Source organism: Hydractinia symbiolongicarpus, chromosome 8 (genome assembly GCF_029227915.1).
Source record: "Hydractinia symbiolongicarpus strain clone_291-10 chromosome 8, HSymV2.1, whole genome shotgun sequence".
Taxonomy (NCBI): Eukaryota; Metazoa; Cnidaria; class Hydrozoa; order Anthoathecata; family Hydractiniidae; genus Hydractinia; species Hydractinia symbiolongicarpus.
The window spans coordinates 30033466-30105554 of NC_079882.1; the positions used below are offsets into that span (position 1 = coordinate 30033466).

Consider the following 72089-nt stretch of genomic DNA (forward strand, 5'->3'; position numbering starts at 1 on the left):
ATTGGACTCCAAGAAATAATATTCTTCTTAATTTGACATGATTGCCGAAACTCAGCGATTACACTGGGCGCTGTGGTAGCGCTTCATTCAAAAATTAAGATAAAAAAGTCATTTTTTGCTGTGGGACCAATCCTAGCCGTTAGCGGGCGCTGAAGAAAGAGCGACACATTCAAAAACTACATTTCATTGACTTTTTAACGGTGTCAGTCCGTTTGAGTTACAACGGTTGCGTCACTTATTCGTACCAACATGTATTTAGTGATATTTTCCGACATTACTAAGTTATATCGCTAATCGCTATTTAGCGATATTTTTCTGATATTACTAGGTTGCATCCCTTCTACCAGTGAAACGTTTGACTGTGGAACTTAAATGAACTGATTTTGGACTGTGAACTTATAAATGTGATAAATGAGCCAATTGGACTCCAAGAAATAACATTCTTCTTAATTTGACAAGATTGCTTGAACTCAGCGATTACACTGGGCGCTGTGGTAGCGTTTCATTTAAAAATTTTGATAAATAAGTCATTTTTTGCTGTGGGACCAATCCTAGCCGTTATGGGGGGCTTAATAAATAGGAACAGTTTCAAAAACTACATTTCAACGAATTTTTAAAGCTATCATTCCGTTTGAGTTACAACGGTTGCGTCACATATTCGTCCCCATATGTATTTAGGGATATTTTTCTGATATTACTAGGTTGTGTTGCTTTTAACAGTGAAACGATTGACTGTGGAACTTTAATGAACTGATTTTTGACTGTGACCTTATAAATGTGATAAATGAGCCTATTGGACTCCAAGAAATAATATTCTTCTTAATTTGACATGATTGCCGACACTCAGCGACTACACTGGGCGCTGTGGTAGCGCTTCATTCAAAAATTAAGATAAAAAAGTCATTTTTTGCTGTGGGACCAATCCTAGCCGTTAGCGGGCGCTGAAGAAATAGAGGCAGTTAAAAATACCACATTTCACTGACTTTCTAAAGGTGTCAGTCCGTTTGAGTTACAACGGTTGGATCACATATTCGTACCAACATGTATTTAGCAATATTTTTCTGATATTACTAGGTTCCATCCCTTCTACCAGTGAAACGATTGACTGTGGGACTTAATTGAACTAACTTTGGACTGTGACCTGATAAATGTGATAAATGAGATAATTGGATCCCAAGAAATAACATTCTTTTTAATTTGACGTGATTGCCGGAACTCAGCGATTACACTGGGCGCTGCGGTAGCGCTTTATTTAAAAATTTAGATAAATAAGTCTTTTCTTACTGTGGGATTAATCCAGGCCGTTAGCACGCGCTGAAGAAATAGAGACATTCTCAAAAACTGCATTTCATTGACTTGTTGGAGGTATCAATCCGTTTGAGTTACAACGGTTGCGTCACATATTCGTCCCCATATGTATTTAGGGATATTTTTCTGATATTACTAGGTTGTGTTGCTTTTAACAGTGAAACGATTGACTGTGGAACTTTAATGAACTGATTTTTGACTGTGACCTTATAAATGTGATAAATGAGCCTATTGGACTCCAAGAAATAATATTCTTCTTAATTTGACATGATTGCCGAAACTCAGCGATTACACTGGGCGCTGTGGTAGCGCTTCATTCAAAAATTAAGATAAAAAAGTCATTTTTTGCTGTGGGACCAATCCTAGCCGTTAGCGGGCGCTGAAGAAATAGAGGCAGTTAAAAATACCACATTTCACTGACTTTCTAAAGGTGTCAGTCCGTTTGAGTTACAACGGTTGGATCACATATTCGTACCAACATGTATTTAGCAATATTTTTCTGATATTACTAGGTTCCATCCCTTCTACCAGTGAAACGATTGACTGTGGGACTTAATTGAACTAACTTTGGACTGTGACCTGATAAATGTGATAAATGAGATAATTGGATCCCAAGAAATAACATTCTTTTTAATTTGACGTGATTGCCGGAACTCAGCGATTACACTGGGCGCTGCGGTAGCGCTTTATTTAAAAATTTAGATAAATAAGTCTTTTCTTACTGTGGGATTAATCCAGGCCGTTAGCACGCGCTGAAGAAATAGAGACATTCTCAAAAACTGCATTTCATTGACTTGTTGGAGGTATCAATCCGTTTGAGTTACAACGGTTGCGTCACATATTCGTCCCCATATGTATTTAGGGATATTTTTCTGATATTACTAGGTTGTGTTGCTTTTAACAGTGAAACGATTGACTGTGGAACTTTAATGAACTGATTTTTGACTGTGACCTTATAAATGTGATAAATGAGCCTATTGGACTGCAAGAAATAATATTCTTCTTAATTTGACATGATTGCCGAAACTCAGCGATTACACTGGGCGCTGTGGTAGCGCTTCATTCAAAAATTAAGATAAAAAAGTCATTTTTTGCTGTGGGACCAATCCTAGCCGTTAGCGGGCGCTGAAGAAATAGAGGCAGTTAAAAATACCACATTTCACTGACTTTCTAAAGGTGTCAGTCCGTTTGAGTTACAACGGTTGGATCACATATTCGTACCAACATGTATTTAGCAATATTTTTCTGATATTACTAGGTTCCATCCCTTCTACCAGTGAAACGATTGACTGTGGGACTTAATTGAACTAACTTTGGACTGTGACCTGATAAATGTGATAAATGAGATAATTGGATCCCAAGAAATAACATTCTTTTTAATTTGACGTGATTGCCGGAACTCAGCGATTACACTGGGCGCTGCGGTAGCGCTTTATTTAAAAATTTAGATAAATAAGTCTTTTCTTACTGTGGGATTAATCCAGGCCGTTAGCACGCGCTGAAGAAATAGAGACATTCTCAAAAACTGCATTTCATTGACTTGTTGGAGGTATCAATCCGTTTGAGTTACAACGGTTGCGTCACATATTCGTACCATTATGTATTTAGTGATATTTTCCGACATTACTAAGTTATATTGCTTTCAACAGTGAACCGATTGACTGTGGAACTTAAATGATGTGATTTTGTACTGTGACCTTATAAATGTGATAAATGAGCCTATTGGACTCCAAGAAATAACATTCTTCTTAATTTGACATGATTGCCGAAATTCAGCGATTACACTGGGCGCTGTGGTAGCGCTTCATTCAAAAATTAAGATAAAAATGTCATTTTTTGCTGTGGGACTAATCCTAGCCGTTAGCGGGCGCTGAAGAAATAGAGACAGTTACAAATACCACATTTCACTGACTTTCTAACGGTGTCTGTCCGTTTGAGTTACAACGGTTGGGTCACATATTCGTACCAACATGTATTTAGCAATATTTTTCTGATATTACTAGGTTGCATCGCTTTTAACAGTGAAACGATTGACTGTGGGACTTAATTGAACTGATTTTAAACTATTAACTGATAAATGTGATAAATGAGTTAATTGGACAGCAAGAAATAACATTCTTCTTAATTTGACGTGATTGCCGGAACTCAGCGATTACACTGGGCGCTTCTGTAGCGCTTTATTTTAACATTTAGATAAATAAGTATTTTCTTACTGTGGGATTAATCCAGGCCGTTAGCACGCGCTGAAGATATAGAGACATTCGCAAAAACTACATTTCATTGACTTGTTGGCAGTATCAATCCGTTTGAGGTACAAGGGTTGGGTCACGTATTCGCACCATTATGTATTTAGTGATATTTTCCGACATTACTAAGTTATATCGCGTTAAATAGTGAAACGATTGACTGTGGGACTTAATTGAACTAACTTTGGACTGTGACCTTTTAAATGTCATAAATGAGACAATTGGACTGCAAGAAATAACATTCTTCTTAACTTGACATGATTGCCGCAACTCAGCGATTACACTGGGCGCTGGGGTAGCGCTTCACTTAAAAATTTAGATAAATAAGTCATTCTTTACTGTGGGACCAATTCCAGCCGTTAGCACGCGCTGAAGAAATAGAGACATTCCCAAAAACTACATTTCATTGACTTGTTGGCGGTATCAATCCGTTTGAGTTACAACGGTTGCGTCACACATTCGTACCATTATGTATTTAGTGATATTTTCCGACATTACTAAGTTATATCGCTTTTAACAGTGAAACGTTCTACTGTGGGACTTAATTGAACTGATTTTGGACTGTTAACTGATAAATGTGATGAATGAGTTAATTGAACTCCAAGAAATAACATTCTTCTTAATTTGACATGATTGCTTGAACTCAGCCATTACACTGGGCGTTGTGGTAGAGCTTCATTTAAAATTATAGATAAATAAGTCATTTTTTGCTGTGGCACCAATCCTAGCCGTTAGCGGGCGCTGAAGAAATAGAGGCAGTTACAAATACCACATTTCACTGACTTTCTAACGGTGTCAGTCCGTTTGAGTTACAACGGTTGGATCACATATTCGTACCAACATGAATTTAGCAATATTTTTCTGATATTAGTAGGTTGCATCCCTTCTACCAGTGAAACGATTGACTGTGGAACTTAATTGAACTAACTTTTGACTGTGACCTGATAAATGTGATAAATGAGACGATTGGAGTCCAAGAAATAACACTCTTCTTAATTTGACATGATTGCCGCAACTCAGCGATTACACTGGGCGCTGTGGTAGCGCTTCATTTAAAAATTAAGATAAATAAGTCATTTTTTACTGTGGGACCAATTCTAGCCGTTAGCTCGCGTTGAAGTTATAGAGACAGTTTCAAAAATACATTTCATTGACTTTCTAACGGTGTCAATCCGTTTGAATTACAACGGTTGTGCCACATATTCGTACCAACATGTATATAGCGATATTTTTCCGCTATTACTAGGTTGCATTGCTGTTAAGAGTGAAACGATTGACTGTGGGACTTTATTAAACTGATTTTGGACTTTGACCTTAAAAAGGTGATAAATGAGCCAGTTGGACTCCAAGAAATAACATTCTTCTTAATTTGACATGATTGCTGGAACTCAGCGATTACACTGTACGCTGTGGTAGCGCTTTATTTAAAAATTAAGATAAATCAGTCATTTTTTACTGTGGGACCAATCCTAGCCCTTAGCTCGCGCTGAAGTAATATAGACAGTTTCAAAAACTACATTTCATTGACTTTCCAACGGTGTCAATCTGTTTGAGTTACAACGGTTGCGTCACACATTCGTACCAAGATGTACTTAGTGATTTTTTTCCGATATTACTAAGTTGTATTGCTGTTAAGAGTGAAACGAATGACTGTGGGACTTTATTAAGCTGACTCTGGACTGTGACCTTATAAATGTGATAAATGAGCCAATTGAACCCCAAAGAATTCTTCTTAATTTGACATGATTGCTGGAATTCAGCGATTACACTAGGCTCTGTGGTAGCGCTTTATTCGAAAATTTAGATAAATAAGTCTTTTCTTACTGTGGGATTAATCCAGGCCGTTAGCACGCGCTGAAGAAATAAAGACATTCTCAAAAACTACATTTCATTGACTTGTTGGCAGTATCAATCCGTTTGAGTTACAACGGTTGCGTCACATATTTGTACCATTATGTATTTAGTGATATTTTCCGACATTACTAAGTTATATCGCTTTTAACAGTGAAACGATTGACTGTGGGACTTAATTGAACTAACTTTGGACTGTGACCTGATAAATGTGATAAATGAGACAATTGGACTCCAAGAAATAATATTCTTCTTAACTTGACATGATTGCCGAGACTCAGCGATAACATGGGCGCTGTGGTAGCGCTTCATTTAAAAATTAAGATAAAAAAGTCATTTTTTACTGTGGGACCAATCCTAGCCCTTAGCGCGCGCTGAAGAAATAGAGACAGTTTCAAATACTACATTTCATTGACTTGGTAACGGTGTCAGTCCGTTTGAGTTACAATGGTTGGGTCACATATTCGTACCAACATTTATTTAGCGATATTATTCTGATACTAGTCGATTAGGCCCGTGGAAAAATCCACTTAGGCAGAAAAACAATTGAAAAGTTCTGTCATTTGAATTTTTGATGACATCAGCAAATATTTCAGTATATTAAATATGTCTTTTACAAAAAAAAATAATCTGAAAATGCATAAAAAGAAAGTATATAAGTCATAATTTAACAAAAAAGTTCTTAAAATCTAACACAAAATATCAAATGTCAAATTGCATGAAATCCTCCCAACAAAACTTCAGACAAAATATGAAAAACAACGGCGTGCAAGGTGTAAAATCTAGTTAGTAGAAAGTTACAACATTGACAGTCACAACCCAGACAGTTACGACAACAATAATAATAATGTCAGAAATAACACATCTCAAATATGTATACATCTTATTATGTGATTATGTTGAAAACCTTCAATATTTTAATCTGAAGTGTCGAAAAGAAAGGCTTGCAACAGTAAGCACAGATCTATGAAATAAGTTCTTTACGCATTTTAAACATTGTCTTTTCCCTAAATGCTTATACAACAATACAACCTGAACAATATCAAAAAGCCAAACTTAAACAAACACAAAACACCTAAAAATAAAAAGTTAAACTTTGAAAAATCATTTATTCGGTTGCATACCATCCTCTCCCGCAAAAATATGCACAAAATGTAAAAATTAACCGGTTAACAAAACAATTTTTTGTCTAATGATCCATACTGACTTTACCAAACATTTTAACCTGAAATGTCGAAAAAGCAATGAGCAAGGAGTAAATTTCTAATCAACAAAAATCATTATTTTGAAAACATTGTATATATATATATGGTCCTTCCTCACAATAGTTTACAATAAATGTAGAACACAAAGGTTTATGAGGAGTAAATCAAAATATGAACAAAAATCAGTTCAATTGGCATGTTCTATATTGTCTTCAGCCATAAAATCTTCCACAAAATTGACATGAAAACCATCAAATTCAACTCAGAAAAAGCAGTCATTTAAGTGCATAAAAAAATACAACTTGTAGAATATCAAATTATTATTTTTAGTATATATAATTGCATATGGTCCTCCCTCACAACAGTTAAATTTTTGCACTAAATTTGAAACACAAAATACAAATTCTAAATAATTCCTATGGTTTTCCTCAAAAGTTTAATCAAAATATAAAAGATGAGAGGTGAACGACAAAATCAAAGTTTGCAGAATTTAATTATTTTGGTATATATATATATATATGTCTATTGATATATGCCCTTTATAACAATATTTCAATCCAAAATGTGAAAAAGAAAAACAGTTTGCAACAAAATCTATTATTCTGATGATATTGCATACACTTTTTCTCCACAAAAGTGTAAAAAAGAATGGTTGTAGGAAATACTTCTGATTCAACAAAAATCAGTATTTGCATCTTGTGCTCATTAAATATTACCCAAAATTTCAAAAAACTGTGATTTGGAACGCATCAAATTTATAAATAGAGAGGGATCAGTCATTTCGGTATGTTGTACAGAGTCCTGACCGGTAAGAATTTATATAAAATATAAAAAAAACACAAGTTTTTTCGGTGTTGTACTCCCTCAAAAAAGTTGAAACTTTTCTTAATTGAGACAAAATGCCATAAACAAAAACATTTTAGTCAGAACATCTAGAACAACAAAAATCACTACACTTAAGGTACCAGAATTACTACATGTTAAATAAAAATCGTTTCGTCATATTGCATGTAACCGATGTATATATATAAGTTTAGTTACACAAAATGTGAAAAATACATTATTTGCATACACAAATTGTGAAAAATACATTATTTGCTTAAAAACAGTCCTTAAACTCTTCGTAAATATTATGTAATACTTTTTTAAAAGTTGTTGTGGCTTGTTAATTTAAGCTTAAAATGTCAATTAAAATAAGTTACAGTCACATTCTTAGCAAAGACCACTAAGGTTAGCTTACATGTAAAAAGCAACATAAAACTGAAGCTAACATAAGGTAGCTACAGCAGCTAATAGCTGGTCACTTAAATATAAACTGGAGACTTAGCTAGGTATAAAGAACATGGCTACATATTTATAAAATCCTAGCTACCTAGCTAGTTGTTGTTGGTGTGGTTGATGCTAGCTAACAAACATGTCTCGCATCAATAATATCATCAAAACTTTAAAAAACATAAACAAACCTTTCTATACTTCATTTATATACCATGCCCCTTTTTAAATGATTTTGTAAAGATTTATTTTAAAGGCAAGAGAAGACAAATGCTTAAAAAGGACAGCCATCTTTTTTGCAAACACAATTTCCGTTACTTTGTGCTAGAACTTCATTTAACAAACCACACAAAACTCGCGGCTTTTCACGACAAAGAAGACATATTTTTTTCGGCAACATCAAAGATTTTTTTCAGTAACATCAAAGGAAAATGACGATATCAACTTTGCCTGTCACAGAGACACGGAACTGGCGTATTATTATATAGATTACTAGGTTGCATCGCTTTTAACAGTGAAACGTTCGACTGTGGGACTTAATTGAACTGATTTTGGACTGTTACCTGATAAATGTGATAAATGAGTTAACTGGACCCCAAGAAATAACATTCTTCTTAATTTGACATGATTGCCGCAACTCAGCGATTACCCTGGGCGCTGTGGTAGCGCTTCATTTAAAAATTTAGATAAATAAGTCATTCTTTACTGTGGGACCAATCCTAGCCGTTATCGCGCGCTGAAAAAATAGCGACAGTTTCAAAAACTACATTTCATTGACTTTCTAACGGTGTCAATCCGTTTAAATAACAACTGTTGTGTCACATATTCCTACCAACATGTATTTAGCGATATTTTTCCGCTATTACTAGGTTGCATCGCTTTCATCAGTGAAACGATTGACTGTGGGACTTAATTGAACTGATTTTGGACTGTGACCTTATAAATGTGATAAGTGAGACAATTGGACTCCAAGAAATAACATTCTTCTTAATTTGACATGATTGGCGAAACTCAGCGATTACATGGGCGCTGTGGTAGCGCTTTACTTAAAAATTAAGACAAATAAGTCATTTTTTACTGTGGGACCAATCCTAGCCGTTAACTTGGGCTGAAGAAATAGAGATAGTTTCAAAAACTATATTTCATTGACTTTCTAACGGTGTCAATCCGTTTGAGTTACAACGTTGCGTCACATATTCGTACCAACATGTATTTAGTGATATTTTTCCGATATTACTAAATTATATCGCTTTTAACAGTGAAATGATTGACTGTGGGACTTAATTGGACTAACTTTGGACTGTGACCTGATAAATGTGATAAGTGAGCCAACTGTACTCCAAGACATAACATTCTTTTTAATTTGACATGATTGCCGAAATTCAGCGATTACTTGGGCGCTGTGGTAGCGCTTCATTTAAAAATTAAGATAAATAAGTCATTTTTTACTGTGGGACCAATTCTAGCCGTTAGCTCGCGTTGAAGTTATAGAGACAGTTTCAAAAACTACATTTCATTGACTCTCTAACTGTGTCAATCCGTTTGAATTACAACGGTTGTGCCACATATTCGTACCAACATGTATATAGCGATATTTTTCCGCTATTACTAGGTTGCATTGCTGTTAAGAGTGAAACGATTGACTGTGGGACTTTATTAAACTGATTTTGAACTTTGACCTTAAAAAGGTGTAAAATGAGCCAGTTGGACTCCAAGAAATAACATTCTTCCTAATTTGACATGTTTGCTGGAACTCAGCGACTACACTGTACGCTGTGGTAGCGCTTTATTTAAAAATTAAGATAAATAAGTCATTTTTTACTGTGGGACCAATCCTAGCCCTTAGCTCGCGCTGAAGTAATAGAGACAGTTTAAAAAACTACATTTCATTGAATTTCCAACGGTGTCAATCTGTTTGAGTTACAACGGTTGCGTCACACATTCGTACCAAGATGTAGTTAGTGATTTTTTTCCGATGTTACTAAGTTGTATTGCTGTTAAGAGTGAAACGATTGACTGTGGGACTTTATTAAACTGACTCTGGACTGTGACCTTATAAATGTGATAAATGAGCCAATTGAACCCCAAAGAATTCTTCTTAATTTGACATGATTGCTGGAATTCAGCGATTACACTAGGCTGTGGGGTAGCGCTTTATTCGAAAATTTAGATAAATAAGTCTTTTCTTACTGTGGGATTAATCCAGGCCGTTAGCACGCGCTGAAGAAATAAAGACATTCTCAAAAACTACATTTCATTGACTTGTTGGCGGTATCAATCCGTTTGAGTTACAACGATTGCGTCACATATTCGTACCATTATGTATTTAGTGATATTTTCCGACATTACTAAGTTATATCGCTTTTAACAGTGAAATGATTGACTGTGGGATTTAATTGAACTAACTTTGGACTGTGACCTGATAAATGTGATAAATAAGACAATTGGATTCCAAGAAATAACATTCTTCTTAACTTGACATGATTGCCGCAACTCAGCGATTACCCTGCGCGCTGTTGTAGCGCTTCATTTAAAAATTTAGATAAATAAGTCATTCTTTACTGTGGGCCCAATCCTAGCCGTTATCGCGCGCAGAAAAAATAGCGACAGTTTCAAAAACTACATTTCATTGACTTTCTAACGGTGTCAATCCGTTTGAATAACAACGGTTGTGTCACATATTCCTACCAACGTGTATTTAGCGATATTTTCCGCTATTACTAGGTTGCATCGCTTTTATCAGTGAAACGATTGACTGTGGGACTTAATTGAACTGATTTTGGACTGTGACCTTATAAATGTGATAAGTGAGACAATTGGACTCCAAGAAATAACATTCTTCTTAATTTGACATGATTGCCGAAACTCAGCGATTACATGGCCGCTTTGGTAGCGCTTTACTTAAAAATTAAGACAAATAGGTCATTTTTTACTGTGGGACCAATCCTAGCCGTTAACTTGCGCTGAAGAAATAGAGACAGTTTCAAAAACTATATTTCATTGACTTTCTAACGGTGTCAATTCGTTTGAGTTACAACGGTGGCGTCACATATTCGTACCAACATGTATTTAGTGATATTTTTCCGATATTACTAAGTTACTAGCTGAATACCCGTTGGGGAATCCACTGAATCTCTCATTAAACCGATGTAAGGGATCTCAAACAAAAACATACAACACAGTAATATGAATCTTTAAAAGTCACAATTTGTATTATTCTAGTTTATAACCACTAGAACAAAACGTCCAAAAATATAAATATGTGCAGCAATAAAAAAATAACAATAAAAGAGAAAAAAACCCTGGGATTGAAGTTGCTCACAATCTGCGTTATATTTGTACCCGCTGAAGCAGAACGCTTAAAAATATAAGCATGTCCAGCAACAAATAAAAATGCAAAAAGTTTAACAAAATCGAAGGTGGCTAACAAATCTGTTAAAACTATATACTTGCTTTGTCATACCCGAAATATAAAAGGGAAAATGGTATACCAGACATTAGAAAAAATCGATAAGTCACACAAATAAGGTTATTGCAAAGTTTCCACAACGTACAGATTCTAATGCATCATACCAAATTAGCTATTTAGTCTATTGCATATAGCAACCTTCCCAATGCGCAAACGTGCAGTGCATGATAACAATGCAGTGTTTTCGAATTGAAGAATCGAATATTATTTTAAACGGTAACGTAACAAATGTAAACATTGATTTAACTTTGTTTACATTAAGGTTTATTATAACGACATCAACCACTTCGTAGCGTTAAAAACAGTAACAACGAAAAAATACTTTCTACATTTTATATAAACTCTTCTCTATTATATACACGCTGTATTTTATAAGAATAGTGTTTGTTTTTTTCGTTTCGGCCTTCATGTTCTTAGCTTTCCCTGGTGTACTTGCCCATTGTTTTGGAGAGAAAAAAGTTCAGTCATACAAATTTTTATATCAAAAGAAACAACCAAGCTTAGACATTCTTAGGATATTCTGACCCATTGTTTAGAGTATATTCTTACAAAAAATGTTAAATATGTTCAGGCTAAAGACAAAACATATTTAACTTTATATTAAAGGGAAAGTTTAGCTGGAAGCGTGTAAACGGCTTAAAAACGTCGCTTTACATTTTAGATTCTTATAAAAATTGTGTCAAAAGAAAACGCATTTAAGACTCAACAAGGAACTAAAAATTTAAAGGAAAAGCTGAGCTCTGAAAGTTAAAACGGTTAAAAAAAAACGTTACACACCTAAACTTATCTCTTTACCAGATAAACTAAACAACACACCTGCCTTTTTTTGGCTTTCTCAGTTAGCTAGCGTCTCTGGATAAAAGACCAATCAGTTTTTTACTTCAATTATTAAACTTCGCTTCATCCCAAAGAAAACAAATTAAAATGTATAGCTAGCTACAATTGTCTGATACATTTCTAATCAGTTCTCTTTTCGACGTTATATTATCGTACGTTTTTCTTCTTTATAACAAATATTTCTGGCAACAACATAAACTTTTTTATTCTCGCTCGACATCAACAGTCGCTCTACAATGACAACAGTTTTGTTATTTACTTCTTAGATTCGAATTATCATTCGAATTCGATAGTTTTTTTAAAAGAAAGCAACTTCGGTCCCAGAACACAAAAAAGATAGAAGAAACAAATAAGCTTTAATCTAACCTCGTGATGAGTAAACCTTGTTTGAAATAACTTTTTTCAGGATTACTTTGAAAAAGAGACAACTTTCTTCGCTTCGGTTTTCATTTTTCAGTTAATAAACTTTGTTTCCGTGAGATACGGCGCGCACATGGTAAACCGGGGGTAAAATTTAATTATTCTATCTTAAACGACCAGCGGGGCTTTTACAACAAAATAACAAATAAACCATTTGAAATTAAAATAAAAATTAGTTTTAATGAGTAAGGAAAAAGAGTTTTATTTAAAAAAAAAAATAAGAAAAGAGAATTAAATATTTATATAGTAACCCCCTGATTTGCGTTTTCTTTAACTTGGTAAATTTTAGCGTAACGCCACGTCGTAAGAAAATGACCTGTGATTTGTGTGACGTGGCCTCACCGTGCGCACACACACACAAGGCGTATTAATATATAGATATCGCTTTTAACAGTGAAATGATTGACTGTGGGACTTAATTGGACTAACTTTTGACTGTGACCTGATAAATGTGATAAGTGAGCCAACTGCACTCGAAGACATAACATTCTTCTTAACTTGACTTGATTGCCGAAAGTCAACGATTGCATGGGCGCTGGGGTAGCGCTTCATTTAAAAATTAAGATAAATGAGTCATTTTTTACTGTGGGACCAATTCTAGCCGTTAGCTCGCGTTGAAGTTATTGAGACAGTTACAAAAACTACATTTCATTGACTTTCTAACTGTGTGAATCCGTTTGAATTACAACGGTTGTGCCACATATTCGTACCAACATGTATATAGCGATATTTTTCCGCTATTACTAGGTTGCATTGCTGTTAAGAGTGAAACGATTGACTGTGGGACTTTATTAAACTGATTTTGAACTTTGACCTTAAAAAGGTGATAAATGAGCCAGTTGGACTCCAAGAAATAACATTCTTCTTAATTTGACATGATTGCTGGAACTCAGCGATTACACTGTACGCTGTGGTAGCGCTTTATTTAAAAATTAAGATAAATCAGTCATTTTTTACTGTGGGACCAATCCTAGCCCTTAGCTCGCGCTGAAGTAATATAGACAGTTTCAAAAACTACATTTCATTGACTTTCCAACGGTGTCAATCTGTTTGAGTTACAACGGTTGCGTCACACATTCGTACCAAGATGTACTTAGTGATTTTTTTCCGATATTACTAAGTTGTATTGCTGTTAAGAGTGAAACGAATGACTGTGGGACTTTATTAAGCTGACTCTGGACTGTGACCTTATAAATGTGATAAATGAGCCAATTGAACCCCAAAGAATTCTTCTTAATTTGACATGATTGCTGGAATTCAGCGATTACACTAGGCTCTGTGGTAGCGCTTTATTCGAAAATTTAGATAAATAAGTCTTTTCTTACTGTGGGATTAATCCAGGCCGTTAGCACGCGCTGAAGAAATAAAGACATTCTCAAAAACTACATTTCATTGACTTGTTGGCAGTATCAATCCGTTTGAGTTACAACGGTTGCGTCACATATTTGTACCATTATGTATTTAGTGATATTTTCCGACATTACTAAGTTATATCGCTTTTAACAGTGAAACGATTGACTGTGGGACTTAATTGAACTAACTTTGGACTGTGACCTGATAAATGTGATAAATGAGACAATTGGACTCCAAGAAATAACATTCTTCTTAACTTGACATGATTGCCGAGACTCAGCGATAACATGGGCGCTGTGGTAGCGCTTCATTTAAAAATTAAGATAAAAAAGTCATTTTTTACTGTGGGACCAATCCTAGCCCTTAGCGCGCGCTGAAGAAATAGAGACAGTTTCAAATACTACATTTCATTGACTTGGTAACGGTGTCAGTCCGTTTGAGTTACAATGGTTGGGTCACATATTCGTACCAACATTTATTTAGCGATATTATTCTGATACTAGTCGATTAGGCCCGTGGAAAAATCCACTTAGGCAGAAAAACAATTGAAAAGTTCTGTCATTTGAATTTTTGATGACATCAGCAAATATTTCAGTATATTAAATATGTCTTTTACAAAAAAAAATAATCTGAAAATGCATAAAAAGAAAGTATATAAGTCATAATTTAACAAAAAAGTTCTTAAAATCTAACACAAAATATCAAATGTCAAATTGCATGAAATCCTCCCAACAAAACTTCAGACAAAATATGAAAAACAACGGCGTGCAAGGTGTAAAATCTAGTTAGTAGAAAGTTACAACATTGACAGTCACAACCCAGACAGTTACGACAACAATAATAATAATGTCAGAAATAACACATCTCAAATATGTATACATCTTATTATGTGATTATGTTGAAAACCTTCAATATTTTAATCTGAAGTGTCGAAAAGAAAGGCTTGCAACAGTAAGCACAGATCTATGAAATAAGTTCTTTACGCATTTTAAACATTGTCTTTTCCCTAAATGCTTATACAACAATACAACCTGAACAATATCAAAAAGCCAAACTTAAACAAACACAAAACACCTAAAAATAAAAAGTTAAACTTTGAAAAATCATTTATTCGGTTGCATACCATCCTCTCCCGCAAAAATATGCACAAAATGTAAAAATTAACCGGTTAACAAAACAATTTTTTGTCTAATGATCCATACTGACTTTACCAAACATTTTAACCTGAAATGTCGAAAAAGCAATGAGCAAGGAGTAAATTTCTAATCAACAAAAATCATTATTTTGAAAACATTGTATATATATATATGGTCCTTCCTCACAATAGTTTACAATAAATGTAGAACACAAAGGTTTATGAGGAGTAAATCAAAATATGAACAAAAATCAGTTCAATTGGCATGTTCTATATTGTCTTCAGCCATAAAATCTTCCACAAAATTGACATGAAAACCATCAAATTCAACTCAGAAAAAGCAGTCATTTAAGTGCATAAAAAAATACAACTTGTAGAATATCAAATTATTATTTTTAGTATATATAATTGCATATGGTCCTCCCTCACAACAGTTAAATTTTTGCACTAAATTTGAAACACAAAATACAAATTCTAAATAATTCCTATGGTTTTCCTCAAAAGTTTAATCAAAATATAAAAGATGAGAGGTGAACGACAAAATCAAAGTTTGCAGAATTTAATTATTTTGGTATATATATATATATGTCTATTGATATATGCCCTTTATAACAATATTTCAATCCAAAATGTGAAAAAGAAAAACAGTTTGCAACAAAATCTATTATTCTGATGATATTGCATACACTTTTTCTCCACAAAAGTGTAAAAAAGAATGGTTGTAGGAAATACTTCTGATTCAACAAAAATCAGTATTTGCATCTTGTGCTCATTAAATATTACCCAAAATTTCAAAAAACTGTGATTTGGAACGCATCAAATTTATAAATAGAGAGGGATCAGTCATTTCGGTATGTTGTACAGAGTCCTGACCGGTAAGAATTTATATAAAATATAAAAAAAACACAAGTTTTTTCGGTGTTGTACTCCCTCAAAAAAGTTGAAACTTTTCTTAATTGAGACAAAATGCCATAAACAAAAACATTTTAGTCAGAACATCTAGAACAACAAAAATCACTACACTTAAGGTACCAGAATTACTACATGTTAAATAAAAATCGTTTCGTCATATTGCATGTAACCGATGTATATATATAAGTTTAGTTACACAAAATGTGAAAAATACATTATTTGCATACACAAATTGTGAAAAATACATTATTTGCTTAAAAACAGTCCTTAAACTCTTCGTAAATATTATGTAATACTTTTTTAAAAGTTGTTGTGGCTTGTTAATTTAAGCTTAAAATGTCAATTAAAATAAGTTACAGTCACATTCTTAGCAAAGACCACTAAGGTTAGCTTACATGTAAAAAGCAACATAAAACTGAAGCTAACATAAGGTAGCTACAGCAGCTAATAGCTGGTCACTTAAATATAAACTGGAGACTTAGCTAGGTATAAAGAACATGGCTACATATTTATAAAATCCTAGCTACCTAGCTAGTTGTTGTTGGTGTGGTTGATGCTAGCTAACAAACATGTCTCGCATCAATAATATCATCAAAACTTTAAAAAACATAAACAAACCTTTCTATACTTCATTTATATACCATGCCCCTTTTTAAATGATTTTGTAAAGATTTATTTTAAAGGCAAGAGAAGACAAATGCTTAAAAAGGACAGCCATCTTTTTTGCAAACACAATTTCCGTTACTTTGTGCTAGAACTTCATTTAACAAACCACACAAAACTCGCGGCTTTTCACGACAAAGAAGACATATTTTTTTCGGCAACATCAAAGATTTTTTTCAGTAACATCAAAGGAAAATGACGATATCAACTTTGCCTGTCACAGAGACACGGAACTGGCGTATTATTATATAGATTACTAGGTTGCATCGCTTTTAACAGTGAAACGTTCGACTGTGGGACTTAATTGAACTGATTTTGGACTGTTACCTGATAAATGTGATAAATGAGTTAACTGGACCCCAAGAAATAACATTCTTCTTAATTTGACATGATTGCCGCAACTCAGCGATTACCCTGGGCGCTGTGGTAGCGCTTCATTTAAAAATTTAGATAAATAAGTCATTCTTTACTGTGGGACCAATCCTAGCCGTTATCGCGCGCTGAAAAAATAGCGACAGTTTCAAAAACTACATTTCATTGACTTTCTAACGGTGTCAATCCGTTTAAATAACAACTGTTGTGTCGCATATTCCTACCAACATGTATTTAGCGATATTTTTCCGCTATTACTAGGTTGCATCGCTTTCATCAGTGAAACGATTGACTGTGGGACTTAATTGAACTGATTTTGGACTGTGACCTTATAAATGTGATAAGTGAGACAATTGGACTCCAAGAAATAACATTCTCCTTAATTTGACATGATTGGCGAAACTCAGCGATTACATGGGCGCTGTGGTAGCGCTTTACTTAAAAATTAAGACAAATAAGTCATTTTTTACTGTGGGACCAATCCTAGCCGTTAACTTGGGCTGAAGAAATAGAGATAGTTTCAAAAACTATATTTCATTGACTTTCTAACGGTGTCAATCCGTTTGAGTTACAACGTTGCGTCACATATTCGTACCAACATGTATTTAGTGATATTTTTCCGATATTACTAAATTATATCGCTTTTAACAGTGAAATGATTGACTGTGGGACTTAATTGGACTAACTTTGGACTGTGACCTGATAAATGTGATAAGTGAGCCAACTGTACTCCAAGACATAACATTCTTTTTAATTTGACATGATTGCCGAAATTCAGCGATTACTTGGGCGCTGTGGTAGCGCTTCATTTAAAAATTAAGATAAATAAGTCATTTTTTACTGTGGGACCAATTCTAGCCGTTAGCTCGCGTTGAAGTTATAGAGACAGTTTCAAAAACTACATTTCATTGACTCTCTAACTGTGTCAATCCGTTTGAATTACAACGGTTGTGCCACATATTCGTACCAACATGTATATAGCGATATTTTTCCGCTATTACTAGGTTGCATTGCTGTTAAGAGTGAAACGATTGACTGTGGGACTTTATTAAACTGATTTTGAACTTTGACCTTAAAAAGGTGTAAAATGAGCCAGTTGGACTCCAAGAAATAACATTCTTCCTAATTTGACATGTTTGCTGGAACTCAGCGACTACACTGTACGCTGTGGTAGCGCTTTATTTAAAAATTAAGATAAATAAGTCATTTTTTACTGTGGGACCAATCCTAGCCCTTAGCTCGCGCTGAAGTAATAGAGACAGTTTAAAAAACTACATTTCATTGAATTTCCAACGGTGTCAATCTGTTTGAGTTACAACGGTTGCGTCACACATTCGTACCAAGATGTAGTTAGTGATTTTTTTCCGATGTTACTAAGTTGTATTGCTGTTAAGAGTGAAACGATTGACTGTGGGACTTTATTAAACTGACTCTGGACTGTGACCTTATAAATGTGATAAATGAGCCAATTGAACCCCAAAGAATTCTTCTTAATTTGACATGATTGCTGGAATTCAGCGATTACACTAGGCTGTGGGGTAGCGCTTTATTCGAAAATTTAGATAAATAAGTCTTTTCTTACTGTGGGATTAATCCAGGCCGTTAGCACGCGCTGAAGAAATAAAGACATTCTCAAAAACTACATTTCATTGACTTGTTGGCGGTATCAATCCGTTTGAGTTACAACGATTGCGTCACATATTCGTACCATTATGTATTTAGTGATATTTTCCGACATTACTAAGTTATATCGCTTTTAACAGTGAAATGATTGACTGTGGGATTTAATTGAACTAACTTTGGACTGTGACCTGATAAATGTGATAAATAAGACAATTGGATTCCAAGAAATAACATTCTTCTTAACTTGACATGATTGCCGCAACTCAGCGATTACCCTGGGCGCTGTTGTAGCGCTTCATTTAAAAATTTAGATAAATAAGTCATTTTTTACTGTGGGCCCAATCCTAGCCGTTATCGCGCGCAGAAAAAATAGCGACAGTTTCAAAAACTACATTTCATTGACTTTCTAACGGTGTCAATCCGTTTGAATAACAACGGTTGTGTCACATATTCCTACCAACGTGTATTTAGCGATATTTTCCGCTATTACTAGGTTGCATCGCTTTTATCAGTGAAACGATTGACTGTGGGACTTAATTGAACTGATTTTGGACTGTGACCTTATAAATGTGATAAGTGAGACAATTGGACTCCAAGAAATAACATTCTTCTTAATTTGACATGATTGCCGAAACTCAGCGATTACATGGCCGCTTTGGTAGCGCTTTACTTAAAAATTAAGACAAATAAGTCATTTTTTACTGTGGGACCAATCCTAGCCGTTAACTTGCGCTGAAGAAATAGAGACAGTTTCAAAAACTATATTTCATTGACTTTCTAACGGTGTCAATTCGTTTGAGTTACAACGGTGGCGTCACATATTCGTACCAACATGTATTTAGTGATATTTTTCCGATATTACTAAGTTATATCGCTTTTAACAGTGAAATGATTGACTGTGGGACTTAATTGGACTAACTTTTGACTGTGACCTGATAAATGTGATAAGTGAGCCAACTGCACTCGAAGACATAACATTCTTCTTAACTTGACTTGATTGCCGAAAGTCAACGATTGCATGGGCGCTGGGGTAGCGCTTCATTTAAAAATTAAGATAAATAAGTCATTTTTTACTGGGGGACCAATTCTAGCCGTTAGCTCGCGTTGAAGTTATTGAGACAGTTTCAAAAACTACATTTCATTGACTTTCTAACTGTGTGAATCCGTTTGAATTACAACGGTTGTGCCACATATTCGTACCAACATGTATATAGCGATATTTTTCCGCTATTACTAGGTTGCATTGCTGTTAAGAGTGAAACGATTGACTGTGGGACTTTATTAAACTGATTTTGAACTTTGACCTTAAAAAGGTGATAAATGAGCCAGTTGGACTCAAAGAAATAACATTCTTCTTAATTTGACATGATTGCTGGAACTCAGCGACTACACTGTACGCTGTGGTAGCGCTTTATTTAAAAATTAAGATAAATAAGTCATTTTTTACTGTGGGACCAATCCTAGCCCTTAGCTCGCGCTGAAGTAATAGAGACAGTTTCAAAAACTACATTTCATTGAATTTCCAACGGTGTCAATCTGTTTGAGTTACAACGGTTGCGTCACACATTCGTACCAAGATGTACTTAGTGATTTTTTTCCGATGTTACTAAGTTGTATTGCTGTTAAGGGTGAAACGATTGGCTGTGGGACTTTATTAAACTGACTCTGGACTGTGACCTTATAAATGTGATAAATGAGCCAATTGAACCCCAAAGAATTCTTCTTAATTTGACATGATTGCTGGAATTTAGCTATTACACTAGGCTGTGGGGTAGCGCTTTATTCGAAAATTTAGATAAATAAGTCTTTTCTTACTGTGGGATTAATCCAGGCCGTTAGCACGCGCTGAAGAAATAAAGACATTCTCAAAAACTACATTTCATTGACTTGTTGGCGGTATCAATCCGTTTGAGTTATAACGGTTGCGTCACATGTTCGTACCATTATGTATTTAGTGATATTTTCCGACATTACTAAGTTATATCGCTTTTAACAGTGAAATGATTGACTGTGGGATTTAATTGAACTAACTTTGGACTGTGACCTGATAAATGTGATAAATCAGACAATAGGATTCCAAGAAATAACATTCTTCTTAACTTGACATGATTGCCGCAACTCAGCGATTATCCTGGGCGCTGTGGTAGCGCTTCATTTAAAAATTTAGAAAAATAAGTCATTCTTTACCGTGGGCCCAATCCTAGCCGTTATCGCGCGCAGAAAAAATAGCGACAGTTTCAAAAACTACATTTCATTGACTTTCTAACGGTGTCAATCCGTTTGAATAACAACGGTTGTGTCACATATTCCTACCAACGTGTATTTAGCGATATTTTTCCGCTATTACTAGGTTGCATCGCTTTTATCAGTGAAACGATTGACTGTGGGACTTAATTGAACTGATTTTGGACTGTGACCTTATAAATGTGATAAGTGAGACAATTGGACTCCAAGAAATAACATTCTTCTTAATTTGACATGATTGCCGAAACTCAGCGTTTACATGGCCGCTTTGGTAGCGCTTTACTTAAAAATTAAGACAAATAAGTCATTTTTTACTGTGGGACCAATCCTAGCCGTTAACTTGCGCTGAAGAAATAGAGACAGTTTCAAAAACTATATTTCATTGACTTTCTAACGGTGTCAATTCGTTTGAGTTACAACGGTGGCGTCACATATTCGTACCAACATGTATTTAGTGATATTTTTCCGATATTACTAAGTTATATCGCTTTTAACAGTGAAATGATTGACTGTGGGACTTAATTGAACTAACTTTGGACTGTGACCTGATAAATGTGATAAATGAGCCAATTGAACCCCAAAGAATTCTTCTTAATTTGACATGATTGCTGGAATTTAGCTATTACACTAGGCTGTGGGGTAGCGCTTTATTCGAAAATTTAGATAAATAAGTCTTTTCTTACTGTGGGATTAATCCAGGCCGTTAGCACGCGCTGAAGAAATAAAGACATTCTCAAAAACTACATTTCATTGACTTGTTGGCGGTATCAATCCGTTTGAGTTACAACGATTGCGTCACATATTCGTACCATTATGTATTTAGTGATATTTTCCGACATTACTAAGTTATATCGCTTTTAACAGTGAAATGATTGACTGTGGGATTTAATTGAACTAACTTTGGACTGTGACCTGATAAATGTGATAAATAAGACAATTGGATTCCAAGAAATAACATTCTTCTTAACTTGACATGATTGCCGCAACTCAGCGATTACCCTGGGCGCTGTTGTAGCGCTTCATTTAAAAATTTAGATAAATAAGTCATTCTTTACTGTGGGCCCAATCCTAGCCGTTATCGCGCGCAGAAAAAATAGCGACAGTTTCAAAAACTACATTTCATTGACTTTCTAACGGTGTCAATCCGTTTGAATAACAACGGTTGTGTCACATATTCCTACCAACGTGTATTTAGCGATATTTTCCGCTATTACTAGGTTGCATCGCTTTTATCAGTGAAACGATTGACTGTGGGACTTAATTGAACTGATTTTGGACTGTGACCTTATAAATGTGATAAGTGAGACAATTGGACTCCAAGAAATAACATTCTTCTTAATTTGACATGATTGCCGAAACTCAGCGATTACATGGCCGCTTTGGTAGCGCTTTACTTAAAAATTAAGACAAATAGGTCATTTTTTACTGTGGGACCAATCCTAGCCGTTAACTTGCGCTGAAGAAATAGAGACAGTTTCAAAAACTATATTTCATTGACTTTCTAACGGTGTCAATTCGTTTGAGTTACAACGGTGGCGTCACATATTCGTACCAACATGTATTTAGTGATATTTTTCCGATATTACTAAGTTATATCGCTTTTAACAGTGAAATGATTGACTGTGGGACTTAATTGGACTAACTTTTGACTGTGACCTGATAAATGTGATAAGTGAGCCAACTGCACTCGAAGACATAACATTCTTCTTAACTTGACTTGATTGCCGAAAGTCAACGATTGCATGGGCGCTGGGGTAGCGCTTCATTTAAAAATTAAGATAAATAAGTCATTTTTTACTGTGGGACCAATTCTAGCCGTTAGCTCGCGTTGAAGTTATTGAGACAGTTTCAAAAACTACATTTCATTGACTTTCTAACTGTGTGAATCCGTTTGAATTACAACGGTTGTGCCACATATTCGTACCAACATGTATATAGCGATATTTTTCCGCTATTACTAGGTTGCATTGCTGTTAAGAGTGAAACGATTGACTGTGGGACTTTTTTAAACTGATTTTGAACTTTGACCTTAAAAAGGTGATAAATGAGCCAGTTGGACTCCAAGAAATAACATTCTTCTTAATTTGACATGATTGCTGGAACTCAGCGACTACACTGTACGCTGTGGTAGCGCTTTATTTAAAAATTAAGATAAATAAGTCATTTTTTACTGTGGGACCAATCCTAGCCCTTAGCTCGCGCTGAAGTAATAGAGACAGTTTCAAAAACTACATTTCATTGAATTTCCAACGGTGTCAATCTGTTTGAGTTACAACGGTTGCGTCACACATTCGTACCAAGATGTACTTAGTGATTTTTTTCCGATGTTACTAAGTTGTATTGCTGTTAAGGGTGAAACGATTGGCTGTGGGACTTTATTAAACTGACTCTGGACTGTGACCTTATAAATGTGATAAATGAGCCAATTGAACCCCAAAGAATTCTTCTTAATTTGACATGATTGCTGGAATTTAGCTATTACACTAGGCTGTGGGGTAGCGCTTTATTCGAAAATTTAGATAAATAAGTCTTTTCTTACTGTGGGATTAATCCAGGCCGTTAGCACGCGCTGAAGAAATAAAGACATTCTCAAAAACTACATTTCATTGACTTGTTGGCGGTATCAATCCGTTTGAGTTATAACGGTTGCGTCACATGTTCGTACCATTATGTATTTAGTGATATTTTCCGACATTACTAAGTTATATCGCTTTTAACAGTGAAATGATTGACTGTGGGACTTAATTGAACTGATTTTGGACTGTGACCTTATAAATGTGATAAGTGAGACAATTGGACTCCAAGAAATAACATTCTTCTTAATTTGACATGATTGCCGAAACTCAGCGTTTACATGGCCGCTTTGGTAGCGCTTTACTTAAAAATTAAGACAAATAAGTCATTTTTTACTGTGGGACCAATCCTAGCCGTTAACTTGCGCTGAAGAAATAGAGACAGTTTCAAAAACTATATTTCATTGACTTTCTAACGGTGTCAATTCGTTTGAGTTACAACGGTGGCGTCACATATTCGTACCAACATGTATTTAGTGATATTTTTCCGATATTACTAAGTTATATCGCTTTTAACAGTGAAATGATTGACTGTGGGACTTAATTGAACTAACTTTGGACTGTGACCTGATAAATGTGATAAATGAGCCAATTGAACCCCAAAGAATTCTTCTTAATTTGACATGATTGCTGGAATTTAGCTATTACACTAGGCTGTGGGGTAGCGCTTTATTCGAAAATTTAGATAAATAAGTCTTTTCTTACTGTGGGATTAATCCAGGCCGTTAGCACGCGCTGAAGAAATAAAGACATTCTCAAAAACTACATTTCATTGACTTGTTGGCGGTATCAATCCGTTTGAGTTACAACGATTGCGTCACATATTCGTACCATTATGTATTTAGTGATATTTTCCGACATTACTAAGTTATATCGCTTTTAACAGTGAAATGATTGACTGTGGGATTTAATTGAACTAACTTTGGACTGTGACCTGATAAATGTGATAAATAAGACAATTGGATTCCAAGAAATAACATTCTTCTTAACTTGACATGATTGCCGCAACTCAGCGATTACCCTGGGCGCTGTTGTAGCGCTTCATTTAAAAATTTAGATAAATAAGTCATTCTTTACTGTGGGCCCAATCCTAGCCGTTATCGCGCGCAGAAAAAATAGCGACAGTTTCAAAAACTACATTTCATTGACTTTCTAACGGTGTCAATCCGTTTGAATAACAACGGTTGTGTCACATATTCCTACCAACGTGTATTTAGCGATATTTTCCGCTATTACTAGGTTGCATCGCTTTTATCAGTGAAACGATTGACTGTGGGACTTAATTGAACTGATTTTGGACTGTGACCTTATAAATGTGATAAGTGAGACAATTGGACTCCAAGAAATAACATTCTTCTTAATTTGACATGATTGCCGAAACTCAGCGATTACATGGCCGCTTTGGTAGCGCTTTACTTAAAAATTAAGACAAATAGGTCATTTTTTACTGTGGGACCAATCCTAGCCGTTAACTTGCGCTGAAGAAATAGAGACAGTTTCAAAAACTATATTTCATTGACTTTCTAACGGTGTCAATTCGTTTGAGTTACAACGGTGGCGTCACATATTCGTACCAACATGTATTTAGTGATATTTTTCCGATATTACTAAGTTATATCGCTTTTAACAGTGAAATGATTGACTGTGGGACTTAATTGGACTAACTTTTGACTGTGACCTGATAAATGTGATAAGTGAGCCAACTGCACTCGAAGACATAACATTCTTCTTAACTTGACTTGATTGCCGAAAGTCAACGATTGCATGGGCGCTGGGGTAGCGCTTCATTTAAAAATTAAGATAAATAAGTCATTTTTTACTGTGGGACCAATTCTAGCCGTTAGCTCGCGTTGAAGTTATTGAGACAGTTTCAAAAACTACATTTCATTGACTTTCTAACTGTGTGAATCCGTTTGAATTACAACGGTTGTGCCACATATTCGTACCAACATGTATATAGCGATATTTTTCCGCTATTACTAGGTTGCATTGCTGTTAAGAGTGAAACGATTGACTGTGGGACTTTTTTAAACTGATTTTGAACTTTGACCTTAAAAAGGTGATAAATGAGCCAGTTGGACTCCAAGAAATAACATTCTTCTTAATTTGACATGATTGCTGGAACTCAGCGACTACACTGTACGCTGTGGTAGCGCTTTATTTAAAAATTAAGATAAATAAGTCATTTTTTACTGTGGGACCAATCCTAGCCCTTAGCTCGCGCTGAAGTAATAGAGACAGTTTCAAAAACTACATTTCATTGAATTTCCAACGGTGTCAATCTGTTTGAGTTACAACGGTTGCGTCACACATTCGTACCAAGATGTACTTAGTGATTTTTTTCCGATGTTACTAAGTTGTATTGCTGTTAAGGGTGAAACGATTGGCTGTGGGACTTTATTAAACTGACTCTGGACTGTGACCTTATAAATGTGATAAATGAGCCAATTGAACCCCAAAGAATTCTTCTTAATTTGACATGATTGCTGGAATTTAGCTATTACACTAGGCTGTGGGGTAGCGCTTTATTCGAAAATTTAGATAAATAAGTCTTTTCTTACTGTGGGATTAATCCAGGCCGTTAGCACGCGCTGAAGAAATAAAGACATTCTCAAAAACTACATTTCATTGACTTGTTGGCGGTATCAATCCGTTTGAGTTATAACGGTTGCGTCACATGTTCGTACCATTATGTATTTAGTGATATTTTCCGACATTACTAAGTTATATCGCTTTTAACAGTGAAATGATTGACTGTTGGATTTAATTGAACTAACTTTGGACTGTGACCTGATAAATGTGATAAATCAGACAATTGGATTCCAAGAAATAACATTCTTCTTAACTTGACATGATTGCCGCAACTCAGCGATTATCCTGGGCGCTGTGGTAGCGCTTCATTTAAAAATTTAGAAAAATAAGTCATTCTTTACCGTGGGCCCAATCCTAGCCGTTATCGCGCGCAGAAAAAATAGCGACAGTTTCAAAAACTACATTTCATTGACTTTCTAACGGTGTCAATCCGTTTGAATAACAACGGTTGTGTCACATATTCCTACCAACGTGTATTTAGCGATATTTTTCCGCTATTACTAGGTTGCATCGCTTTTATCAGTGAAACGATTGACTGTGGGACTTAATTGAACTGATTTTGGACTGTGACCTTATAAATGTGATAAGTGAGACAATTGGACTCCAAGAAATAACATTCTTCTTAATTTGACATGATTGCCGAAACTCAGCGTTTACATGGCCGCTTTGGTAGCGCTTTACTTAAAAATTAAGACAAATAAGTCATTTTTTACTGTGGGACCAATCCTAGCCGTTAACTTGCGCTGAAGAAATAGAGACAGTTTCAAAAACTATATTTCATTGACTTTCTAACGGTGTCAATTCGTTTGAGTTACAACGGTGGCGTCACATATTCGTACCAACATGTATTTAGTGATATTTTTCCGATATTACTAAGTTATATCGCTTTTAAAAGTGAAATGATTGACTGTGGGACTTAATTGAACTAACTTTGGACTGTGACCTGATAAATGTGATAAATGAGCCAATTGAACCCCAAAGAATTCTTCTTAATTTGACATGATTGCTGGAATTTAGCTATTACACTAGGCTGTGGGGTAGCGCTTTATTCGAAAATTTAGATAAATAAGTCTTTTCTTACTGTGGGATTAATCCAGGCCGTTAGCACGCGCTGAAGAAATAAAGACATTCTCAAAAACTACATTTCATTGACTTGTTGGCGGTATCAATCCGTTTGAGTTACAACGATTGCGTCACATATTCGTACCATTATGTATTTAGTGATATTTTCCGACATTACTAAGTTATATCGCTTTTAACAGTGAAATGATTGACTGTGGGATTTAATTGAACTAACTTTGGACTGTGACCTGATAAATGTGATAAATAAGACAATTGGATTCCAAGAAATAACATTCTTCTTAACTTGACATGATTGCCGCAACTCAGCGATTACCCTGGGCGCTGTTGTAGCGCTTCATTTAAAAATTTAGATAAATAAGTCATTCTTTACTGTGGGCCCAATCCTAGCCGTTATCGCGCGCAGAAAAAATAGCGACAGTTTCAAAAACTACATTTCATTGACTTTCTAACGGTGTCAATCCGTTTGAATAACAACGGTTGTGTCACATATTCCTACCAACGTGTATTTAGCGATATTTTCCGCTATTACTAGGTTGCATCGCTTTTATCAGTGAAACGATTGACTGTGGGACTTTTTTAAACTGATTTTGAACTTTGACCTTAAAAAGGTGATAAATGAGCCAGTTGGACTCCAAGAAATAACATTCTTCTTAATTTGACATGATTGCTGGAACTCAGCGACTACACTGTACGCTGTGGTAGCGCTTTATTTAAAAATTAAGATAAATAAGTCATTTTTTACTGTGGGACCAATCCTAGCCCTTAGCTCGCGCTGAAGTAATAGAGACAGTTTCAAAAACTACATTTCATTGAATTTCCAACGGTGTCAATCTGTTTGAGTTACAACGGTTGCGTCACACATTCGTACCAAGATGTACTTAGTGATTTTTTTCCGATGTTACTAAGTTGTATTGCTGTTAAGGGTGAAACGATTGGCTGTGGGACTTTATTAAACTGACTCTGGACTGTGACCTTATAAATGTGATAAATCAGACAATTGGATTCCAAGAAATAACATTCTTCTTAACTTGACATGATTGCCGCAACTCAGCGATTATCCTGGGCGCTGTGGTAGCGCTTCATTTAAAAATTTAGAAAAATAAGTCATTCTTTACCGTGGGCCCAATCCTAGCCGTTATCGCGCGCAGAAAAAATAGCGACAGTTTCAAAAACTACATTTCATTGACTTTCTAACGGTGTCAATCCGTTTGAATAACAACGGTTGTGTCACATATTCCTACCAACGTGTATTTAGCGATATTTTTCCGCTATTACTAGGTTGCATCGCTTTTATCAGTGAAACGATTGACTGTGGGACTTAATTGAACTGATTTTGGACTGTGACCTTATAAATGTGATAAGTGAGACAATTGGACTCCAAGAAATAACATTCTTCTTAATTTGACATGATTGCCGAAACTCAGCGTTTACATGGCCGCTTTGGTAGCGCTTTACTTAAAAATTAAGACAAATAAGTCATTTTTTACTGTGGGACCAATCCTAGCCGTTAACTTGCGCTGAAGAAATAGAGACAGTTTCAAAAACTATATTTCATTGACTTTCTAACGGTGTCAATTCGTTTGAGTTACAACGGTGGCGTCACATATTCGTACCAACATGTATTTAGTGATATTTTTCCGATATTACTAAGTTATATCGCTTTTAAAAGTGAAATGATTGACTGTGGGACTTAATTGAACTAACTTTGGACTGTGACCTGATAAATGTGATAAATGAGCCAATTGAACCCCAAAGAATTCTTCTTAATTTGACATGATTGCTGGAATTTAGCTATTACACTAGGCTGTGGGGTAGCGCTTTATTCGAAAATTTAGATAAATAAGTCTTTTCTTACTGTGGGATTAATCCAGGCCGTTAGCACGCGCTGAAGAAATAAAGACATTCTCAAAAACTACATTTCATTGACTTGTTGGCGGTATCAATCCGTTTGAGTTACAACGATTGCGTCACATATTCGTACCATTATGTATTTAGTGATATTTTCCGACATTACTAAGTTATATCGCTTTTAACAGTGAAATGATTGACTGTGGGATTTATTTGAACTAACTTTGGACTGTGACCTGATAAATGTGATAAATAAGACAATTGGATTCCAAGAAATAACATTCTTCTTAACTTGACATGATTGCCGCAACTCAGCGATTACCCTGGGCGCTGTTGTAGCGCTTCATTTAAAAATTTAGATAAATAAGTCATTCTTTACTGTGGGCCCAATCCTAGCCGTTATCGCGCGCAGAAAAAATAGCGACAGTTTCAAAAACTACATTTCATTGACTTTCTAACGGTGTCAATCCGTTTGAATAACAACGGTTGTGTCACATATTCCTACCAACGTGTATTTAGCGATATTTTCCGCTATTACTAGGTTGCATCGCTTTTATCAGTGAAACGATTGACTGTGGGACTTTTTTAAACTGATTTTGAACTTTGACCTTAAAAAGGTGATAAATGAGCCAGTTGGACTCCAAGAAATAACATTCTTCTTAATTTGACATGATTGCTGGAACTCAGCGACTACACTGTACGCTGTGGTAGCGCTTTATTTAAAAATTAAGATAAATAAGTCATTTTTTACTGTGGGACCAATCCTAGCCCTTAGCTCGCGCTGAAGTAATAGAGACAGTTTCAAAAACTACATTTCATTGAATTTCCAACGGTGTCAATCTGTTTGAGTTACAACGGTTGCGTCACACATTCGTACCAAGATGTACTTAGTGATTTTTTTCCGATGTTACTAAGTTGTATTGCTGTTAAGGGTGAAACGATTGGCTGTGGGACTTTATTAAACTGACTCTGGACTGTGACCTTATAAATGTGATAAATCAGACAATTGGATTCCAAGAAATAACATTCTTCTTAACTTGACATGAATGCCGCAACTCAGCGATTATCCTGGGCGCTGTGGTAGCGCTTCATTTAAAAATTTAGAAAAATAAGTCATTCTTTACCGTGGGCCCAATCCTAGCCGTTATCGCGCGCAGAAAAAATAGCGACAGTTTCAAAAACTACATTTCATTGATTTTCTAACGGTGTCAATCCGTTTGAATAACAACGGTTGTGTCACATATTCCTACCAACGTGTATTTAGCGATATTTTTCCGCTATTACTAGGTTGCATCGCTTTTATCAGTGAAACGATTGACTGTGGGACTTAATTGAACTGATTTTGGACTGTGACCTTATAAATGTGATAAGTGAGACAATTGGACTCCAAGAAATAACATTCTTCTTAATTTGACATGATTGCCGAAACTCAGCGTTTACATGGCCGCTTTGGTAGCGCTTTACTTAAAAATTAAGACAAATAAGTCATTTTTTACTGTGGGACCAATCCTAGCCGTTAACTTGCGCTGAAGAAATAGAGACAGTTTCAAAAACTATATTTCATTGACTTTCTAACGGTGTCAATTCGTTTGAGTTACAACGGTGGCGTCACATATTCGTACCAACATGTATTTAGTGATATTTTTCCGATATTACTAAGTTATATCGCTTTTAAAAGTGAAATGATTGACTGTGGGACTTAATTGAACTAACTTTGGACTGTGACCTGATAAATGTGATAAATGAGCCAATTGAACCCCAAAGAATTCTTCTTAATTTGACATGATTGCTGGAATTTAGCTATTACACTAGGCTGTGGGGTAGCGCTTTATTCGAAAATTTAGATAAATAAGTCTTTTCTTACTGTGGGATTAATCCAGGCCGTTAGCACGCGCTGAAGAAATAAAGACATTCTCAAAATCTACATTTCATTGACTTGTTGGCGGTATCAATCCGTTTGAGTTACAACGATTGCGTCACATATTCGTACCATTATGTATTTAGTGATATTTTCCGACATTACTAAGTTATATCGCTTTTAACAGTGAAATGATTGACTGTGGGATTTAATTGAACTAACTTTGGACTGTGACCTGATAAATGTGATAAATAAGACAATTGGATTCCAAGAAATAACATTCTTCTTAACTTGACATGATTGCCGCAACTCAGCGATTACCCTGGGCGCTGTTGTAGCGCTTCATTTAAAAATTTAGATAAATAAGTCATTCTTTACTGTGGGAACAATCCTAGCCGTTATCGCGCGCAGAAAAAATAGCGACAGTTTCAAAAACTACATTTCATTGACTTTCTAACGGTGTCAATCCGTTTGAATAACAACGGTTGTGTCACATATTCCTACCAACGTGTATTTAGCGATATTTTCCGCTATTACTAGGTTGCATCGCTTTTATCAGTGAAACGATTGACTGTGGGACTTAATTGAACTGATTTTGGACTGTGACCTTATAAATGTGATAAGTGAGACAATTGGACTCCAAGAAATAACATTCTTCTTAATTTGACATGATTGCCGAAACTCAGCGATTACATGGCCGCTTTGGTAGCGCTTTACTTAAAAATTAAGACAAATAAGTCATTTTTTACTGTGGGACCAATCCTAGCCGTTAACTTGCGCTGAAGAAATAGAGACAGTTTCAAAAACTATATTTCATTGACTTTCTAACGGTGTCAATTCGTTTGAGTTACAACGGTGGCGTCACATATTCGTACCAACATGTATTTAGTGATATTTTTCCGATATTACTAAGTTATATCGCTTTTAACAGTGAAATGATTGACTGTGGGACTTAATTGGACTAACTTTTGACTGTGACCTGATAAATGTGATAAGTGAGCCAACTGCACTCGAAGACATAACATTCTTCTTAACTTGACTTGATTGCCGAAAGTCAACGATTGCATGGGCGCTGGGGTAGCGCTTCATTTAAAAATTAAGATAAATAAGTCATTTTTTACTGTGGGACCAATTCTAGCCGTTAGCTCGCGTTGAAGTTATTGAGACAGTTTCAAAAACTACATTTCATTGACTTTCTAACTGTGTGAATCCGTTTGAATTACAACGGTTGTGCCACATATTCGTACCAACATGTATATAGCGATATTTTTCCGCTATTACTAGGTTGCATTGCTGTTAAGAGTGAAACGATTGACTGTGGGACTTTTTTAAACTGATTTTGAACTTTGACCTTAAAAAGGTGATAAATGAGCCAGTTGGACTCCAAGAAATAACATTCTTCTTAATTTGACATGATTGCTGGAACTCAGCGACTACACTGTACGCTGTGGTAGCGCTTTATTTAAAAATTAAGATAAATAAGTCATTTTTTACTGTGGGACCAATCCTAGCCCTTAGCTCGCGCTGAAGTAATAGAGACAGTTTCAAAAACTACATTTCATTGAATTTCTAACGGTGTCAATCTGTTTGAGTTACAACGGTTGCGTCACACATTCGTACCAAGATGTACTTAGTGATTTTTTTCCGATGTTACTAAGTTGTATTGCTGTTAAGGGTGAAACGATTGGCTGTGGGACTTTATTAAACTGACTCTGGACTGTGACCTTATAAATGTGATAAATGAGCCAATTGAACCCCAAAGAATTCTTCTTAATTTGACATGATTGCTGGAATTTAGCTATTACACTAGGCTGTGGGGTAGCGCTTTATTCGAAAATTTAGATAAATAAGTCTTTTCTTACTGTGGGATTAATCCAGGCCGTTAGCACGCGCTGAAGAAATAAAGACATTCTCAAAAACTACATTTCATTGACTTGTTGGCGGTATCAATCCGTTTGAGTTATAACGGTTGCGTCACATGTTCGTACCATTATGTATTTAGTGATATTTTCCGACATTACTAAGTTATATCGCTTTTAACAGTGAAATGATTGACTGTGGGATTTAATTGAACTAACTTTGGACTGTGACCTGATAAATGTGATAAATCAGACAATTGGATTCCAAGAAATAACATTCTTCTTAACTTGACATGATTGCCGCAACTCAGCGATTATCCTTGGCGCTGTGGTAGCGCTTCATTTAAAAATTTAGAAAAATAAGTCATTCTTTACCGTGGGCCCAATCCTAGCCGTTATCGCGCGCAGAAAAAATAGCGACAGTTTCAAAAACTACATTTCATTGACTTTCTAACGGTGTCAATCCGTTTGAATAACAACGGTTGTGTCACATATTCCTACCAACGTGTATTTAGCGATATTTTTCCGCTATTACTAGGTTGCATCGCTTTTATCAGTGAAACGATTGACTGTGGGACTTAATTGAACTGATTTTGGACTGTGACCTTATAAATGTGATAAGTGAGACAATTGGACTCCAAGAAATAACATTCTTCTTAATTTGACATGATTGCCGAAACTCAGCGTTTACATGGCCGCTTTGGTAGCGCTTTACTTAAAAATTAAGACAAATAAGTCATTTTTTACTGTGGGACCAATCCTAGCCGTTAACTTGCGCTGAAGAAATAGAGACAGTTTCAAAAACTATATTTCATTGACTTTCTAACGGTGTCAATTCGTTTGAGTTACAACGGTGGCGTCACATATTCGTACCAACATGTATTTAGTGATATTTTTCCGATATTACTAAGTTATATCGCTTTTAACAGTGAAATGATTGACTGTGGGACTTAATTGAACTAACTTTGGACTGTGACCTGATAAATGTGATAAATGAGCCAATTGAACCCCAAAGAATTCTTCTTAATTTGACATGATTGCTGGAATTTAGCTATTACACTAGGCTGTGGGGTAGCGCTTTATTCGAAAATTTAGATAAATAAGTCTTTTCTTACTGTGGGATTAATCCAGGCCGTTAGCACGCGCTGAAGAAATAAAGACATTCTCAAAAACTACATTTCATTGACTTGTTGGCGGTATCAATCCGTTTGAGTTATAACGGTTGCGTCACATGTTCGTACCATTATGTATTTAGTGATATTTTCCGACATTACTAAGTTATATCGCTTTTAACAGTGAAATGATTGACTGTGGGATTTAATTGAACTAACTTTGGACTGCGACCTGATAAATGTGATAAATCAGACAATTGGATTCCAAGAAATAACATTCTTCTTAACTTGACATGATTGCCGCAACTCAGCGATTATCCTTGGCGCTGTGGTAGCGCTTCATTTAAAAATTTAGAAAAATAAGTCATTCTTTACTGTGGGCCCAATCCTAGCCGTTATCGCGCGCAGAAAAAATAGCGACAGTTTCAAAAACTACATTTCATTGACTTTCTAACGGTGTCAATCCGTTTGAATAACAACGGTTGTGTCACATATTCCTACCAACGTGTATTTAGCGATATTTTTCCGCTATTACTAGGTTGCATCGCTTTTATCAGTGAAACGATTGACTGTGGGACTTAATTGAACTGATTTTGGACTGTGACCTTATAAATGTGATAAGTGAGACAATTGGACTCCAAGAAATAACATTCTTCTTAATTTGACATGATTGCCGAAACTCAGCGTTTACATGGCCGCTTTGGTAGCGCTTTACTTAAAAATTAAGACAAATAAGTCATTTTTTACTGTGGGACCAATCCTAGCCGTTAACTTGCGCTGAAGAAATAGAGACAGTTTCAAAAACTATATTTCATTGACTTTCTAACGGTGTCAATTCGTTTGAGTTACAACGGTGGCGTCACATATTCGTACCAACATGTATTTAGTGATATTTTTCCGATATTACTAAGTTATATCGCTTTTAACAGTGAAATGATTGACTGTGGGACTTAATTGAACTAACTTTGGACTGTGACCTGATAAATGTGATAAATAAGACAATTGGATTCCAAGAAATAACATTCTTCTTAACTTGACATGATTGCCGCAACTCAGCGATTACCCTGGGCGCTGTGGTAGCGCTTCATTTAAAAATTTAGATAAATAAGTCATTCTTTACTGTGGGCCCAATCCTAGCCGTTATCGCGCGCAGAAAAAATAGCGACAGTTTCAAAAACTACATTTCATTGACTTTCTAACGGTGTCAATCCGTTTGAATAACAACGGTTGTGTCACATATTCCTACCAACGTGTATTTAGCGATATTTTTCCGCTATTACTAGGTTGCATCGCTTTTATCAGTGAAACGATTGACTGTGGGACTTAATTGAACTGATTTTGGACTGTAACCTTATAAATGTGATAAGTGAGACAATTGGACTCCAAGAAATAACATTCTTCTTAATTTGACATGATTGCCGAAATTCAGCGATTACATGGCCGCTTTGGTAGCGCTTTACTTAAAAATTAAGACAAATAAGTCATTTTTTACTGTGGGACCAATCCTAGCCGTTAACTTGCGCTGAAGAAATAGAGACAGTTTCAAAAACTATATTTCATTGACTTTCTAACGGTGTCAATTCGTTTGAGTTACAACGGTGGCGTCACATATTCGTACCAACATGTATTTAGTGATATTTTTCCGATATTACTAAGTTATATCGCTTTTAACAGTGAAATGATTGACTGTGGGACTTAATTCGACTAACTTTTGACTGTGACCTGATAAATGTGATAAGTGAGCCAACTGTAGTCGAAGACATAACATTCTTCTTAACTTGACATGATTGCCGAAAGCCAACGATTACATGGGCGCTGGGGTAGCACTTCATTTAAAAATTCAGATAAATACGTTATTTTTAACTGTGGGACCAATCCTGGCCTTTAGCATGCGCTGAATAAATAGGAACAGTTTCAAAAACTACATTTTATTGACTTTCTAGCGATATAAACTCGTTTGAGTTGCAATTGTTGCGTCACATATTAGTACCAACATGTACTTAGCGATATTATTCGGATATTACTAGGTTGCATCGCTTTTAACAGTGAAACGTTTGACTGTGGGACTTAATTGAACTGATTTTGGACTGTTACCTGATAAATGTGATAAATGAGTTAACTGGACCCCAAGAAATAACATTCTTCTTAATTTGACATGATTGCCGGAACTCAGCGATTACACTGGGCGCTGCGGTAGCGCTTTATTTAAAAATTTAGATAAATAAGTTTTTTCTTACTGTGGGATTAATCCAGGCCGTTAGCACGCGCTGCAGAAATAGAGACATTCTCAAAAGCTACATTTCATTGACTTGTTGGCGGTATCAATCCGTTTGAGTAACAACGGTTGCGTCACATATTCGTACCATTATGTATTTAGTGATATTTTCCGACATTACTAAGTTATATCGCTTTTAACAGTGAAATGATTGACTGTGGGACTTAATTGAACTAACTTTGGACTGTGACCTGATAAATGTGATAAATGAGACAATTGGATTCCAAGAAATAACATTCTTCTTAATTTGACATGATTGCCGAAACTCAGCGATTACATGGCCGCTGTGGCATCGCTTTACTTAAAAATTAAGACAAATAAGTCATTTTTTACTGTGGGACTAATCCTAGCCGTTAACTTGCGCTGAAGAAATAGAGACAGTTTCAAAAACTATATTTCATTGACTTTCTAATTGTGTCAATTCGTTTGAGTTACAACGGTGGCGTCACATATTCGTACCAACATTTATTTAGTGATATTTTTCCGATATTACTAAGTTATATCGCTTTTAACAGTGAAATGATTGACTGTGGGACTTAATTGGACTAACTTTTGACTGTGACCTGATAAATGTTATAAGTGAGCTAACTGTACTCCAAGACATAACATTCTTCTTAATTTGACATGATTGCCGAAAGTCAGCGATTACATGGTCGCTGTGGTAGCGCTTCATTTAAAAATTTAGATAAATAAGTTATTTTTTACTGTGGGACCAATCCTGGCCGTTAGCATGCGCTGAATAAAGAGGAACAGTTTCAAAAACTACATTTTATTGACTTTCTAGCGATATAAACTCGTTTGAGTTACAACGGTTGCGTCACATATTAGTACCAACATGTATTTAGTGATATTATTTGGATATTACTAGGTTGCATCGCTTTTAACAGTGAAACGTTCGACTGTGGGACTTAATTGAACTGATTTTGGACTGTTACCTGATAAATGTGATAAATGAGTTAACTGAACCCCAAGAAATAACATTCTTCTTAATTTGACATGATTGCCGGAACTTAGTGATTACCCTGGGCGCTGTGGTAGCGCTTCATTTAGAAATTTAGATAAATAAGCCATTCTTTACTGTGGGACCAATCCTAGCCGTTATCGCGCGCTGAAAAAATAGCAACAGTTTCAAAAACTACATTTCATTGACTTTCTAACGGTATCAATCCGTTTGAATAACAACAGTGGCGTCACATATTCGTACCAACATGTATTTAGTGAAATTTTTCCGATATTACTAAGTTATATCGCTTTTAACAGTGAAATGATTGACTGTGGGACTTAATTGAACTGATTTTGGACTGTGACCTTATAAATGTGATAAGTGAGCCAACTGTACTCCAAGACATAACATTCTTCTTAATTTGACATGATTGCCGAAAGTCAGCGATTACATGGGCGCTGTGGTAGCGCTTCATTTAAAATTTAGATAAATAAGTTATTTTTTACTGTGGGACCAATCCTGGCCGTTAGCATGCGCTGCAGAAATAAAGACATTCTCAAAAGCTACATTTCATTGACTTGTTGGCGGTATCAACCTGTTTGAGTAACAACGGTTGTGTCACATGTTCGTACCATTATGTATTTAGTGATATTTTCCGACATTAGTAAGTTATATCGCTTTTAACAGTGAAATGATTGACTCTGGGACTTAATTGAAGTAACTTTGGACTGTGACCTGATAAATGTGATAAATGAGACAATTGGACTCCAAGAAATAACATTCTTCTTAACTTGACATGATTGCCGCAACTCAGCGATTACCCTGGGCGCTGTGGTAGCGCTTCATTTAAAAATTTAGATAAATAAGTCATTCTTTACTGTGGGACCAATCCTAGCCGTTATCGCGCGCTGAAAAAATAGCAACAGTTTCAAAAACTACATTTCAATGACTTTCTAACGGTGTCAATCCGTTTGAATAACAACGGTTGTGTCACATATTCCTACCAACATGTATTTAGCGATAATTTTTCGCTATTACTAGGTTGCATCGCTTTTATCAGTGAAACGATTGACTGTGGGACTTAATGGAACTGATTTTGGACTGTGACCTTATAAATGTGATAAGTGAGACAATTGGACTCCAAGAAATAACATTCTTCTTAATTTGACATGATTGCCGAAAGTCAGCGATTACATGGGCGCTGTGGTAGCGCTTCATTTAAAAATTTAGATAAATAAGTCATTCTTTACTGTGGGACCAATCCAAGCCGTTATCGCGCGCTGAAAAATAGCAACAGTTTCAAAAACTACATTTCATTGACTTTCTAACGGTGTCAATCCGTTTGAATAACAACGGTTGTGTCACATATTCTACCAACATGTATTTAGCGATATTTTTCCGCTATTACTAGGTTGCATCGGTTTTATCAGTGAAACGATTGACTGTGGGACTTAATTGAACTGATTTTGGACTGTGACCTTATAAATGTGATAAGTGAGCCAACTGTAATCCAAGACATAACATTCTTCTTAATTTGACATGATTGCCGAAAGTCAGCGATTACATGGGCGCTGTGGTAGCGCTTCATTTAAAATTTACATAAATAAGTTATTTTTTACTGTGGGACCAATCCTGGCCGTTAGCATGCGCTGCAGAAATAAAGACATTCTCAAAAGCTACATTTCATTGACTTGTTGGCGGTATCAATCCGTTTGAGTTACAACGGTTGCGTCACATATTTGTACCATTATGTATTTAGTGATATTTTCCGACATTACTAAGTTATATCGCTTTTAACAGTGAAATGATTGACTGTGGGACTTAATTGAACTAACTTTGGACTGTGACCTGATAAATGTGATAATTGAGACAATTGGACTCCAAGAAATAACATTCTTCTTAACTTGACATGATTGCCGCAACTCAGCGATTACACTGGGCGCTGTGGTAGCGCTTCATTTAAAAATTTAGATAAATAAGTCATTCTTTACTGTGGGACCAATCCTAGCCGTTATTGCGCGCTAAAAAAATAGCGACAGTTTCAAAAAAAACATTTCATTGACTTTCTAACGGTGTCAATCCGTTTGAATAACAACGGTTGTGTCACATATTCTACCAACATGTATTTAGCGATATTTTTCCGCTATTACTAGGTTGCATCGCTTTTATCAGTGAGACGATTGACTGTGGGACTTAATTGAACTGATTTTGGACTGTGACCTTATAAATGTGATAAGTGAGCCAACTGTACTCCAAGACATAACATTCTTCTTAATTTGACATGATTGCCGAAAGTCAGCGATTACATGGGCGCTGTGGTAGCGCTTCATTTAAAATTTAGATAAATAAGTTATTTTTTACTGTGGGACCAATCCTGGCCGTTAGCATGCGCTGCAGAAATAAAGACATTCTCAAAAGCTACATTTCATTGACTTGTTGGCGGTATCAATCCGATTGAGTTACAACGGTTGCGTCACATATTCGTACCATTATGTATTTAGTGATATTTTCCGACATTACTAAGTTATATCGCTTTTAACAGTGAAATGATTGACTGTGGGACTTAATTGAACTAACTTTGGACTGTGACCTGATAAATGTGATAATTGAGACAATTGGACTCCAAGAAATAACATTCTTCTTAACTTGACATGATTGCCGCAACTCAGCGATTACACTGGGCGCTGTGGTAGCGCTTCATTTAAAAATTTAGATAAATAAGTCATTCTTTACTGTGGGACCAATCCTAGCCGTTATTGCGCGCTAAAAAAATAGCGACAGTTTCAAAAACTACATTTCATTGACTTTCTAACGGTGTCAATCCGTTTGAATAACAACGGTTGTGTCACATATTCCTACCAACATGTATTTAGCGATATTTTTCCGCTATTACTAGGTTGCATCGCTTTTATCAGTGAGACGATTGACTGTGGGACTTAATTGAACTGATTTTGGACTGTGACCTTATAAATGTGATAAGTGAGCCAACTGTACTCCAAGACATAACATTCTTCTTAATTTGACATGATTGCCGAAAGTCAGCGATTACATGGGCGCTGTGGTAGCGCTTCATTTAAAATTTAGATAAATAAGTTATTTTTTACTGTGGGACCAATCCTGGCCGTTAGCATGCGCTGCAGAAATAAAGACATTCTCAAAAGCTACATTTCATTGACTTGTTGGCGGTATCAATCCGTTTGAGTTACAACGGTTGCGTCACATATTCGTACCATTATGTATTTAGTGATATTTTCCGACATTACTAAGTTATATCGCTTTTAACAGTGAAATGATTGACTGTGGGACTTAATTGAACTAACTTTGGACTGTGACCTGATAAATGTGATAAATGAGAAAATTGGACTCCAAGAAATAACATTCTTCTTAACTTGACATGATTGCCGCAACTCAGCGATTACACTGGGCGCTGTGGTAGCGCTTCATTTAAAAATTTAGATAAATAAGTCATTCTTTACTGTGGGACCAATCCTAGCCGTTATTGCGCACTAAAAAAATAGCGACAGTTTCAAAAACTACATTTCATTGACTTTCTAACGGTGTCAATCCGTTTGAATAACAACGGTTGTGTCACATATTCCTACCAACATGTATTTAGCGATATTTTTCCGCTATTACTAGGTTGCATCGCTTTTATCAGTGAGACGATTGACTGTGGGACTTAATTGAACTGATTTTGGACTGTGACCTTATAAATGTGATAAGTGAGCCAACTGTACTCCAAGATATAACATTCTTCTTAATTTGACATGATTGCCGAAAGTCAGCGATTACATGGGCGCTGTGGTAGCGCTTCATTTAAAAATTTAGATAAATAAGTTATTTTTTCCTGTGGGACCAATCCTGGCCGTTAGCATGCGCTGAATAAATAGGAACAGTTTCAAAAACTACATTTTATTGACATTCTAGCGATATAAGCTCGTTTGAGTTACAACGGTTGCGTCACATAATAGTACCAACATGTATTTAGCGATATTATTCGGATATTACTAGGTTGCATCGCTTTTAACAGTGAAACGTTCGACTGTGGGACTTAATTGAACTGATTTTGGACTGTGACCTGATAAATGTGATAAATGAGACAATTGGACTCCAAGAAATAACATTCTTCTTAACTTGACATGATTGCCGCAACTCAGCGATTACCCTGGGCGCTGTGGTGGCGCTTCATTTAAAAATTTAGATAAATAAGTCATTCTTTACTGTGGGACCAATCCTAGCCGTTATCGCGCGCTGAAAAAATAGTAACAGTTTCAAAAACTACATTTCATTGACTTTCTAACGGTGTCAATCCGTTTGAATAACAACGGTTGTGTCACATATTCCTAAGAACATGTATTTAGCGATATTTTTCCGCTATTACTAGGTTGCATCGCTTTTATCAGTGAAACGATTGACTGTGGGACTTAATGGAACTGATTTTAGACTGTGACCTTATAAATGTGATAAGTGAGACAATTGGATTCCAAGAAATAACATTCTTCTTAATTTGACATGATTGCCGCAACTCAGCGATTATCCTGGGCGCTGTGGTAGCGCTTCATTTAAAAATTTAGATAAATAAGTCATTCTTTACTGTGGGACCAATCCTAGCCGTTATCGCGCGCTGAAAAAATAGTAACAGTTTCAAAAACTACATTTCATTGACTTTCTAACGGTGTCAATCCGTTTGAATAACAACGGTTGTGTCACATATTCCTACCAACATGTATTTAGCGATATTTTTCCGCTATTACTAGGTTGCATCGCTTTTATCAGTGAAACGATTGACTGTGGGACTTAATGGAACTGATTTTGGACTGTGACCTCATAAATGTGATAAGTGATACAATTGGACTCCAAGAAATAACATTCTTCTTAATTTGACATGATTGCCGAAAGTCAGCGATTACATGTGTGCTGTGGTAGCGCTTCATTTAAAAATTTAGATAAATAAGTCATTCTTTACTGTGGGACCAATCCTAGCCGTTATCGCGCGCTGAAAAATAGCAACAGTTTCAAAAACTACATTTCATTGACTTTCTAACGGTGTCAATCCATTTGAATAACAACGGTTGTGTCACATATTCCTACCAACATGTATTTAGCGATATTTTTCCGCTATTACTAGGTTGCATCGCTTTTATCAGTGAAACGATTGACTGTGAGACTTAATTGAACTGATTTTGGACTGTGACCTTATAAATGTGATAAGTGAGCCAACTGTACTCCAAGACATAACATTCTTCTTAATTTGACATGATTGCCGAAAGTCAGCGATTACATGGGCGCTGTGGTAGCGCTTCATTTAAAAATGTAGATAAATAAGTTATTTTTTACTATGGGACCAATCCTGGCCGTTAGCATGCGCTGAATAAATAGGAACAGTTTCAAAAACTACATTTTATTGACTTTCTAGCGATATAAACTCGTTTGAGTTACAACGGTTGCGTCACATATTAGTACCAACATGTATTTAGCGATATTATTCGGATATTACTAGGTTGCATCGCTTTTAACAGTGAAACGTTCGAATGTCGGACTTAATTGAACTGATTTTGGACTGTTACCTGATAAATGTGATAAATGAGTTAACTGGACCCCAAGAAATAACCTTCTTCTTAATTTGACATGATTGCCGCAACTCCGCGATTACCCTGGGCGCTGTGGTAGCGCTTCATTTAAAAAGTTAGATAAATAAGTCATTTTTTACTGTGGGACCAATCCTAGCCGTTATCGCGCGCTGAAAAAATAGTAACAGTTTCAAAAACTACATTTCATTGACTTTCTAACGGTGTCAATCCGTTTGAATAACAACGGTTGTGTCACATATTCCTACCAACATGTATTTAGCGATATTTTTCCGCTATTACTAGGTTGCATCGCTTTTATCAGTGAAACAATTGACTGTGGGACTTAATGGAACTGATTTTGGACTGTGACCTCATAAATGTGATAAGTGAGACAATTGGACTCCAAGAAATAACATTCTTCTTAATTTGACATGATTGCCGAAAGTCAGCGATTACATGGGCGCTGTGGTAGCGCTTCATTTAAAAATTTGGATAAATAAGTCATTCTTTACTGTGGGACCAATCCTAGCCGTTATCGCGCGCTGAAAAATAGCAACAGTTTCAAGAACTACATTTCATTGACTTTCTAACGGTGTCAATCCGTTTGAATAACAACGGTTGTGTCACATATTCCTACCAACATGTATTTAGCGATATTTTTCCGCTATTACTAGGTTGCATCGCTTTTATCAGTGAAACGATTGACTGTGAGACTTAATTGAACTGATTTTGGACTGTGACCTTATAAATGTGATAAGTGAGCCAACTGTACTCCAAGACATAACATTCTTCTTAATTTGACATGATTGCCGAAAGTCAGCGATTACATGGGCGCTGTGGTAGCGCTTCATTTAAAAATTTAGATAAATAAGTTATTTTTTACTGTGGGACCAATCCTGGCCGTTAGCATGCGCTGAATAAATAGGAACAGTTTCAAAAACTACATTTTATTGACTTTCTGGCGATATAAACTCGTTTGAGTTACAACGGTTGCGTCACATATTAGTACCAACATGTATTTAGCGATATTATTCGGATATTACTAGGTTGCATCGCTTTTAACAGTGAAACGTTCGACTGTCGGACTTATTGAACTGATTTTGGACTGTTACCTGATAAATGTGATAAATGAGTTAACTGGACCCCAAGAAATAACATTCTTCTTAATTTGACATGATTGCCGCAACTCAGCGATTACCCTGGGCGCTGTGGTAGCGCTTCATTTAAAAAGTTAGATAAATAAGTCATTCTTTACTGTGGGAACAATCCTAGCCGTTATCGCGCGCTAAAAAAATAGCGACAGTTTCAAAAACTACATTTCATTGACTTTCTAACGGTGTCAATCCGTTTGAATAACAACGGTTGTGTCACATATTCCTACCAACATGTATTTAGCGATATTTTTCGCTATTACTAGGTTGCATCGCTTTTATCAGTGAAACGATTGACTGTGGGACTTAATTGAACTGATTTTGGACTGTGACCTTATAAATGTGATAAGTGAGACAATTGGACTGCAAGAAATAACATTCTTCTTAATTTGACATGATTGCCGAAACTCAGCGATTACATGGCCGCTTTGGTAGCGCTTTACTTAAAAATTAAGACAAATAAGTCATTTTTTACTGTGGGACCAATCCTAGCCGTTAACTTGCGCTGAAGAAATAGAGACAGTTTCAAAAATTATGTTTCATTGACTTTCTAACGGTGTCAATTCGTTTGAGTTACAACGGTGGCGTCACATATTCGTACCAACATGTATTTAGTGATATTTTTCCGATATTACTCAGTTACATCGCTTTTAACAGTGAAATGATTGACTGTGGGAATTAATTGGCCTAACTTTTGACTGTGACCTGATAAATGTGATAAGTGAGACAACTGTACTCCAAGACATAACATTCTTCTTAATTTGACTTGATCGCCGAAAGTCAACGATTACATGGGCGCTGTGGTAGCGCTTCATTTAAAAATTTAGATAAATAAGTTATTTTTACCTGTGGGACCAATCCTGGCCGTTAGCATGCGCTGAATAAATAGGAACAGTTTCAAAAACTACATTATATTGACTTTCTAGCGATATAAATTAGTTTGAGTTACAACGGTTGCGTCACAAATTCGTACGATTATGTATTTAGTGATATTTTCCGACATTACTAAGTTATATCGCTTTTAACTGTGAAATGATTGACTGTGGGACTTAATTGAACTAACTTTGGACTGTGACCTGATAAATGTGATAAATGAGACAATTGGATTCCAAGAAATAACATTCTTCTTAACTTGACATGATTGCCGCAACTCAGCGATTACCCTGGGCGCTGTGGTAGCGCTTCATTTAAAAATTTAGATAAATAAGTCATTCTTTAGTGTGGGACCAATCCTAGCCGTTATCGCGCGCTAAAAAAATAGCGACAGTTTTAAAAACTACATTTCATTGACTTTCTAACGGTGTCAATCCGTTTGAATAACAACGGTTGTGTCACATATTCCTACCAACATGTATTTAGCGATATTTTTCGCTATTACTAGGTTGCATCGCTTTTATCAGTGAAACGATTGACTGTGGGACTTAATTGAACTGATTTTGGACTGTGACCTTATAAATGTGATAAGTGAGACAATTGGACTCCAAGAAATAACATTTTTCTTAATTTGACATGATTGCCGAAACTCAGCGATTACATGGCCGCTTTGGTAGCGCTTTACTTAAAAATTAAGACAAATAAGTCATTTTTTACTGTGGGACCAATCCTAGCCGTTAACTTGCGCTGAAGAAATAGATACAGTTTCAAAAATTATGTTTCATTGACTTTCTAACGGTGTCAATTCGTTTGAGTTACAACGGTGGCGTCACATATTCGTACCAACATGTATTTAGTGATATTTTTCTGATATTACTCAGTTATATCGCCTTTAACAGTGAAATGATTGACTGTGGGACTTAATTGGACTAACTTTTGACTGTGACCTGATAAATGTGATAAGTGAGCCAACTATACTCCAAGACATAACATTCTTTTTATTTTGACATGATGGTCGAAAGTCAGCGATTACATGGGCGTTGTGGTAGCGCTTCATTTAAAAATTTAGATAAATAAGTTATTTTTACCTGTGGGACCAATCCTGGCCGTTAGCATGCGCTGAATAAATAGGAACAGTTTCAAAAACTACATTTTATTGACTTTCTAGCGATATAAATTCGATTGAGTTACAACGGTTGCGTCACATATTAGTACCAACATGTACTTAGCGATATTATTCGGATATTACTAGGTTGCATCGCTTTTATCAGTGAAACGATTGACTGTGGGACTTAATGGAACTGATTTTGGACTGTGACCTCATAAATGTGATAAGTGAGACAATTGGACTCCAAGAAATAACATTCTTCTTAATTTGACATGATAGCCGAAAGTCAGCGATTACATGGGCGCTGTGGTAGCGCTTCATTTAAAAATTTAGATAAATAAGTCATTCTTTAGTGTGGGACCAATCCTAGCCGTTATCGCGCGCTAAAAAAATAGCGACAGTTTCAAAAACTACATTTCATTGACTTTCTAACGGTGTCAATCCGTTTGAATAACAACGGTTGTGTCACATATTCCTACCAACATGTATTTAGCGATATTTTTCGCTATTACTAGGTTGCATCGCTTTTATCAGTGAAACGATTGACTGTGGGACTTAATTGAACTGATTTTGGACTGTGACCTTATAAATGTGATAAGTGAGACAATTGGACTCCAAGAAATAACATTTTTCTTAATTTGACATGATTGCCGAAACTCAGCGATTACATGGCCGCTTTGGTAGCGCTTTACTTAAAAATTAAGACAAATAAGTCATTTTTTACTGTGGGACCAATCCTAGCCGTTAACTTGCGCTGAAGAAATAGATACAGTTTCAAAAATTATGTTTCATTGACTTTCTAACGGTGTCAATTCGTTTGAGTTACAACGGTGGCGTCACATATTCGTACCAACATGTATTTAGTGATATTTTTCTGATATTACTCAGTTATATCGCCTTTAACAGTGAAATGATTGACTGTGGGACTTAATTGGACTAACTTTTGACTGTGACCTGATAAATGTGATAAGTGAGCCAACTATACTCCAAGACATAACATTCTTTTTAATTTGACATGATGGCCGAAAGTCAGCGATTACATGGGCGTTGTGGTAGCGCTTCATTTAAAAATTTAGATAAATAAGTTATTTTTACCTGTGGGACCAATCCTGGCCGTTAGCATGCGCTGAATAAATAGGAACAGTTTCAAAAACTACATTTTATTGACTTTCTAGCGATATAAATTCGTTTGAGTTACAACGGTTGCGTCACATATTAGTACCAACATGTACTTAGCGATATTATTCGGATATTACTAGGTTGCATCGCTTTTATCAGTGAAACGATTGACTGTGGTACTTAATGGAACTGATTTTGGACTGTGACCTCATAAATGTGATAAGTGAGACAATTGGACTCCAAGAAATAACATTCTTCTTAATTTGACATGATAGCCGAAAGTCAGCGATTACATGGGCGCTGTGGTAGCGCTTCATTTAAAAATTTAGATAAATAAGTCATTCTTTACTGTGGGACCAATCCTAGCCGTTATCGCGCGCTGAAAAATAGCAACAGTTTCAAAAACTATATTTCATTAACTTTCTAGCGATATAAACTCGTTTGAGTTACAACGGTTGCGTCACATATTAGTACCAACATGTATTTAGCGATATTATTCGGATATTACTAGGTTGCATCGCTTTTAACAGTGAAACGTTCGACTGTCGGACTTATTGAACTGATTTTGGACTGTTACCTGATAAATGTGATAAATGAGTTAACTGGACCCCAAGAAATAACATTCTTCTTAATTTGACATGATTGCCGCAACTCAGCGATTACCCTGGCGCTGTGGTAGCGCTTCATTTAAAAAGTTAGATAAATAAGTCATTCTTTAATGTGGGAACAATCCTAGCCGTTATCGCGCGCTAAAAAAATAGCGACAGTTTCAAAAACTACATTTCATTGACTTTCTAACGGTGTCAATCCGTTTGAATAACAACGGTTGTGTCACATATTCCTACCAACATGTATTTAGCGATATTTTTCGCTATTACTAGGTTGCATCGCTTTTATCAGTGAAACGATTGACTGTGGGAATTAATTGGACTAACTTTTGACTGTAACCTGATAAATGTGATAAGTGAGACAACTGTACTCCAAGACATAACATTCTTCTTAATTTGACATGATCGCCGAAAGTCAACGATTACATGGGCGCTGTGGTAGTGCTTCATTTAAAAATTTAGATAAATAAGTTATTTTTACCTGTGGGACCAATCCTGGCCGTTAGCATGCGCTGAATAAATAGGAACAGTTTCAAAAACTACATTTTATTGACTTTCTAGCGATATAAATTCGTTTGAGTAACAACGGTTGCGTCACAAATTCGTACGATTATGTATTTAGTGATATTTTCCGACATTACTAAGTTATATCGCTTTTAACTGTGAAATGATTGACTGTGGGACTTAATTGAACTAACTTTGGACTGTGACCTGATAAATGTGATAAATGAGACAATTGGACTCCAAGAAATAACATTCTTCTTAACTTGACATGATTGCCGCAACTCAGCGATTACCCTGGGCGCTGTGGTAGCGCTTCATTTAAAAATTTAGATAAATAAGTCATTCTTTAGTGTGGGACCAATCCTAGCCGTTATCGCGCGCTAAAAAAATAGCGACAGTTTCAAAAACTACATTTCATTGACTTTCTAACGGTGTCAATCCGTTTGAATAACAACGGTTGTGTCACATATTCCTACCAACATGTATTTAGCGATATTTTTCGCTATTACTAGGTTGCATCGCTTTTATCAGTGAAACGATTGACTGTGGGACTTAATTGAACTGATTTTGGACTGTGACCTTATAAATGTGATAAGTGAGACAATTGGACTCCAAGAAATAACATTTTTCTTAATTTGACATGATTGCCGAAACTCAGCGATTACATGGCCGCTTTGGTAGCGCTTTACTTAAAAATTAAGACAAATAAGTCATTTTTTACTGTGGGACCAATCCTAGCCGTTAACTTGCGCTGAAGAAATAGAGACAGTTTCAAAAATTATGTTTCATTGACTTTCTAACGGTGTCAATTCGTTTGAGTTACAACGGTGGCGTCACATATTCGTACCAACATGTATTTAGTGATATTTTTCTGATATTACTCAGTTATATCGCCTTTAACAGTGAAATGATTGACTGTGGGACTTAATTGGACTAACTTTTGACTGTGACCTGATAAATGTGATAAGTGAGCCAACTATACTCCAAGACATAATATTCTTTTTAATTTGACATGATGGCCGAAAGTCAGCGATTACATGGGCGTTGTGGTAGCGCTTCATTTAAAAATTTAGATAAATAAGTTATTTTTACCTGTGGGACCAATCCTGGCCGTTAGCATGCGCTGAATAAATAGGAACAGTTTCAAAAACTACATTTTATTGACTTTCTAGCGATATAAACTCGTTTGAGTTGCAACGGTTGCGTCACATATTAGTACCAACATGTATTTAGCGATATTATTCGGATATTACTAGGTTGCATCGCTTTTAACAGTGAAACGTTCGAATGTCGGACTTAATTGAACTGATTTTGGACTGTTACCTGATAAATGTGATAAATGAGTTAACTGGACCCCAAGAAATAACATTCTTCTTAATTTGACATGATTGCCGCAACTCCGCGATTACCCTGGGCGCTGTGGTAGTTAGATAAATAAGTCATTCTTTACTGTGGGAACAATCCTAGCCGTTATCGCGCGCTAAAAAAATAGCGACAGTTTCAAAAACTACATTTCATTGACTTTCTAACGGTGTCAATCTTTTTGAATAACAACGGTTGTGTCACATATTCCTACCAACATGTATTTAGCGATATTTTTCGCTATTACTAGGTTGCATCGCTTTTATCAGTGAAACGATTGACTGTGGGACTTAATTGAACTGATTTTGGACTGTGACCTTATAAATGTGATAAGTGAGACAATTGGATTCCAAGAAATAACATTCTTCTTAATTTGACATGATTGCCGCAACTCAGCGATTACCCTGGGCGCTGTGGTAGCGCTTCATTTAAAAATTTAGATAAATAAGTCATTCTTTACTATGGGACCAATCCTAGCCGTTAACTTGCGCTGAAGAAATAGAGACAGTTTCAAAAATTATGTTTCATTGACTTTCTAACGGTGTCAATTCGTTTGAGTTACAACGGTTGTGTCACATATTCGTACCAACATGCATTTAGTGATATTTTTCTGATATTACTCAGTTATATCGCCTTTAGCAGTGAAATGATTGACTGTGGGACTTAATTGGACTAACTTTTGACTGTGACCTGATAAATGTGATAAGTGAGCCAACTATACTCCAAGACATAACATTCTTTTTAATTTGACATGATGGCCGAAAGTCAGCGATTACATGGGCGCTGTGGTAGCGCTTCATTTAAAAATTTAGATAAATAAGTCATTCTTTACTGTAGGACCAATCCTAGCCGTTATCGCGCGCTGAAAAATAGCAACAGTTTCAAAAACTACATTTCATTGACTTTCTAACGGTGTCAATCCGTTTGAATAACAACGGTTGTGTCACATATTCCAACCAACATGTATTTAGCGATATTTTTCCGCTATTACTAGGTTGCATCGCTTTTATCAGTGAAACGATTGACTGTGAGACTTAATTGAACTGATTTTGGACTGTGACCTTATAAATGTGATAAGTGAGCCAACTGTACTCCAAGACATAACATTCTTCTTAATTTGACATGATTGCCGAAAGTCAGCGATTGCATGGGCGCTGTGGTAGCGCTTCATTTAAAAATTTAGATAAATAAGTTATTTTTTACTGTGGGAACAATCCTAGCCGTTATCGCGCGCTAAAAAAATAGCGACAGTTTCAAAAACTACATTTCATTGACTTTCTAACGGTGTCAATCCGTTTGAATAACAACGGTTGTGTCACATATTCCTACCAACATGTTTTTAGCGATATTTTTCGCTATTACTAGGTTGCATCGCTTTTATCAGTGAAACGATTGACTGTGGGACTTAATTGAACTGATTTTGGACTGTGACCTTATAAATGTGATAAGTGAGACAATTGGACTGCAAGAAATAACATTCTTCTTAATTTGACATGATTGCCGAAACTCAGCGATTACATGGCCGCTTTGGTAGCGCTTTACTTAAAAATTAAGACAAATAAGTCATTTTTTACTGTGGGACCAATCCTAGCCGTTAACTTGCGCTGAAGAAATAGAGGCAGTTTCAAAAATTATGTTTCATTGACTTTCTAACGGTGTCAATTCGTTTGAGTTACAACGGTGGCGTCACATATTCGTACCAACATGTATTTAGTGATATTTTTCCGATATTACTCAGTTACATCGCTTTTAACAGTGAAATGATTGACTGTAGGAATTAATTGGACTAACTTTTGACTGTGACCTGATAAATGTGATAAGTGAGACAACTGTACTCCAAGACATAACATTCTTCTTAATTTGACATGATCGCCGAAAGTCAACGATTACATGGGCGCTGTGGTAGCGCTTCATTTAAAAATTTAGATAAATAAGTTATTTTTACCTGTGGGACCAATCCTGGCCGTTAGCATGCGCTGAATAAATAGGAACAGTTTCAAAAAGTACATTTTATTGACTTTCTAGCGATATAAATTCGTTTGAGTTACAACGGTTGCGTCACAAATTCGTACGATTATGTATTTAGTGATATTTTCCGACATTACTAAGTTATATCGCTTTTAACTGTGAAATGATTGACTGTGGGACTTAATTGAACTAACTTTGGACTGTGACCTGATAAATGTGATAAATGAGACAATTGGACTCCAAGAAATAACATTCTTCTTAACTTGACATGATTGCCGCAACTCAGCGATTACCCTGGGCGCTGTGGTAGCGCTTCATTTAAAAATTTAGATAAATAAGTCATTCTTTAGTGTGGGACCAATCCTAGCCGTTATCGCGCGCTAAAAAAATAGCGACAGTTTCAAAAACTACATTTCATTGACTTTCTAACGGTGTCAATCCGTTTGAATAACAACGGTTGTGTCACATATTCCTACCAACATGTATTTAGCGATATTTTTCGCTATTACTAGGTTGCATCGCTTTTATCAGTGAAACGATTGACTGTGGGACTTAATTGAACTGATTTTGGACTGTGACCTTATAAATGTGATAAGTGAGACAATTGGACTCCAAGAAATAACATTTTTCTTAATTTGACATGATTGCCGAAACTCAGCGATTACATGGCCGCTTTGGTAGCGCTTTACTTAAAAATTAAGACAAATAAGTCATTTTTTACTGTGGGACCAATCCTAGCCGTTAACTTGCGCTGAAGAAATAGAGACAGTTTCAAAAATTATGTTTCATTGACTTTCTAACGGTGTCAATTCGTTTGAGTTACAACGGTGGCGTCACATATTCGTACCAACATGTATTTAGTGATATTTTTCTGATATTACTCAGTTATATCGCCTTTAACAGTGAAATGATTGACTGTGGGACTTAATTGGACTAACTTTTGACTGTGACCTGATAAATGTGATAAGTGAGCCAACTATACTCCAAGACATAACATTCTTTTTAATTTGACATGATGGCCGAAAGTCAGCGATTACATGGGCGTTGTGGTAGCGCTTCATTTAAAAATTTAGATAAATAAGTTATTTTTACCTGTGGGACCAATCCTGGCCGTTAGCATGCGCTGAATAAATAGGAACAGTTTCAAAAACTACATTTTATTGACTTTCTAGCGATATAAACTCGTTTGAGTTGCAACGGTTGCGTCACATATTAGTACCAACATGTATTTAGCGATATTATTCGGATATTACTAGGTTGCATCGCTTTTAACAGTGAAACGTTCAAATGTCGGACTTAATTGAACTGATTTTGGACTGTTACCTGATAAATGTGATAAATGAGTTAACTGGACCCCAAGAAATAACATTCTTCTTAATTTGACATGATTGCCGCAACTCCGCGATTACCCTGGGCGCTGTGGTAGCGCTTCATTTAAAAAGTTAGATAAATAAGTCATTCTTTACTGTGGGAACAATCCTAGCCGTTATCGCGCGCTAAAAAAATAGCGACAGTTTCAAAAACTACATTTCATTGACTTTCTAACGGTGTCAATCTTTTTGAATAACAACGGTTGTGTCACATATTCCTACCAACATGTATTTAGCGATATTTTTCGCTATTACTAGGTTGCATCGCTTTTATCAGTGAAACGATTGACTGTGGGACTTAATTGAACTGATTTTGGACTGTGACCTTATAAATGTGATAAGTGAGACAATTGGATTCCAAGAAATAACATTCTTCTTAATTTGACATGATTGCCGCAACTCAGCGATTACCCTGGGCGCTGTGGTAGCGCTTCATTTAAAAATTTAGATAAATAAGTCATTCTTTACTGTGGGACCAATCCTAGCCGTTAACTTGCGCTGAAGAAATAGAGACAGTTTCAAAAATTATGTTTCATTGACTTTCTAACGGTGTCAATTCGTTTGAGTTACAACGGTTGTGTCACATATTCGTACCAACATGTATTTAGTGATATTTTTCTGATATTACTCAGTTATATCGCCTTTAGCAGTGAAATGATTGACTGTGGGACTTAATTGGACTAACTTTTGACTGTGACCTGATAAATGTGATAAGTGAGCCAACTATACTCCAAGACATAACATTCTTTTTAATTTGACATGATGGCCGAAAGTCAGCGATTACATGGGCGCTGTGGTAGCGCTTCATTTAAAAATTTAGATAAATAAGTCATTCTTTACTGTAGGACCAATCCTAGCCGTTATCGCGCGCTGAAAAATAGCAACAGTTTCAAAAACTACATTTCATTGACTTTCTAACGGTGTCAATCCGTTTGAATAACAACGGTTGTGTCACATATTCCAACCAACATGTATTTAGCGATATTTTTCCGCTATTACTAGGTTGCATCGCTTTTATCAGTGAAACGATTGACTGTGAGACTTAATTGAACTGATTTTGGACTGTGACCTTATAAATGTGATAAGTGAGCCAACTGTACTCCAAGACATAACATTCTTCTTAATTTGACATGATTGCCGAAAGTCAGCGATTACATGGGCGCTGTGGTAGCGCTTCATTTAAAAATTTAGATAAATAAGTTATTTTTTACTGTGGGACCAATCCTGGCCGTTAGCATGCGCTGAATAAATAGGAACAGTTTCAAAAACTACATTTTATTGACTTTCTAGCGATATAAACTCGTTTGAGTTACAACGGTTGCGTCACATATTAGTACCAACATGTATTTAGCGATATTATTCGGATATTACTAGGTTGCATCGCTTTTAACAGTGAAACGTTCGACTGTCGGACTTATTGAACTGATTTTGGACTGTTACCTGATAAATGTGATAAATGAGTTAACTGGACCCCAAGAAATAACATTCTTCTTAATTTGACATGATTGCCGCAACTCAGCGATTACCCTGGGCGCTGTGGTAGCGCTTCATTTAAAAAGTTAGATAAATAAGTCATTCTTTACTGTGGGAACAATCCTAGCCGTTATCGCGCGCTAAAAAAATAGCGACAGTTTCAAAAACTACATTTCATTGACTTTCTAACGGTGTCAATCCGTTTGAATAACAACGGTTGTGTCACATATTCCTACCAACATGTTTTTAGCGATATTTTTCGCTATTACTAGGTTGCATCGCTTTTATCAGTGAAACGATTGACTGTGGGACTTAATTGAACTGATTTTGGACTGTGACCTTATAAATGTGATAAGTGAGACAATTGGACTCCAAGAAATAACATTCTTCTTAATTTGACATGATTGCCGAAACTCAGCGATTACATGGCCGCTTTGGTAGCGCTTTACTTAAAAATTAAGACAAATAAGTCATTTTTTACTGTGGGACCAATCCTAGCCGTTAACTTGCGCTGAAGAAATAGAGGCAGTTTCAAAAATTATGTTTCATTGACTTTCTAACGGTGTCAATTCGTTTGAGTTACAACGGTGGCGTCACATATTAGTACCAACATGTATTTAGTGATTTTTTTCCGATATTACTCAGTTACATCGCTTTTAACAGTGAAATGATTGACTGTAGGAATTAATTGGACTAACTTTTGACTGTGACCTGATAAATGTGATAAGTGAGACAACTGTACTCCAAGACATAACATTCTTCTTAATTTGACATGATCGCCGAAAGTCAACGATTACATGGGCGCTGTGGTAGCGCTTCATTTAAAAATTTAGATAAATAAGTTATTTTTACCTGTGGGACCAATCCTGGCCGTTAGCATGCGCTGAATAAATAGGAACAGTTTCAAAAACTACATTTTATTGACTTTCTAGCGATATAAATTCGTTTGAGTTACAACGGTTGCGTCACAAATTCGTACGATTATGTATTTAGTGATATTTTCCGACATTACTAAGTTATATCGCTTTTAACTGTGAAATGATTGACTGTGGGACTTAATTGAACTAACTTTGGACTGTGACCTAATAAATGTGATAAATGAGACAATTGGACTCCAAGAAATAACATTCTTCTTAACTTGACATGATTGCCGCAACTCAGCGATTACCCTGGGCGCTGTGGTAGCGCTTCATTTAAAAATTTAGATAAATAAGTCATTTTTTAGTGTGGGACCAATCCTAGCCGTTATCGCGCGCTAAAAAAATAGCGACAGTTTCAAAAACTACATTTCATTGACTTTCTAACGGTGTCAATCCGTTTGAATAACAACGGTTGTGTCACATATTCCTACCAACATGTATTTAGCGATATTTTTCGCTATTACTAGGTTGCATCGCTTTTATCAGTGAAACGATTGACTGTGGGACTTAATTGAACTGATTTTGGACTGTGACCTTATAAATGTGATAAGTGAGACAATTGGACTCCAAGAAATAACATTTTTCTTAATTTGACATGATTGCCGAAACTCAGCGATTACATGGCCGCTTTGGTAGCGCTTTACTTAAAAATTAAGACAAATAAGTCATTTTTTACTGTGGGACCAATCCTAGCCGTTAACTTGCGCTGAAGAAATAGAGACAGTTTCAAAAATTATGTTTCATTGACTTTCTAACGGTGTCAATTCGTTTGAGTTACAACGGTGGCGTCACATATTCGTACCAACATGTATTTAGTGATATTTTTCTGATATTACTCAGTTATATCGCCTTTAGCAGTGAAATGATTGACTGTGGGACTTAATTGGACTAACTTTTGACTGTGACCTGATAAATGTGATAAGTGAGCCAACTATACTCCAAGACATAACATTCTTTTTAATTTGACATGATGGCCGAAAGTCAGCGATTACATGGGCGTTGTGGTAGCGCTTCATTTAAAAATTTAGATAAATAAGTTATTTTTACCTGTGGGACCAATCCTGGCCGTTAGCATGCGCTGAATAAATAGGAACAGTTTCAAAAACTACATTTTATTGACTTTCTAGCGATATAAATTCGTTTGAGTTACAACGGTTGCGTCACATATTAGTACCAACATGTACTTAGCGATATTATTCGGATATTACTAGGTTGCATCGCTTTTATCAGTGAAACGATTGACTGTGGGACTTAATGGAACTGATTTTGGACTGTGACCTCATAAATGTGATAAGTGAGACAATTGGACTCCAAGAAATAACATTCTTCTTAATTTGACATGATTGCCGAAAGTCAGCGATTACATGGGCGCTGTGGTAGCGCTTCATTTAAAAATTTAGATAAATAAGTCATTCTTTACTGTGGGACCAATCCTAGCCGTTATCGCGCGCTGAAAAATAGCAACAGTTTCAAAAACTACATTTCATTGACTTTCTAACGGTGTCAATCCGTTTGAATAACAACGGTTGTGTCACATATTCCTACCAACATGTATTTAGCGATATTTTTCCGCTATTACTAGGTTGCATCGCTTTTATCAGTGAAACGATTGACTGTGAGACTTAATTGAACTGATTTTGGACTGTGACCTTATAAATGTGATAAGTGAGCCAACTGTACTCCAAGACATAACATTCTTCTTAATTTGACATGATTGCCGAAAGTCAGCGATTACATGGGCGCTGTGGTAGCGCTTCATTTAAAAATTTAGATAAATAAGTTATTTTTTACTGTGGGACCAATCCTGGCCGTTAGCATGCGCTGAATAAATAGGAACAGTTTCAAAAACTACATTTTATTGACTTTCTAGCGATATAAACTCGTTTGAGTTACAACGGTTGCGTCACATATTAGTACCAACATGTATTTAGCGATATTATTCGGATATTACTAGGTTGCATCGCTTTTAACAGTGAAACGTTCGACTGTCGGACTTATTGAACTGATTTTGGACTGTTACCTGATAAATGTGATAAATGAGTTAACTGGACCCCAAGAAATAACATTCTTCTTAATTTGACATGATTGCCGCAACTCAGCGATTACCCTGGGCGCTGTGGTAGCGCTTCATTTAAAAAGTTAGATAAATAAGTCATTCTTTACTGTGGGAGCAATCCTAGCCGTTATCGCGCGCTAAAAAAATAGCGACAGTTTCAAAAACTACATTTCATTGACTTTCTAACGGTGTCAATCCGTTGGAATAACAACGGTTGTGTCACATGTTCCTACCAACATGTATTTAGCGATATTTTTCGCTATTACTAGGTTGCATCGCTTTTATCAGTGAAACGATTGACTGTGGGACTTAATTGAACTGATTTTGGACTGTGACCTTATAAATGTGATAAGTGAGACAATTGGACTCCAAGAAATAACATTCTTCTTAATTTGACATGATTGTCGAAACTCAGCGATTACATGGCCGCTTCGGTAGCGCTTTACTTAAAAATTAAGACAAATAAGTCATTTTTTACTGTGGGACCAATCCTAGCCGTTAACTTGCGCTGAAGAAATAGAGACAGTTTCAAAAATTATGTTTCATTAACTTTCTAACGGTGTCAATTCGTTTGAGTTACAACGGTGGCGTCACATATTCGTACCAACATGTATTTAGTGATATTTTTCCGATATTACTCAGTTACATCGCTTTTAACAGTGAAATGATTGACTGTGGGAATTAATTGGACTAACTTTTGACTGTGACCTGATAAATGTGATAAGTGAGACAAATGTACTCCAAGACATAACATTCTTCTTAATTTGACATGATCGCCGAAAGTCAACGATTACATGGGCGCTGTGGTAGCGCTTCATTTAAAAATTTAGATAAATAAGTTATTTTTACCTGTGGGACCAATCCTGGCCCTTAGCATGCGCTGAATAAATAGGAACAGTTTCAAAAACTACATTTTATTGACTTTCTAGCGATATAAATTCGTTTGAGTTACAACGGTTGCGTCACAAATTCGTACGATTATGTATTTAGTGATATTTTCCAACATTACTAAGTTATATCGCTTTTAACTGTGAAATGATTGACTGTGGGACTTAATTGAACTAACTTTGGACTGTGACCTGATAAATGTGATAAATGAGACAATTGGACTCCAAGAAATAACATTCTTCTTAACTTGACATGATTGCCGCAACTCAGCGATTACCCTGGGCGCTGTGGTAGCGCTTCATTTAAAAATTTAGATAAATAAGTCATTCTTTAGTGTGGGACCAAATCTAGCCGTTATCGCGCGCTAAAAAAATAGCGACAGTTTCAAAAACTACATTTCATTGACTTTCTAACGGTGTCAATCCGTTTGAATAACAACGGTTGTGTCACATATTCCTACCAACATGTATTTAGCGATATTTTTCGCTATTACTAGGTTGTATCGCTTTTATCAGTGAAACGATTGACTGTGGGACTTAATTGAACTGATTTTGGACTGTGACCTTATAAATGTGATAAGTGAGACAATTGGACTCCAAGAAATAACATTTTTCTTAATTTGACATGATTGCCGAAACTCAGCGATTACATGGCCGCTTTGGTAGCGCTTTACTTAAAAATTAAGACAAATAAGTCATTTTTTACTGTGGGACCAATCCTAGCCGTTAACTTGCGCTGAAGAAATAGAGACAGTTTCAAAAATTATGTTTCATTGACTTTCTAACGGTGTCAATTCGTTTGAGTTACAACGGTGGCGTCACATATTCGTACCAACATGTATTTAGTGATATTTTTCTGATATTACTCAGTTATATCGCCTTTAACAGTGAAATGATTGACTGTGGGACTTAATTGGACTAACTTTTGACTGTGACCTGATAAATGTGATAAGTGAGCCAACTATACTCCAAGACATAACATTCTTTTTAATTTGACATGATGGCCGAAAGTCAGCGATTACATGGGCGTTGTGGTAGCGCTTCATTTAAAAATTTAGATAAATAAGTTATTTTTACCTGTGGGACCAATCCTGGCCGTTAGCATGCGCTGAATAAATAGAAACAGTTTCAAAAACTACATTTTATTGACTTTCTAGCGATATAAATTCGTTTGAGTTACAACGGTTGCGTCACAAATTCGTACGATTATGTATTTAGTGACATTTTCCGACATTACTAAGTTATATCGCTTTTAACTGTGAAATGATTGACTGTGGGACTTAATTGAACTAACTTTGGACTGTGACCTGATAAATGTGATAAATGAGACAATTGGACTCCAAGAAATAACATTCTTCTTAACTTGACATGATTGCCGCAACTCAGCGATTACCCTGGGCGCTGTGGTAGCGCTTCATTTAAAAATTTAGATAAGTAATTCATTCTTTACTGTGGGACCAATCCTAGGCGTTATCGCGCGCTAAAAAAATAGCGACAGTTTCAAAAACTACATTTCATTGACTTTCTAACGATGTCAATCCGTTTGAATAACAACGGTTGTGTCACATATTCCTACCAACATGTATTTAGCGATATTTTTCGCTATTACTAGGTTGCATCGCTTTTATCAGTGAAACGATTGACTGTGGGACTTAATTGAACTGATTTTGGACTGTGACCTTATAAATGTGATAAGTGAGACAATTGGACTCCAAGAAATAACATTCTTCTTAATTTGACATGATTGTCGAAACTCAGCGATTACATGGCCGCTTTGGTAGCGCTTTACTTAAAAATTAAGACAAATAAGTCATTTTTTACTGTGGGACCAATCCTAGCCGTTAACTTGCGCTGAAGAAATAGAGACAGTTTCAAAAATTATGTTTCATTAACTTTCTAACGGTGTCAATTCGTTTGAGTTACAACGGTGGCGTCACATATTCGTACCAACATGTATTTAGTGATATTTTTCCGATATTACTCAGTTACATCGCTTTTAACAGTGAAATGATTGACTGTGGGAATTAATTGGACTAACTTTTGACTGTGACCTGATAAATGTGATAAGTGAGACAACTGTACTCCAAGACATAACATTCTTCTTAATTTGACATGATCGCCGAAAGTCAACGATTACATGGGCGCTGTGGTAGCGCTTCATTTAAAAATTTAGATAAATAAGTTATTTTTACCTGTGGGACCAATCCTGGCCCTTAGCATGCGCTGAATAAATAGGAACAGTTTCAAAAACTACATTTTATTGACTTTCTAGCGATATAAATTCGTTTGAGTTACAACGGTTGCGTCACAAATTCGTACGATTATGTATTTAGTGATATTTTCCAACATTACTAAGTTATATCGCTTTTAACTGTGAAATGATTGACTGTGGGACTTAATTGAACTAACTTTGGACTGTGACCTGATAAATGTGATAAATGAGACAATTGGACTCCAAGAAATAACATTCTTCTTAACTTGACATGATTGCCGCAACTCAGCGATTACCCTGGGCGCTGTGGTAGCGCTTCATTTAAAAATTTAGATAAATAAGTCATTCTTTAGTGTGGGACCAAATCTAGCCGTTATCGCGTGCTAACAAAATAGCGACAGTTTCAAAAACTACATTTCATTGACTTTCTAACGGTGTCAATCCGTTTGAATAACAACGGTTGTGTCACATATTCCTACCAACATGTATTTAGCGATATTTTTCGCTATTACTAGGTTGCATCGCTTTTATCAGTGAAACGATTGACTGTGGGACTTAATTGAACTGATTTTGGACTGTGACCTTATAAATGTGATAAGTGAGACAATTGGACTCCAAGAAATAACATTTTTCTTAATTTGACATGATTGCCGAAACTCAGCGATTACATGGCCGCTTTGGTAGCGCTTTACTTAAAAATTAAGACAAATAAGTCATTTTTTACTGTGGGACCAATCCTAGCCGTTAACTTGCGCTGAAGAAATAGAGACAGTTTCAAAAATTATGTTTCATTGACTTTCTAACGGTGTCAATTCGTTTGAGTTACAACGGTGGCGTCACATATTCGTACCAACATGTATTTAGTGATATTTTTCTGATATTACTCAGTTATATCGCCTTTAACAGTGAAATGATTGACTGTGGGACTTAATTGGACTAACTTTTGACTGTGACCTGATAAATGTGATAAGTGAGCCAACTATACTCCAAGACATAACATTCTTTTTAATTTGACATGATGGCCGAAAGTCAGCGATTACATGGGCGTTGTGGTAGCGCTTCATTTAAAAATTTAGATAAATAAGTTATTTTTACCTGTGGGACCAATCCTGGCCGTTAGCATGCGCTGAATAAATAGGAACAGTTTCAAAAACTACATTTTATTGACTTTCTAGCGATATAAATTCGTTTGAGTTACAACGGTTGCGTCACAAATTCGTACGATTATGTATTTAGTGACATTTTCCGACATTACTAAGTTATATCGCTTTTAACTGTGAAATGATTGACTGTGGGACTTAATTGAACTAACTTTGGACTGTGACCTGATAAATGTGATAAATGAGACAATTGGACTCCAAGAAATAACATTCTTCTTAACTTGACATGATTGCCGCAACTCAGCGATTACCCTGGGCGCTGTGGTAGCGCTTCATTTAAAAATTTAGATAAGTAATTCATTCTTTACTGTGGGACCAATCCTAGGCGTTATCGCGCGCTAAAAAAATAGCGACAGTTTCAAAAACTACATTTCATTGACTTTCTAACGATGTCAATCCGTTTGAATAACAACGGTTGTGTCACATATTCCTACCAACATGTATTTAGCGATATATTTCGCTATTACTAGGTTGCATCGCTTTTATCAGTGAAACGATTGACTGTGGGACTTAATTGAACTGATTTTGGACTGTGACCTTATAAATGTGATAAGTGAGAGAATTGGACTCTAAGAAATAACATTCTTCTTAATATGACATGATTACCGAAACTCAGCGATTACATGGCCGCTTTGGTAGCGCTTTACTTAAAAATTAAGACAAATAAGTCATTTTTTACTGTGGGACCAATCCTAGCCGTTAACTTGCGCTGAAGAAATAGAGACAGTTTCAAAAATTATGTTTCATTGACTTTCTAACGGTGTCAATTCGTTTGAGTTACAACGGTGGCGTCACATATTCGTACCAACATGTATTTAGTGATATTTTTCCGACATTACTAAGTTATATCGCTTTTAACTGTGAAATGATTGACTGTGGGACTTAATTGGACTAACTTTTGACTGTGACCTGATAAATGTGATAAGTGAGCCAACTGCACTCCAAGACATACCATTCTTCTCAATTTGACATGATGGCCGAAAGTCAGCGATTACATGGGCGCTGTGGTAGCGCTTCATTTAAAAATTCAGATAAATAAGTTATTTTTACCTGTGGGACCAATCCTGGCCGTTAGCATGCGCTGAATAAATAGGAACAGTTTCAAAAACTACATTTTATTGACTTTCTAGCGATATAAATTCGTTTGAGTTACAACAGTTGCGTCACAAATTCGTACGATTATGTATTTAGTGATATTTTCCGACATTACTAAGTTATATCGCTTTTAACTGTGAAATGATTGACTGTGGGACTTAATTGAACTAACTTTGGACTGTGACCTGATAAATGTGATAAATGAGACAATTGGACTCCAAGAAATAACATTCTTCTTAACTTGACATGATCGCCGCAACTCAGCGATTACACTGGGCGCTGTGGTAGCGCTTCATTTAAAAATTTAGATAAATAAGTTATTTTTTACTGTGGGACCAATCCTGGCCGTTAGCATGCGCTGAATAAATAGGAACAGTTTCAAAAACTATATTTCATTAACTTTCTAGCGATATAAACTCGTTTGAGTTACAACGGGTGCGTCACATATTAATACCAACATTTATTTAGCGGTATTATTTGGATATTACTAGGTTGCATCGCTTTTAACAGTGAAACGATTGACTGTGGGACTTAATTGAACTAACTTTGGATTGTGACCTAATAAATGTGATAAATGAGACAATTGGACTCCAAGAAATAACATTCTTCTTAACTTGACATGATCGCCGCAACTCAGCGATTACACTGGGCGCTGTGGTAGCGCTTCATTTAAAAATTTAGATAAATAAGTCATTTTTTACTGTGGGACCAATCCTAACCGTTATTGCGCACTGAAGAAATAGCGACAGTTTCAAAAACTACATTTCATTGACTTTCTAACGGTGTCAGTCCGATTGAGTTTCAACGGTTGGGTCACGTATTCGCACTTACATTTTCTTAGCGATATTTTTCTGATATTATTAGGTTGCATCGCTTTTAACAGTGAAACGATTGACTGCGGGACTTAATTCAACTGATTTCGGACTGTGACCTTATAAATCGGATAAGTGAGACAATTGGATTCCAAGAAATAACATTCTTTTTATTTTGACATGATTGCAGAAACTCAGCGATTACATGGGCGCTGTGGTAGCGCTTTATTTAAAAATTAAAATAAATAAGTCATTTTTTACTGTGGGACCAATCCTAGCCGTTAACTTGCGCTGCAGAAATAGAGACAGTTTTAAAAACTACATTTAATTGACTTGTTGGCGGTATCAATCCGTTTGAGTAACAACGGTTGCGTCACATATTCGTACCATTATGTATTTTGTGATATTTTCCGACATTACTAAGTTATATCGCTTTTAACAGTGAAATGATTGACTGTGGGATTTAATTGGACTAACTTTGGACTGTGACCTGATAAATGTGATAAATGAGACAATTGGACTCCAAGAAATAACATTCTTCTTAACTTGACATGATTGCCGCAACTCAGCGATTACCCTGGGCGCTGTGGTAGCGCTTTACTTAAAAATTAAGACAAATAAGTCATTTTTTACTGTGGGACCAATCCTAGCCGTTAACTTGCGCTGAAGAAATAGAGACAGTTTCAAAAATTATGTTTCATTAACTTTCTAACGGTGTCAATTCGTTTGAGTTACAACGGTGGCGTCACATATTCGTACCAACATGTATTTAGTGATATTTTTCCGATATTACTCAGTTACATCGCTTTTAACAGTGAAATGATTGACTGTGGGAATTAATTGGACTAACTTTTGACTGTGACCTGATAAATGTGATAAGTGAGACAACTGTACTCCAAGACATAACATTCTTCTTAATTTGACATGATCGCCGAAAGTCAACGATTACATGGGCGCTGTGGTAGCGCTTCATTTAAAAATTTAGATAAATAAGTTATTTTTACCTGTGGGACCAATCCTGGCCCTTAGCATGCGCTGAATAAATAGGAACAGTTTCAAAAACTACATTTTATTGACTTTCTAGCGATATAAATTCGTTTGAGTTACAACGGTTGCGTCACAAATTCGTACGATTATGTATTTAGTGATATTTTCCAACATTACTAAGTTATATCGCTTTTAACTGTGAAATGATTGACTGTGGGACTTAATTGAACTAACTTTGGACTGTGACCTGATAAATGTGATAAATGAGACAATTGGACTCCAAGAAATAACATTCTTCTTAACTTGACATGATTGCCGCAACTCAGCGATTACCCTGGGCGCTGTGGTAGCGCTTCATTTAAAAATTTAGATAAATAAGTCATTCTTTAGTGTGGGACCAAATCTAGCCGTTATCGCGTGCTAACAAAATAGCGACAGTTTCAAAAACTACATTTCATTGACTTTCTAACGGTGTCAATCCGTTTGAATAACAACGGTTGTGTCACATATTCCTACCAACATGTATTTAGCGATATTTTTCGCTATTACTAGGTTGTATCGCTTTTATCAGTGAAACGATTGACTGTGGGACTTAATTGAACTGATTTTGGACTGTGACCTTATAAATGTGATAAGTGAGACAATTGGACTCCAAGAAATAACATTTCTCTTAATTTGACATGATTGCCGAAACTCAGCGATTACATGGCCGCTTTGGTAGCGCTTTACTTAAAAATTAAGACAAATAAGTCATTTTTTACTGTGGGACCAATCCTAGCCGTTAACTTGCGCTGAAGAAATAGAGACAGTTTCAAAAATTATGTTTCATTGACTTTCTAACGGTGTCAATTCGTTTGAGTTACAACGGTGGCGTCACATATTCGTACCAACATGTATTTAGTGATATTTTTCTGATATTACTCAGTTATATCGCCTTTAACAGTGAAATGATTGACTGTGGGACTTAATTGGACTAACTTTTGACTGTGACCTGATAAATGTGATAAGTGAGCCAACTATACTCCAAGACATAACATTCTTTTTAATTTGACATGATGGCCGAAAGTCAGCGATTACATGGGCGTTGTGGTAGCGCTTCATTTAAAAATTTAGATAAATAAGTTATTTTTACCTGTGGGACCAATCCTGGCCGTTAGCATGCGCTGAATAAATAGGAACAGTTTCAAAAACTACATTTTATTGACTTTCTAGCGATATAAATTCGTTTGAGTTACAACGGTTGCGTCACAAATTCGTACGATTATGTATTTAGTGACATTTTCCGACATTACTAAGTTATATCGCTTTTAACTGTGAAATGATTGACTGTGGGACTTAATTGAACTAACTTTGGACTGTGACCTGATAAATGTGATAAATGAGACAATTGGACTCCAAGAAATAACATTCTTCTTAACTTGACATGATTGCCGCAACTCAGCGATTACCCTGGGCGCTGTGGTAGCGCTTCATTTAAAAATTTAGATAAGTAATTCATTCTTTACTGCGGGACCAATCCTAGGCGTTATCGCGTGCTAAAAAAATAGCGACAGTTTCAAAAACTACATTTCATTGACTTTCTAACGATGTCAATCCGTTTGAATAACAACGGTTGTGTCACATATTCCTACCAACATGTATTTAGCGATATTTTTCGCTATTACTAGGTTGCATCGCTTTTATCAGTGAAACGATTGACTGTGGGACTTAATTGAACTGATTTTGGACTGTGACCTTATAAATGTGATAAGTGAGACAATTGGACTCCAAGAAATAACATTTTTCTTAATTTGACATGATTGCCGAAACTCAGCGATTACATGGCCGCTTTGGTAGCGCTTTACTTAAAAATTAAGACAAATAAGTCATTTTTTACTGTGGGACCAATCCTAGCCGTTAACTTGCGCTGAAGAAATAGAGACAGTTTCAAAAATTATGTTTCATTGACTTTCTAACGGTGTCAATTCGTTTGAGTTACAACGGTGGCGTCACATATTCGTACCAACATGTATTTAGTGATATTTTTCCGATATTACTCAGTTATATCGCCTTTAACAGTGAAATGATTGACTGTGGGACTTAATTGGACTAACTTTTGACTGTGACCTGATAAATGTGATAAGTGAGCCAACTATACTCCAAGACATAACATTCTTTTTAATTTGACATGATGGCCGAAAGTCAGCGATTACATGGGCGTTGTGGTAGCGCTTCATTTAAAAATTTAGATAAATAAGTTATTTTTACCTGTGGGACCAATCCTGGCCGTTAGCATGCGCTGAATAAATAGGAACAGTTTCAAAAACTACATTTTATTGACTTTCTAGCGATATAAATTCGTTTGAGTTACAACGGTTGCGTCACAAATTCGTACGATTATGTATTTAGTGACATTTTCCGACATTACTAAGTTATATCGCTTTTAACTGTGAAATGATTGACTGTGGGACTTAATTGAACTAACTTTGGACTGTGACCTGATAAATGTGATAAATGAGACAATTGGACTCCAAGAAATAACATTCTTCTTAACTTGACATGATTGCCGCAACTCAGCGATTACCCTGGGCGCTGTGGTAGCGCTTCATTTAAAAATTTAGATAAGTAATTCATTCTTTACTGTGGGACCAATCCTAGGCGTTATCGCGCGCTAAAAAAATAGCGACAGTTTCAAAAACTACATTTCATTGACTTTCTAACGATGTCAATCCGTTTGAATAACAACGGTTGTGTCACATATTCCTACCAACATGTATTTAGCGATATTTTTCGCTATTACTAGGTTGCATCGCTTTTATCAGTGAAACGATTTACTGTGGGACTTAATTGAACTGATTTTGGACTGTGACCTTATAAATGTGATAAGTAAGAGAATTGGACTCTAAGAAATAACATTCTTCTTAATATGACATGATTACCGAAACTCAGCGATTACATGGCCGCTTTGGTAGCGCTTTACTTAAAAATTAAGACAAATAAGTCATTTTTTACTGTGGGACCAATCCTAGCCGTTAACTTGCGCTGAAAAAATAGAGACAGTTTCAAAAATTATGTTTCATTGACTTTCTAACGGTGTCAATTCGTTTGAGTTACAACGGTGGCGTCACATATTCGTACCAACATGTATTTAGTGATATTTTTCCGATATTACTCAGTTATATCGCCTTTAACAGTGAAATGATTGACTGTGGGACTTAATTGAACTAACTTTGGATTGTGACCTTATAAATGTGATAAATGAGACAATTGGACTCCAAGAAATAACATTCTTCTTAACTTGACATGATCGCCGCAACTCAGCGATTACACTGGGCGCTGTGGTAGCGCTTCATTTAAAAATTTAGATAAATAAGTCATTTTTTACTGTGGGACCAATCCTAACCGTTATTGTGCACTGAAGAAATAGCGACAGTTTCAAAAACTACATTTCATTGACTTTCTAACGGTGTCAGTCCGATTGAGTTTCAACGGTTGGGTCACGTATTCGCACTTACATTTTCTTAGCGATATTTTTCTGATATTATTAGGTTGCATCGCTTTTAACAGTGAAACGATTGACTGCGGGACTTAATTCAACTGATTTCGGACTGTGACCTTATAAATCTGATAAGTGAGACAATTGGATTCCAAGAAATAACATTCTTTTTATTTTGACATGATTGCAGAAACTCAGCGATTACATGGGCGCTGTGGTAGCGCTTTATTTAAAAATTAAGATAAATAAGTCATTTTTTACTGTGGGACCAATCCTAGCCGTTAACTTGCGCTGCAGAAATAGAGACAGTTTTAAAAACTACATTTAATTGACTTGTTGGCGGTATCAATCCGTTTGAGTAACAACGGTTGCGTCACATATTCGTACCATTATGTATTTAGTGATATTTTCCGAAATTACTAAGTTATATCGCTTTTAACAGTGAAACGATTGACTGTGGGACTTAATTGAACTAAGTTTGGACTGTGACCTGATAAATGTGATTAATGATACAATTGGACTCCAAGAAATAACATTCTTCTTAACTTGACATGATTGCCGCAAATCAGCGATTACACAGGGCGCTGTGGTAGCGCTTCATTTTAAAATTTAGATAAATAAGTCATTCTTTACTGTCGGACCAATCCTAGCCGTTATCGCGCGCTGAAGAAGTAGAGATAGTTTTAAGTACTACATTTCAATGACTTTCTAACAGTATCAGTCTGTTTGAGTGACAACGGTTCCGTCACATACCCGTACCAACATTTATTTAGCGATATTTTCTGATATTACTAGGTTGCATTGCTTTTAACAGTGAGGCAATTGACTGTGGGACTTAAAATAACTGATTTTGGACTTTGACTTTATGAATGTGATAAATGAGACAATTGAACTCCAAGAAATAACATTCTTCTTAATTTGACATGATTGCTTGAACTCAGCGATTACACGGGGCGCTGTGGTAGCGCTTTATTTAAAAATTAAGATAAATAAGTCATTTTTTACTGTGGGACCAATCGTAGCCGTTAACTTGCACTGATTAATTGACTTGTTGGTGGTATCAATCCGTTTGAGAAACAACGGTTGCGCCACATATTCGTACCATTATGTATTTAGTGATATTTTCCGAAATTACTAAGTTATATCGCTTTTAACAGTGAAACGATTGACTGTGGGACTTAATTGAACTAAGTTTGGACTGTGACCTGATAAATGTGATTAATGATACAATTGGACTCCAAGAAATAACATTCTTCTTAACTTGACATGATTGCCGCAACTCAGCGATTACACTGGGCGCTGTGGTAGCGCTTCATTTTAAAATTTAGATAAATAAGTCGTTCTTTACTGTGGGACCAATCCTAGCCGTTATCGCGCGCTGAAGAAGTAGAGACAGTTTTAAATACTACATTTCAATGACTTTCTAACAGTATCAGTCTGTTTGAGTGACAACGGTTCCGTCACATACTCGTACCAACATTTATTTAACGATATTTTCTGATATTACTAGGTTGCATTGCTTTTAAAAGTGAAACGATTGACTGTGGGACTTAATTGAACTGATTTTGGACTGTGACCTTATAAATGTTATAAGTGAGACAATTGGACTCCAAAAAATAACACTCTTCTTAATTTGACATGATTGCCGAAGCTCAGCGATTACATAGGCGCTGTGGTAGCGCTTTATTTAAAAATTAAGATAAATAAGTCAGTTTTTACTGTGCGACTAATCCTAGCCGTTACCTTGCGCTGAAGAAATAGAGACCGTTTCAAAAACTACATTTCATTGACTTTCTAACGGTGTCAATCCGTTTGAGTTACAATGGTTACGTCACATGTTCGCACCAACATGTATTTAGTGATATTTTTCCGATATTACTAAGTTATATCGCTTTTAACAGTGAAACGATTGACTGTGGGACTTAATTGAACTGATTTTGGACTGTGACCTGATAAATGTTATAAGTGAGACAATTGGACTCCCAAAAATAACACTCTTCTTAATTTGACATGATTGCCGAAGCTCAGCGATTACGTAGGCGCTGTGGTAGCGCTTTATTTAAAAATTAAGATAAATAAGTCATTTTTTACTGTGTGACCAATCCTAGCCGTTACCTTGCGCTGAAGAAATAGAGACCGTTTCAAAAACTACATTTCATTGACTTTCTAACGGTGTCAATCCGTTTGAGTTACAATGGTTACGTCACATGTTCGCACCAACATGTATTTAGTGATATTTTTCCGATATTACTAAGTTATATCGCTTTTAACAGTGAAATGATTGACTGTGGGACTTAATTGGACTAATTTTGGACTGTGACCTGATAAATGTGATAAGTGAGCCAACTGTACTGCAAGACATAACATTCTTCTTAATTTGATATGAATGCCGGAACTCAGCGATTATACTGGGCGCTGTGGTAGTGCTTCATTCAAAAATTTAAATAAATAAGTCATTTTTTACTGTGGAACCAATCCTAGCTGTTATCGCGCGCTGAAAAAAGAAAGACAGTTTCGAAAATTACATTTCAATGAATTTCTAACGGTATCAGTTCGTTTGAGTTACAACGGTTGCATCATATATTCGTACCAACATGTATTTAGCGATATTTTTCAGCTATTACTACGTTTCATCGCTTTTCAGTGAAACGATTGACTGTGGGACTTAATTGAACTGATTTTTGACTGTGACCTTATAAATGTGATAAGTGAGACAATTGGACTCCAAGAAATAACATTCTTCATAATTTGACATGATTGCCGAAACTCAGCGATTACATGGGCTCTGTGGTAGCGCTCTATCTAAAATTTAAGATAAATAAGTCATTTTTTATTGTGGGGCCAATCCTAGCCGCTGGCGCTCGCTGAAGAAATAGAGACAGTTTAAAAAACTACATTTCATCGACTTTCTAGCGGTATAAATCCGTTTGAGTTTCAACGGTTGCGTCACAAATTCGCACCAACATGTATTTAGCGATATTATTCGGATATTACTAGGTTGCATCGCTTTTAACAGTGAAGCGTTCGACTGTGGAACTTAATTAAACTAACTTTGGACTGTGACCTGATAAATGTGATAAATGATACAATTGGACTCCAAGAAATAACATTCTTCTTCACTTGACATGATTGCCGCAACTCAGCGATTACACTGGGCGGTGTGGTAGCGCTTCATCTAAAAATTTAGATAAATAAGATAATTTTTACTGTGGGACCAATCCTGGCCGTTAGTATGCGCTGAATAAATAGGAACGGTTTCAAAAACTATATTTCATTAACTTTCTAGCGATATAAACTCGTTTGAGTTACAACGGTTGCGTCACATATTAGTACAAACATTTATTTAGCGATATTATTCGGATATTACTAGGTTGCATCGCTTTTAACCGTGAAACGATTGACTGTGGGACTTAATTGAACTAACTTTGGACTGTGACCTGATAAATGTCATTAATGATACAATTGGACACCAAGAAATAAGATTCTTCTTAACTTGACATGATTGCCGCAACTCAGCGATTACACTGGGCGCTGTGGTAGCGCTTCATTTTAAAATTTAGATAAATAAGTCATTCTTTACTGTGGGACCAATCCTAGCCGTTATCGCGCACTGAAGAAATAGCGACAGTTTCAAAAACTACATTTCATTGACTTTCTTACGGTGTCAGTCCGATTGAGTTACAACGGTTGGGTCACGTATTCGCACCAACATTTTTTTAGCAATATTTTTCTGATATTATTAGGTTGAATCGCTTTTAACAGTGAAACGAATGACTGCGGGTCTTAATTCAACTGATTTCGGACTGTGACCTTATAAATCTGATAAGTGAGACAATTGGATTCCAAGAAATAACATTTTTTTTAATTTGACATGATTGCCGAAACTCAGCGATTACATGGGCGCTGTGGTAGCGCTTTTTTTAAAAATTAAGATAAATAAGTCATTTTTTACTGTGGGACCAATCGTAGCCGTTAACTTGCGCTGAAGAAATAGAGACAGTTTTAAAAACTACGTTTAATTGACTTGTTGGTGGTATCAATCCGTTTGAGTAACAACGGTTGCGTCACATATTCGTACCATTATGTATTTAGTGATATTTTCCGAAATTACTAAGTTATATCGCTTTTAACAGTGAAACGATTGACTGTGGGACTTAATTGAACTAAGTTTGGACTGTGACCTGATAAATGTGATTAATGATAAAATTGGACTCAAAGAAATAACATTCTTCTTAACTTGACAAGATTGCCGCAACTCAGCGATTACACTGGGCGCTGTGGTAGCGCTTCATTTTAAAATTTAAATAAATAAGTCATTCTTTACTG

The 72089-nt window shown here is 35.9% G+C and overlaps 2 long non-coding RNA genes across 2 annotated transcripts; both read right to left on the minus strand.

Annotated features, from left to right (window-relative positions):
• Positions 1-11069: 11069 nt before the first annotated feature.
• On the minus strand, positions 11070-12983 carry LOC130655115 (uncharacterized). The gene is made up of 2 exons (XR_008984566.1): positions 12555-12983; positions 11070-12419 (listed from the first exon to the last, which is right to left on the minus strand). It is a non-coding gene; the product is annotated as an uncharacterized LOC130655115 (long non-coding RNA).
• A 1744-nt stretch (positions 12984-14727) lies between these two features.
• On the minus strand, positions 14728-26847 carry LOC130655116 (uncharacterized). Its single transcript, XR_008984568.1, has 2 exons — positions 26274-26847; positions 14728-16998 (listed from the first exon to the last, which is right to left on the minus strand). It is a non-coding gene; the product is annotated as an uncharacterized LOC130655116 (long non-coding RNA).
• Between the last annotated feature and the right edge of the window lie 45242 nt (positions 26848-72089).